General features: G+C 50.7%; 1 protein-coding gene and 1 long non-coding RNA gene across 4 annotated transcripts; one reads left to right on the forward strand and one right to left on the reverse strand.

The window, feature by feature from the left end:
- The first annotated feature begins 14096 nt into the window (after positions 1–14096).
- SMOX (spermine oxidase) lies at positions 14097–53627 on the forward strand. Of its 3 annotated transcripts, XM_050745227.1 has the most exons (8): positions 14097–14276; positions 40628–40861; positions 42944–43170; positions 47947–48120; positions 48233–48992; positions 49638–49798; positions 52652–52741; positions 53171–53627. In XM_050745227.1, the coding sequence occupies exons 2-8, from the start codon at positions 40654–40656 to the stop codon at positions 53306–53308; spliced, it is 1758 nt and encodes a 585-aa protein (XP_050601184.1). In that variant the 5' UTR covers positions 14097–14276; positions 40628–40653; the 3' UTR covers positions 53309–53627. The 3 variants fall into 3 exon arrangements, with proteins under 3 accessions (XP_050601184.1, XP_050601182.1, XP_050601181.1); XM_050745225.1 differs by lacking the exon at positions 52652–52741; XM_050745224.1 differs by lacking the exons at positions 14097–14276; positions 53171–53627 and adding an exon at positions 20983–21168 and having other exon boundaries at positions 52652–52900.
- Positions 36054–38265, reverse strand: LOC126929139 (uncharacterized). The gene is made up of 3 exons (XR_007717079.1): positions 38017–38265; positions 37252–37445; positions 36054–36507 (listed from the first exon to the last, which is right to left on the reverse strand). It is a non-coding gene; the product is annotated as an uncharacterized LOC126929139 (long non-coding RNA).
- Positions 53628–62496: the final 8869 nt, after the last annotated feature.

The raw sequence follows: 62496 nt of genomic DNA on the forward strand, positions 1-62496 counted from the left end.
CTAAAGGAGACTATAATTTGACGTGTAGTGTTTCATTTCTTGTATTTATTTGCTTTTTTGATTTTATTGATTTTTTTTTTTTTTTTTTTTTTTTTTTGAGACTGAGTCTTGCTCTGTCACCCAGGCTGGAGTGCAGTGGTGCAATCATAGCTTACTATAGCCTTGAAATCTTGGCCTCAAATGATCCTCCTGCCTCGGCCTCCCAAAGCTCTGAGATTACAGGTATGAACCACTGAGGCTGTCTACAAAAAAAGAATGACAAGACAAATGACATATAATGTTCACAATAATCATATCTGAGAAGCAGGAGCATGGTGTTTGTCTTTCTTGGTTATTTTTATTTTATTTTCTGTATTTAAAAGTTTTAAGGAACAAAACAGAAATGCCTGAAGAGACTGAGTGTGGTGGCTCATACCTGTAATCTTAGCACTTCGGGAGGCAGGAGGATCGCTTGAGCCCAGGAGTTCAAGACCAGTGTGGGCAACATAGCAAGACTCTGTCTCATTAAAAAAGGAAATAATAATAATAATACTGAAGAACAACAGCTCAGAAACCTTGGAGCAGCCTGCCAATCACCAATTCTATTTGCTGGGGAGTATTTTTAGGCATCTGGAGGATGATAGAACTTGAGGGAGGAAAAGTCAGGCAGGCAGACACAAAGGACAAATATTGTGTGATTCTGCCTATGTGAGGTGCCCACCATAGATTCCCAGAGACAGAAAGCAGAATAGTGGTCACCAGGGGCTGGAGGCGGGGCAGGGTGGTGTTATTGTTTAATGAGCACAGAATTTTAGCTTGGGTTACTGAAAAATGGATAGTGGTAATGGTCACACGAATTGTGAATATACTAAATGCCACTGAACTACACACTTAAAAATGGTTAAAATGAGCTGGGCGCAGTGTCTCATGCCTGTAATCCCAATGTTTTGAGAGGGAGCTTGAGGCCAACAGTTTGAGACCAGCCTGGGCAATATAGGGAGACCCCCATCTCTACAAAAATAAATAAATAAATGAGTAAACAAATAAATAAATAAAGCCAGGCATGGTGGCACACACCCGTAGTCCCAGCTATTCAAGAGGCTGAGACAGGAGGATGGCTATGATCGCACCAGTGCACTCCAGCCTGGGCAACAGAGCAAGACCCTGTCTCAGAAAATATTAAAATTATAAATGTTGTGCTTTGTATCTTTGACTACATGCACACACACACATGTTGGGCAGAAGAAATCAAGAATTTTATTTTGGCCATGTTAAGTTTGAGGTGCTCAGGAGGTAGTCTGATAAAAATCCAGGCTCTAGCAAGTAACCAGGGCTCTAGATGTAGATTCAGCAGACACCATGTTAAAGCCATGCGGCTAGCGAGAGTATGGGGGGAAGGGGAGGCAGTCAGGACCAAGATGGGCACTCCCACATGCAGAGGAGCGTTGTCCAGTGAGGCAGGAGGAAAACCGGGAGAGTGCAGGGTCTGAGACATCTAGAGTAGAAAGCCTTCCCAGAGGAAGGCAGTGGTCAGTGGACTGGATGTTTCTGAGAGATTGAGCAAGGTGGGGACCATCGAATTTGGCCACATGGGAGGTACTGGGAAAGGAAGCTGGTCTGCAGTGGGCTGGGAAGGAAGGAGCTGAGGATGGGAAGGGCCCACAACCCTTGAAGAAGGTTTGCTGTGAATATCATGGAGGAGGGGCGTGGGTGCTGGAGGCAGATAAGGAGGTTAGGGTAACCTTGTTTTGTTTAGATGAGAGCGGCTGGAAAATGTGTGTATGTGTATGGGAACAGTCCATGAGAGGGGGAGAGATGGAAGAAACAGGAGAGGAGGGAGAACTGAAGGAGGAGGGGCACAGTGGGGTGAATGGCTTTTGCTGGGAGCAGGATGCCTCCTGCGTCTCAGAAGGGACAGGAGGGTGGGACAGACAGCCCCTAGGACAGCGTTGAGTGATTTCCCCAGCAGCGCTCTCTCTCTGAGAGCTCTCTGGGGTGTGGGCAGAGAGCGTAGGTGGGTCTAACTCCATCAGTGATTCTCAAAGTGAGCTTGATGGGCCAGCAGCATCAGCATCAGCAGGAAACTAAGAAATGCAAATGCCCATGGGGCACCACCCCAAACCTACTGGATCTGAAACTCCGCGGGCGGGGCTCAGCCATCTGTTTTTCACAAGCTCTCCAGGTGATTCTGAAAGTTTGAGAAGTGCTGAACTAGGGCAAAGGAGCCCAGGGCATGCAGATGACCCGCAACGTCTGGGTGTGAATGGCTTCAGTTCTTCGAGGAGGCAGAAGTTCCTGGTGGTATGAGCTACAGGAGTGTCCTCTCTTTTTGCCAGGGACAGAACTATAAGTAAACCCTGGAAATTTTCAAGCATGGAATGCCATTCAGAGGAACTCTGAATCTTTCTAACGAAAGATTATTTCTCAAGGCAAACAACACAGTTCAATGTACCTATTCTTTTTCCGCGCCTGCATTTGAATATCAGGTTTCACCTATCTTGATCTTTGCTTCTGTCCTGATTTGAAAGGACCCTGGACTGTCTCTCCCTGGGTCACCCCTTTCAGGGTTATCCCAAAGACCTTCTTGGGGCTTGGTCCATCTTTCCACATGGCTCAATTCCAGCTTTCATTTCTGTTGGGAAATAGCAGTGAACTGGCTTGGCCATTCTCTGTGGGAGGCCTTTTTCTTCTCTGCTGAAATAAAGACAAAGATGACTCAGCCTCTCCCAACCTCCAGGATTTCCCAGTCCTTCCAGTGACTCAGAAGATGGTCTATTTAATGGGTAACTAACAGCTCCTCCCAGGAAGTTGGCGGCCCCAGCCTCCCCCTACCTGAGTCACCAGCCCTGGGATGCTCCCGTCAAGGCACAGTTACCTCCGAGACCAGGGGAGGCAAAGCAAGAAAGATCAGCAATAAGTGAATCAGGAAAGAGGACAGAAACTGAAAGGCTAGATTTGTTCCTCATTTGCTGGCGGCCTTGGGTGGACCAATGGAGGGCTTAGTGTCCCTACTTGAAAATGGAGAAATTGTGTATCCTACGATATCAGTAGCCGCCCCAAAGGAGAGAAGATAAGCCCAGCCCTCTGGAACTTTTCTGTGCAAAAGGAAGGGAACCCTGGGAGTGGGTTTATCCTTGAGGATTTCTAGGACAAGCTGTAGCAGGGGCAGGGCCTAGCAGGAGGGTGGAGGAAGGTAGGGTGAGGGGCAGGAGGTCAGATATAGGGTGGGCTGGCCAGAGGCAGGGCTGGAGCGATATGTGGGAGGCAGGGAAGCTTGGCGAGGAGCGGGACCTGGAGGGTGCAGGTCACCTGGTGGAAACAGCAGACCAAGACCTTGGTTTTGTGATGACCTCAATTTTGCCCTGCTTTCTTCTCCCTGACTCCGTCACTGCTTCTTTGCCTTTGCTCTTCTCCATTCCTCTCCTCCCCCTTCTCTTTTCTCTCCTCCTTCCCTCTCTCTTGCATCACTGACAGCATGGAGGCAGCCCTCCCATGGGCTGAGCGTTTTCCTTCCTGTTTAGATAGTGAGTGGCATTTGCTTTTGGAGCAGCCATCGGTCCATCCTGTTTACTTGTTGCTGACCCAGTGGGTTGTGGCCAGCGAGGCTGTCCACCAGGACCCCCACAGGGTGGGGTGGGGACCACAGATGCTGACACACACAGGAACACACACAGCCACGACCAGGTCAGGCTGCCCCACTGCAGCTGATGATTCGGATGCTGTGGGATCGGCAGATGGGCCGAGGTCATCTCCTGTGCTGTTGACACGGATGCCCCAGTCTGCCTGGCATGGCTCAGGGCTTAGAAAAGATCTGACTGAGGCTGAGTGCGTGACCTGCAGCTGCTCACAGGGTCGGGGGAGGAGTAAGAAGCAGAAAGGGAGATGCCGGAGGGGTGACAGTAGGCACCTTGTCCGGTGGTGCTGTGATTCCTCATGAAGGAGTTAGGGCCAGACAAGATGAAGGGCTTGCAGGATGGGTGCCCTTCACCACACCCCCTCCCTGTTCCGCCTCCCCTGACCGGGCCCTTCCTTAATTCATGTGATTTGAGATACACTCCTTTGTTTTTCTTGATTTCTCTAAATGCCGTGCAGTGGCTACTGTTCAGGGTGACACTGGAAACTGACAAAAGTTTCCAGGGGCCGGTGGTATGGGTTGGAGAAGGAAGCAGGCCTGTGAGAGGACAGATGGTGGAGGCGATGGCATTTAAGTAGAAAGTTGGAGGAACCTGAAGCAAAAAAATAAAAAATAAAACAGTGCTTGAAAGTCTGGGCATGGTGCTTCACACCTGTAACCCCAGCACTTTGGGAGACCAAGGTGGGAAGATAGCTTGAGGCCAGGAGTTCGAGACCAGCCTGAGCAACATTGCAAGACCCTGTCTCTATAAAAATACAAAAGTTGGTCGCAGTGTGTCATGCCTGTAATCCCAGCACTTGGGGAGGCCGAGGTGGTAGGATCACCTGAGGTCAGGAGTTCGAGACCAGCCTGATCAACATGGAGAAACCCTGTCTCTACTAAAAATACAAAAAAATTAGCTGGGCATGGTGGCTCATGCTTGTAATCCCAGCTACTCAGGAGGCTGAGGCAGAAGAATCGCTTGAACCAGGGAGGCGGAGGTTGTGGTGAGTCGAGATTGCGCCATTGCACTCTAGCCTGGGCAACAAGAGCGAAACTCTGTCTCAGAAAATAATAATAATAATAATAATAATAATTAATCTGAAGAAGCTGATTAAAAAAATAACAGGTCAGGTGTGGTGGCTCACACCTGTAATCCCAGCACTTTGGAAGGCCAAGGTGGGTGGATCACCTAAGATCAGGAGTTCAAGACCAGCCTAGCCAACATGGTGAAACCCTGTCTCTATCAAAAATATAAAAATTAGCCAGATGTGGTAGTGGGCGCTTGTAATCCCAGCTACTCGGGAGGCTGAGGCAGGAGAATCACTTGAACCCAAGAGGCAGAGGTTGCAGGAGAATTGCTTGAACCCAAGAGGTGGAGTACCATTGCACTCCAGCCTGGGAGACAAGAGTGAAACTCTGTCTCAAAAAATAAATAAATACATAAATAAAATTATAATAAAATAAAAAGGAAAAAAAAAAGATAGGTGCTCTGATTTTAAGATACTTGCCTATGACCTGACTCCTAAACTCTGAGATAAGGGCCTAAGCATACAAAGATTTTCAAAGAAAAAATCAAGGAATAAACAAAACTCACATAAGCCAACTCTAGAGGTGTGGCCTGGGCTGCTCTAAAGGGATTTGTGGAATTACTGAGGTCACCTGAAACTCTCCAGGAATCTGGCCTCCTGGGCTGATTACACACCAAGAATGATGGTGAAAATCCACATAGTCCTGGGCTCAGGGGACCCAGATCTGCCACTCACTGCTGTGTGGCTGGGCCAGTGCTTCTACTGAAAAATTATTCATTGTCTGCCTGAAGTTCAGACTTAACTGGGTAACCTATATTTTCACTTGCAAATCTGACAACCTCTCCGAACCCTCCAAAGGACAGATCCTAGTCCCAACTTGAGGCCATCAGCAGCAAACCTGGAATTACTTTGAAGCCTAGGATTTCATCTCAAAAACTGACATAAATTTCAAGCTCATCTCCATATTTCTATCCTTGTTTTGATATAAAACAGGTATTAAATCATCCTGGTTAAAAAGCAAGTGTTTCGGCCGGGCACTGTGGCTCATGCCTGTAATCCCAGCACTTTGGGAGGCCGAGGTGAGTGGATCACCTGAGGTCAGGAGTTCGAGACCAGCCTGGCCAACCTGGTGAAACCCCGTCTCTACTAAAAATACAAAAATTGGTTGGGCATGGTGGCTAGTGCCTGTAATACCAGCTACTCCGGAGGCTGAGGCAGGAGAATCGCTTGAACCCGGGAGGCAGAGGTTGCAGTAGTGAGCCGAGATTGCACCATTGCACTTTAGCCTGGGTGACAAGTTGGTCAGGTGCTCAAATTAAATTAAATTAAATTAAAAGGTCACTTTTTTTTTGAGATGGAGTTCGAGACCACCCTGGTCAATATAGTGAAACCCCATCTCTACTAAAAAATACAAAAAATTAGCCAGGCATGGTGGCACACGCCTGTAGTATCAGCTACTCAGGAGGCTGAGGCAAGAGAATTGCTTCAACCTGGGAGGCAGAGGTTGCAGTGAGCCGAGATCACGCCACTGCACTCCAGCCTGGGTGACAGTGAGACTCCGTCTCAAAAAAAAAAAAAAAAAAAAAAAAGAGAGAAAGAAATACAGAACCTCAGGCCCCATCCCAGACCTGCTGAATCTGAACCTGCATTTTAACAAGGTCCCCAGGTGATTTGTATGCAGTCTGCCTTAGTGACCTGTCAGGAATTTCATCTTGACGGGTGGTCTCAGCAGTAGGTGGCCTCCTTCAATGGGGACCTGAAGGCCACAGAGGCTTACCTTCCCATCAGAGCTTGCTGCAGTATCTCCCACCCATGGGTGTACAAAACTGGAGCTTTTATCCACAGGAATGGAACTTGGATACATCCTTTGCCTGGGTCTTTTAGTGTCTTTTCATCAATGCATCATTGTTCCATTGAGACAACCATACAGTAACCAAAAATGTTGGCTGAAGATCAGGGACTTCTGTCTTAGAGGAGAAACCTGAGGATAACAAGTCAGAATATGTGTAGAGGAGATGATAAGGCATACAGTTTGGCCTTGACTTTGGATGCAACATTCATTTACTGCATGACCATACAGGCCTGGTTTTAAGCCGTGCACTTTCTTGTTTTCTAATTCTTTTTTCAGTTATATGACACTGACACAAGTTATGCAAAGACTGGGCAAGTGAGGGATGTTCTTTATTTGTCCTCTGTATCAGCCAGTTATCACCATGACAGTGCTGTGAAACAACCATGAAACTGGCACACAACAATTCCTATTTCTTTCTCATGTGTGTAGGGTGTCTGGGATGACTCTACTGATCTCATGTATCTATAAGTTAGCTGGGTGTTACAAGCTGAGCTAAGCTGGGATCAGATAGGTGGCTCTGCCTCAAGTTACTCTTTGGGTGAGTTTGCCTCTGGGTGCTGGACTGAGCTCTGGTCTGCTCCTGTGTTCATTCTGTGGCCCTAGGCTGAAGGGCAGTGGCTGTCTAGGAAAATACTTTTTTTTTTTTTTTTTTTTTTTTTTTTTTTTTGAGGCGGAGTCTCGCTCTGTCGCCCAGGCTGGAGTGCAGTGGCGCGATCTCGGCTCACTGCAAGCTCCGCCTCCCGGGTTCCCGCCATTCTCCTGCCTCAGCCTCCCGAGTAGTTGGGACTACAGGCGCCGCCACCACGCCCGGCTAATTTTTTTGTATTTTTAGTGGAGACGGGGTTTCATTGTGTTAGCCAGGATGGTCTCGATCTCCTGACCTCGTGATCCGCCCGCCTCGGCCTCCCAAAGTGCTGGGATTACAGGCTTGAGCCACCGCGCCCGGCCAGGAAAAGACTTTTAATAGAGATGATAAAAGCACAAGGAAGTGGAAACATGCAGGAACTCTTACAGCTGAGGCTCAATAGGGACACGCTACCACTTCTTTCCCATTTCATTAGCCGGGGAAAGCCACATTGTCAAGCCCAATATCAGTAGGTAGGAAAATATAACCCTCTTTTCCGAGTCCATGGCAAGAATGTGGATGCAAAATACTATGTAGGGAAGTGAGGAACGTGGCCAATACATCAATCCACTATATCTTCCAACTGGAAACTACGTTTCTGTGGGTATACATGACCCATTCCTTTATAAAATTCCTCTTGGCAAAGACTGCTGGCTGTTCATCACTATCACTTTCCTACCCTTCCTGGATACACAGCTAGGATACATTTCCCAGCCTTCTTTGTACTTAGATGTGACTATGTGACTGGTTTTTGTCGTTGGCATGTGAGTGGAAGTAATGTCATTTTTCAAGCTAAGACTTTCTTCTGCTGCTGGTTTTATGCAGATTACTACAAGACCCTAATGGTTACTGGAGGCACAAGATGGAATGAGCCTAGATCCTTGAATCACTGTGTGGAGGAAGGCCATTATGAAACAGGAATATTCCTTTATTGTGTCAGTAAGATCTAAACTTCTATTATGTTTGAGGCACTATATTATTTGGTCTCTGTTACACTAGCCAGCATTACTGTAAGTAATATATTTGTTAAAGCCCTTTTTTGTTACTCTGCTTTCATCCTACATGGTAACCCAATGCCCTGTGATGGTGGGTGTGAAGTGCTCCACACATGTGAAATCTGACTGCAACCAACACTTTACTAATGTTCCAACTCAAAATGGAATCTAAGTCAGCTGCACTAGTGTGACAGAGACTGGTGCTAATAATTGCTAACATTTGGAGAGTACCTGATGGCTTGGACATCACTTTTCACACCCTTTATTCTTTTTAATCCTCACTACATCCCTGAGAGGTAGACTTTTATCATTACCCCCATTTTACAGATGACAAAATGGAGTTTTCCAAACTTGCTGAAGGCATCACAGCTGGTCATTAGATACCCACACCAGACCTTCTTCCCCTCATTGTTCTGTGAGGAAACAAAGAGGAGACTTCTCAGCTCCACTCCATTTTATACCAATCAGGCTCCAAAGGCCCCCTTGGTGAGGTAGAAAAACAGATTATACCCAAGGCTGCTGGTGCTGCTGGTGCTGCTGACTTGTAAGGAGAATTTGAAGCTCCCAGGCTTTAGTTGAACCTGCCTGCCCTAGGAATCTGCTCTTGAAGACAACAGCGAGGTATTCCTGGGGGCTTCAGCTTGGTGGTAGATTACTTGCAAAGATGGCTGCCAAGGAGTCCTGCAATTCCTGATGCACAGTGGTCATGGGATGAATTGTGTTCCCCCATATATACTGGGGTCGTAACCCTGAGTACCACAGGATATGACCTTAGTTGAAGATAAGGCATGATATATTGTTTGTGTGTGTGTGTGCATGTATATATATACACCATATATTGTATGTGTGTGTGTATATTACACATACAATATATTGCATATATATACACACACACACATACATGATATATATTGTGTATGTGTGTACACACACACATATGTTTTTGTCCGTGGTTCTTAGTTCATAACTCCTATAGTCCTTATTATTTCCTAAGTGAACAAAACATGTCTTTTGTTAAAATTATTTGTACTTCTGTCTTTGGTTCCTGAAGTAGCTTCAGAATGGCTTCAGAGCCATGAAGGTGAAAGCAGTCTTTTGTTATAATGTTGGGGGACTTTAGGCGTCAGAAGACAGAATTGCTCTCTCTGACCTTCTTCATTTCACCTGCTTCTTTTTCTCCCCAAGGCAGGCCGTAGAAATTAAAGATATATTCTAATTACCCCCCATCTTTCCGTCTTGGAGCTAGCCATAAAGAAATTCTCTGACTTATTTAATTGCAGGTCATAAAATCCTCATTTCAGAGGGGTCTTGCCCCATGCCCTGGAGGAAGGAATACTGCACAGAAAGGCTAAGAAGAATCTGAACAGACAGGCCTTGCTGGGTTTCCCCACTCAGTCTATTAGTATCAGATTATACCCTTTTTGTCTATCACATTTCTACACATTTGTCCTTATACCAATCATGTCTATCCAATGAAGTCTCCATAAAAGGCCCAAGAGGAGGGGTTTGGGGGAGTTTCTGGACAGCTCAACTCATAGGAAGGTGAACAAGAACTCATCCACGTGCCCAGAGGATGTTGTAGCCCAACTCCACAAGAATGGAAGCTCCTGTTCTTAGGATTCTTCCAGACCTCGCCCCATATAATCCCTTCATCTGGCTATTTATTTGTATTATTTAAATAAAGGTATGAAAATTAATTAATTACTTAACTAATGTATTTATTTTTTTCTTCCACTGCCAGAAATATTTGTATCCTTTAAAATATCTTTTTTTTTGATAGTCACTCTGTTGCCCAGGCTGGAGTGCAGTGGTACCATCTTGGCTGACTGCAGCCTCTGCCTCCCAGGTTCCAGCGATTCTCCTGATCAGCCTCCCGAGTAGCTGGGATTACAGGCATGCGCCACCATGCCTGGCCAATTTTTTATTAGTAGTAGAGACAGGGTTTCACCATGTTGGCCAGACTGGTCTTGAACTCCTGACGTCAGGTGATCCATCTGCCTAGGCCTCCCAAAATACTGGGATTACAGGTGTGAGCCACCACACCGGACCTAAAGTATCCTTTCTAATAAACTGGTAAACATGTTTCCCTGAGTTTTATGAGCCACTCTAGCAAATTAATCAAGCCCAAAGAACGGATCATGGGAACCCTAACTTGAAGCTGGTTGGTCAGAAGTTCCAGAGGCCTTGGCTTGAGACCCGCATCTGAAGCTGGGGCAGTCTTGTGGGACCCAGCCCTTAACCTGGGGGATCTGCCACTATCTCTAGATAGATTGTGTCGGAATTGAGTTGCATTAGAAGATGCCCAGCTGGCTGGGCACGGTGGCTCACGCCTGTAATCCCAGCACTTTGGGAGGCTGAGGCAGGCAGATTACCTCAGGTCAGGAGTTTGAGACCAGCCTGACCAACATAGAGAAACCCCGTCTCTACTAAAAATACAAAATGAGCCGGGTGTGGTGGCAGGCACCTGTAATCTCAGCTACTTGGGAGGCTGAGGCAGGAGAATCGCTTGAACCTGGGAGGCAGAGGTTGCGGTGAGCCAAGATTGCGCCATTGCACTCCAACCTGGGCAACAAGAGTGAAATTCTGTCTAAAACAAAAAAATCAAAAAAAAAAAAAAAAAAAAAAAAAGGGGAAAGAAAGAAAAAGAAATTGCCCAGCTGGTGTCTGCTGCAGAATTGCTTGCTTACTTATTGGGGAGCAATCTCCCATATTTGGTCACAGAAGTGTTCTGTATTGATTGTTGGGGTGTGAGAGCAGAGGATAAATGGTTTGTTTTTCAGTCCCTGGGGTTTTTACAGAGGTAATCAAGTTAAATGAGGTCATTAGGTTGGGCCCTAATCCAATGTGACTGGTGTCCTTATAAGAAGAGGAGATTTGAGCTGGGCACAGTGGCTCACGCCTGTAATCCCAGCACTTTTGGAGGCTGAGACACAAGGTCAGGAGTTTGAGACCAGCCTGGCCAATATGGTGAAACTCCATCTCTACTAAAAATACAAAAATTAGCCAGGCGTGGTGGCACAAGCCTGTAATCCCAGCTACTCAGGAGGCTGAGGCGGAAGAATCACTTGAACCTGGGAGGTGGATGTTGGAGTGAGCCAAGATCCTGCCACTGCACTCCAGCCTGGGCAACAGAGCGAGACTCCGTCTCAAAAAACAAAACAAAACAACCCAAAACAGAACAAAACAAAACAAAACAAAACAAAAAAAAGAGGAGATTTGAGAGAGAGCTCATGGGAAGGTGATGGCAGACATGGAGGTGAAGCCAATGAACACCAGAGTGCCAGAGAACGACCAGAAGATAGGAGAGAGGCTGGAACAGATTCTCCCTTCTAGAGGGAACCCACCTACACTTTGATCTTGGATTAATGCCCTCTAGAATGGCGAGAAACTAAATTTCAGTTGTTTAAGTCCCCTAGTCTGTGGCATTTTGTAATGGCAGCCCTAGCAAATGAGTACAACACTCCACTCTTTCCATCAAGAGGTGGAGTTGATTTATCCTTCCCTTGAATATGGGCTGGCCTTATGACTTTCTTCAGCCATAGAATGTGGTAGAAATCATGACTTGGCAGTTCTGAGTCTAGGTCTTAAGATGTTTGGTTGCTTCCATATTCACCCTCTGGGAAGCCAAACCACCACATGCTAAGGAAGTCTAGGCTATCCTGCTGGAGAGGTCCCATGGAGAAACAGGCCATTTTGATTGTTCCAGCTTCAGTCAAGCTTCTAGCTAATGTCCCCAGTCAACATCACATGCAGCAGAACTGTCCAACTGAGTCCAGCAAACCCCCCAAATAGTGAGAAATAAGAAATCATTCAGCTGGGCACAGTGGCTCACGCCTGGGAGGCCGAGGCGGGTGGATCACCTGAGGTCAGGAGTTCAAGACTAGCCTGACCAACATGGTGAAACTCCATCTCTACTAAAAATACAAAAAAATTAGCTGGGTTTAATCTCAGCTACTTGGGAGGCTGAGGCAGGAGGATCACTTGAACCCAGGAGGTGGAGGTTGCAGTGAGCCAAGATTGCGCCACTGCATGCAGCCTGGACAACAGAGTGAGATTCTGACTCAAAAAGAAAAAAAAAGTTGTTTTAAACCACTACATTTGGGGCAGCTTGTTATGTAGCAATGGGCAACTGAGATGTGCATCTTCAGTTCAGTGGGGCAAGTACTCCAGCATCTCTGCCACTGCTGCCCTTAAAGCCTCCAGTGCCATCCTTGCCACCCTCCTCCCGATGGATTCTGGGTGACTCCTGTCTCCTCACATTGCTTGCTTCTCTTCTTTTTTATTTTTATTTTTAAAGATACATTCTATTTGATGTTCCCAGCATTGCTCACTTCTATACACTAATTTTCAGGGGTGCATCTTGTTGGCAGGGCCTGGGTACTGCCAGCACTTCAGCTGCAAAGGAGACTGGGAAAGAGTGTTTCTGGCTTTGGCATGTGGGGAGGGGTTGGAAAGGTCCCCTAACATACAAAGATGCTCAAAAGGTACTGGCATCCCTGAAATGTAATGAAGGTCTTCAACTATGCCCAATACTTTTTGGGAACTTAATGTGTTCTTGGCACACAGCTCTGGGTCCGTTCACCTTCTAAAGGTAAACAGGGCCCTGAAATCACCTTTCCTCACTCTCCATCCACATGAATTAGGATGAATTAACTCTAGGGATGCATGTGTGACTCAGACCCAACTAATCTGAATATCAGAACCTCAGTGATTAGTTTGGAATGATATGTGAACCAGTCCAAGGCAACTAGGTGTCACCTTGGCTTTTTGCTGAAATAAATGAGGACTTGGGCTGAGAGGATGGAGCCTAGAGCAGCTGGAAGCCAACTTCCTACTGCAAAGAACAGAGATGAAAGACAGGGGAAGGAAGACCAAATCCTGATATATTTTGTGCTTCTTGGTACCTGAATCAGTCAGACCACCTTTTACGTGAGCATATAAATTACCTGTCTGCTTACACCAAGCCAATTTGCATAGTTTCCCATCATTTGTAATCCATCAAGTCCATATTAATATTTTTATTTAACAAACTATTTTTTATTTTTTGAGATGGTGTCTTGCTCTGTCACATAGGCTAGAGTGTAGTGGTGTGATCTTGGCTCACTGCAACTTCCGCCTCCCGGGTCCAAGTGATTTTCCTATTTCAGCCTCCCGGGTAGCCCCCGACTACGCCCGGCTAATTTCTGTATTTTTAGTAGAAACAGGGTTTCACCATATTGGTCAGGCTGGTCTTGAACTCCTGACCTCAGGAGATCCACCTGCCTCGGCCTCCCAAAATGCGGGGATTACAGGCATGAGCCACCGTGCCCGGCCTTATTTAATAAACTCTTTGAAGTAGGTACTATTTATTAACCCTATTTTACAAATGAAGAAACTGAAGCAAAGAGATTAAGTAGTTTACCTAAGGCTACCTAGGGGCAGAATTCAAATCCAGGAGATACAATTCTGAGAGCTAACAAATATTCCGCTCTCCTCGGTGACCCAGGAGGATTCACAGAGGAGGGTGTGACATGTAGACTGACATTTAACCCCAAGAGGGCATAGGGATTTGTGGGGTGGGGTGGGGAGAAGAGGCTTCCAGGGGACGGAACAGCTTGGGCAATGACAAGGCCTTTTCTGCTGAGAGGAAACCTCACCTGAAATTCACTTGCCCCAGTCCTGAAGCCTGTCCCCAAGCGGTTCCCTCTTGGAGGGGAGCATCAAACCCCATTTCTCCAGGGCCACCTCTACCCTCCTGGCTTCTGGACCTCTGCCGCCGCCCTATGCTACACGTCGCTGCCTGTCCTGCGGTGGGTGACCTGCGGGAGGGGGGACCCCTGATAGGGAGGGAGGAGGTGCGGGCCCAGATTTGGGCGCGGGACCTGGGTTTCCGAGGCAGGAATCCAGCAGTCTCCGGCTTCAGCGGCTTCCAGCTTCCCGGCTCCTGGCGGGGCGGGCCCGGGGAGGAGCTCGGCGCTTCCCCGCCTAGAGGCGGAACGGAGGGCCGGGCCGGAGCGGGGTGGGTAGGGGACGCGAGGCGGAGCGGGGCCCCACACAGGCCGCGGCGGCTGGCTCGGGCCCCTACGGTCCCGGCGGCGGCTGGAGGAGGAAGCCAGGCGGCTGGCGGAGGAGGAGAGAAGGAGGAGGCCGAGACCGGTGCGCCGCTCGCCGCAGACTTACTTCCCCGGCTCAGCAGGGAAAGGTACGGTGCGCCCGCTCTCCGGCCCCGGGCCCCGGCTCTCAGCCTCCCTCGGGCGCAGGCAGGGGCTGCGGCCGCAGCGAGAGGGTGAGGGGCCCGGAGCGGTCCCCGAGGGCTCGGCCGGCGCGGGGCTTGGGCGGCCAGCGCGGCGCTCGGGCGCTCGGGCGGGGGTGCGGGGCGTTCCGGGAGGCTCGCGGGGAGCGGGGGGCGCCGCGCCCCCCTGGCTCCCGCGGGGGAAAGCAGTGGTGTGGGCCGGGGTGGCGGTGATCCCGGCGCTAGGGCTGCGCGGCCCGGGCCGGGCGCCGGGGGTAGAGTGCCGGACGGACCCCCGGGCTGCGTGCGGGAGGGGAGCGTCCCGGGTGCCCGGCAGGCGCGCCCCGTGGGCGCAGACAAAGCCGGGCGCGGACGCCCCGCGACGACTCGGGCTGCCGGGAGGGTGGGCACCGGGGAGAGGACAGAAGGCTCCCGAGTGATGGCCCGAACGCCAGGAGAGGCTGTGCTGACCGCTCTGGGCTCCGGGCGTCCGGGTGGTCCCTTTGGGGCCCCGGGCAGGGTGAGGAGCTGCTTTCTCCTAAGGGCCAACTAGGGGCTTACGGGATGCCCCGGGCTTGGCGGGAGCCGGGCTCGCAAAGGGTTCGGGCGTGTTGGACGGCTCACTTTGGGGGAGGGGCTGAGGGAAGCCACTGCCCTGGGGTAGGGACGAGGGCTCCTTTAGAGCAGTTGAGGGGCCCGCGGCGCTTGAGCCAGGGGGCTTGGCCCGATGAGATACGCGCGGTTCCTGGCATGTATAGTGAGAGGTGCCCACAGGTTGTTTGCAGAACATTGCTGTTGGTGGCATATCACGTACCAATCTGTGGGGGCAAGTTGGCCATGATTGGAGCCAGCAGTAGGTGCCCTGGGGTTACCGGGAGCGGCGCGGGCCGGGGTGCCATGCATCCGAAAGTGTGTGAGGTGAATCTGCATTCGGCCACCCCTGCCCCCTTGCCTCTTGTTAGGCGGAGAAAGCATCCCAATTCCTGCCGCTGGCCCTGCCTCCGCTTGGGCTCCAAGGTCCTCTCCCTGTCCCCCTTTCTGCAGTTACCCCCGCTCTCTCCGGTGTTAGAAGTGGCTTCTTTCCCCCTGGATCGTCCATAGCTGTATGAGAAATATGCTTTGGCACCCTGTCTCTCCAATTTTGTAGCCCCCTTTTTGCCTTATTCCCTCATTCCCTCCAGCTTCAGACCTTTTTCCCTTCACAGCAAAACTTCCCTGGAGAGCCTTCTGCACTCGCTTCTTCGGAGCACAGCTCTTCCGTTCTTTAGCTGGCTTGCCCTGACTTCGGTCCCACCCCTTGACTGAAACAGCCTTAGCCAAGCTCTCCAGTGAGCTCCACGCCCCCACAAGCAAGTCTTCTTCCACCTCTCCTGGTCTCCTTGAACACTCTCCTTCAAGAACCAGTATCCTCCCTTGGCTTCTCCTGGTTTTCTTCCCTCCTTGGCTGCCGTTTTTCTTAGACTTCTTTTCAGACAACTCCTTCACTCAGCTCCAAATGTTGGAGGGCCCCAGGGCTCTGTCCATAGCCGCTTCTCTCCCCGGTCTATTTACAAACTCTTCCCCGTTTCATTCTTTCTTATGATTTAAAAAATCAAGCATCAATTTGCAAACATACAGATCTTAAATGTACATCATTCTGATAGTTTTAAATAGCAGATTTTATCTCCAGCCCCAGCCTCTCTACCTAACCCCCATCTGATGATTTTTGATGTCCTGGGTGACAAAAAACTTAATATGGATGAAAATAGAACCCTGATGGCACTCCCAGGCCTTCCCATCTCAGTGAATGACCCATCATCTACTCACTTTTTTTATTCTTATTTTTATTTTTTGAGACGGAGTTTCGCTGTTTTCGCCCAGGCTGGAGTGTGATGACATGATCTCGGCTCACTGCAACCTCCGCCTCCTGGGTTCAAGTGATTCTCCTGCCTCAGCCTCCCAAGTAGCTGGGATTACAGGCATGTGCCACCACGCCCGGCTAATTTTTATATTTTTAGTAGAGATGGGGTTTCACCATGTTGCCCAGGCTGGTCTCAAACTCCTGACCTCAGGTGATCCACCCGTCTTGGCCTCCCAAAGTGCTGGGATTACAGGCATGAGCCATTGCTCCTGGCCCATCTACTCACTTTTAAAGATGGGAAACCTAGCCGGGCGTGGTGGCTCACGTCTGTAATCCCAGCACTTTGGGAGGCCAAGGCAGGTGGATCACCTGAGGTCGGGAGGTCAAGACCAGCCTGACCAACGTGGAGAAACCCCGTCTCTACTAAAAATACAAAATTAGCTAGGCATGGTGGCACATGCCTGTAATCCCAGCTACTCAGGAGGCTGAGGCTGGGAATTGCTTGAACCCGGGAGGCGGAGGTTGCCGTGAGCCGAGATGGCGCCATCGCTCTCCAGCCTGGGCAACAAAAGTGAAGCTCCATCTCAGTCAAGAAAGAAAGGAAGGAAGGGAGGGAGGGAGGGAGGGAAGAAGGAAGGAAGGAAGGAAGGAAGGAAGGAAGGAAGGAAGGAAGGAAGGAAGGAAGGAAGGAAGGAAGGAAGGAAGGGAGGAAGGAAGATGGGAAACCAGGGGCACAACTCCACCAAGAGCAAGTCCTTTTGGTTCTTTTCACAAAATTGATCTCAGGCCTGCCCTCTGTGCTCTGACTCCACTGTTACGGCCCCAGGCTACCTGCCCCAAGCCAAGCCAAGCCACCTAACCCTCTCCCCAGGTCTGCACTTGCCCTCCTCTGATCTATTTTAGTAGAGCAGCAAGAATGATATAGAAACTGTTGATGGGACCATCTCATTTCTCTAAAATTCTTGATAGCTCCCTATCACACTTGATTAAAATCTCAAAGCTTTCCCTCAGCCTACAAGACCCTTCCCATTCTGGCCACAGCTGACCTCCCCAGCCTTATCTTGACCACTGTCTCCTCTGCATTCTCCCTGACAGACACATCTGAATCATTTCTGCCCTTTGGACACCCTAAGCTCTCTCCTGCCCCAGGGCCTTTGCTTGTGCTATCTTTCCTGCCACGAGTGTTTTTCCAGTGCCCTTTACTGGCCTGGCTTTTCTCCTTCTTATTTTTAAGGTCTTCACTTAATTATACCTTCCTCAAATGCCTTCCCAGTCTTGGGAAGTCCCCCATAATTCATCATAGCACCTGACTTACTTTCTATATTATATTTATCACAGTTCACAACCATTTGTTACAGTTGTTTGTATATTTGACTTATCTGGCTTCTTAAGGGCCGGAACCTTGACTGAAAGGACCAGTGCTGTATCTGGAGCCTCTAGCACAGTGCCTGGCATATAGCTGATGCCCAGGAAATCTGAAGCCAGGTGGGCAGATTGGGGCTGGGTTGGGCAGACAGGTGGGTATTGCAGTGAGCACAGGAGCCCCCTTTAAACTTCAAGTGACCCTGAGGATTTTTATTTTTTTTCCACAAAAGCAGTTGGGCAGATTGCTGCAAGAATCTAAGGGCGCCAATGGGATGTGAAAAAGGGAAGTGGAGAAGGTACGGGTGGCTCGAGAGCAGGCCTGTATGTCGAGGGCAGCCGGTGGGATGTGAGTCTGTGCGTGTCACTGTGGTTGGGGTAAATGATTTCCTTTGCTTTCTTTGGTAGAAATCCAGGCTGGGTCAGCAGAAGGATATGTGTGCATGTTGGGTGGGAGGGAGATTCTCTAGCTCGCAAGATGTGGGCAGCCTGGGCAGCCAGGAATTGATTTCAGCCCACTCTCTTGGGGGACTGCTGGGTGCCTAGCCCTGGGGTGGTCTCTCTCTAGACTCTTGCCTTTCTACCCACAGCTTTCCTGTTTGCACAGAGGAGCCAGTTGAGTGTTAAATTGTGTGGCTGGTACTCTCAGAATGGAAGGCTGAGAGCTAGGGGACCTCAGATCTGGGAGGGAGGGGAGCTGGGACCTGGACAGGGGACAGGGGTGGACCAAGGTAACACCACGACGTGGGTGCTAGAACTAGGGGCAGTGGTCCAGATCTGGGATCGGGCTGGCATGCCTAGGAAAGGCCTTGAGCTGGGATAGGTGGGGATGAGGAGGGCATCCTGGGTGGGAGGAATCAAGCAGAGGTCAAGAGGCAGGGCAGGGCCCTGGCATATTCACTGGATGCCCTGCATTGTTCTAAGGACTTTGCAAATGTTAACTCCTTTAATCCTCTTAAAGGCTCTATAAGGTAGGTCTTATTCCCATTTTACAGATGGGAAGACTGAGGCAAAGTCATACAACTAAATAATGACAGAATGAGGATTGAATCCAAACATTTTACGGATGGGAAGACTGAGTCATAGTCATACAACTAAATAATGACAAAGTGAGGATTGAATCTAAGCAACTTGACTCCAGAATCCATGTTCAAAATCAGTACACTCTGCTACTTCTCTCATGCCTCTCAGTTATGTGTCAGCCAAGGGCTTCCTAAGAAGAGGCTTTTCCTGCCTCCCAGAGTGCCTGGCCTTGGGGGCTGGGGAGGTGGGAAAGAAGTTACACCCTTTAAGGTAGAAGGGATCCTCGCTTGGAGTGGGTAACCGAATTTTTCTGCTTCATGCCCCGCTTTTTCTTCCAGGAGGGGCTCCAGACCCAGACCAATGGGTTGGGCATCACGTACACTGTGATTTTGGGGTGCTGGGAAGGTCTGCTGCTTCTGGTTCAGCTACTGCTTTCTGCCTGAGATGCCATCATTAGAATGTCACCCTTCTGGGTTTAGCATTGCCCTCGTCATCTGCCTGTAAAATGGGATTAGAGGGACTTTTTTTCTTTGCTCCCTGGAGGTCACATGCTTGAGTGCCTTCTCCTTGTAGACTCTGAAAGGAGGAAAGGCTTCCCCTGGGATGCCAGGCTGAGGAACTGGGCCAGGAAGGGGGGAGGAGGGTGTGACAGCTCTGCCCTGGGAGGCTTTCCTGTTTGGCATGAGGATGGCTCTGGGCAGGTGACCTGGCCTCCCAAGGACCTGACTGGCTGGCTGAGGAACGGTTTGCTGACCACACAGGGATGGGGTCTGTTTTCTCCGAATTCTGAGCCCCAGAGTTGAGGGGATCTGCTCATCTATCTGGACAGATCCTGCCAGCCTCCTAGGAAGACAGGGAGCAGGGTTCGTGGAAACTGAGGCACAGGGAAAACATTGCTGTCGGAAGCTCACCAGCCTTCATGGTTGTCAGGAAGGGCTCCCTTCTCTGGCAGGGGAGCATGGAGGAGGCCTGTCCACGATGCCCAAGTCCTTGTCTGCTGAGTTGCAGTGAAGGCTGTGGCTGAGCCTGAGGTGGACAGGCTAGAGCTGAGGTGGACTTCCTGACAAGTAGACACTGGGCCTTGTTAGCTGTGGTTAGCACCTGGCATCTCCTGTGCCCCAGCCTGGTGTTCAGAGCCTTTGGGAACACAGGACATGGTTCCTGCTCTCCAGGAAATAAACGTGAGCCATGCCAGGTGTGATACAATGAGGTCCTCCTCCCAGAGGAGGTGGTGCTTTGGGAGGGTTCTGAAATCTTGGGCGGCTTTGGCTGACAGAGGAGGGGATGGCATTCCTAAGGTGGAGGAGAAGTGGGTTGAAGCCAGGCCTGGAGTGGTTTGAAGCCAGGTTGGGAAAGGCCTTGGCTGCCAAGCTGCTGAGTCTGGCCTTGATTCAGTAGGCCCTGGGGAGCCTTTGAAGGTTATAGGGCATGGGGGCAATTACCTGATTAGAGCAGTGGTCTATAAAAGTGCTTTTCAGACTCGAGTGCACATAGATCACCTAGGCAGCTTGTTAAAATGCAGGTCTGTCCTGTCTGATTCAGCAGGTCTGGGGTGAGGCCTGTGACTCTGCATTTCTTTCTTTCTTTCTTTTTTTTTTTTTGAGACGGTGTCTTGCTCTGTTGTCCAAGCTGGAGTGCAATGACAGGATCTCGGCTCACTGCAACCTTCGCCTCCTGGGTTCAAACGATTCTCCTGCCTCAGCCTTCTGAGTAGCTGGGATTACAGGTGCCCACCACCATCTTTAGTAGAGACAGGGTTTCACCATGTTGGTCAGGCTGGGCTCGAACTCCTGGCTTCAAGTGATCCGCCTGCCTCAGTCTCCCAAAGTGCTGGGATTACAGGCGTGAGCCGCTGCGCCCCGCCTGAGACTGCATTTCTAACAAGCTTCTTGGCAGTGCAGTGCTGCTGCTCCATGGAGCGTGCTTTGTATAGCAAGGATTTAGACTGGAGTCTTGAGGGATGAGTGCAGTTCAGGTGGGTGGAACAGGTAAAGGGAACCACCTTGGCTCCTGCGGCTCCTGTGTTTCAGGATGTGTAGGGAGCTGCCGGTGTAGGGGGTGGGGGCGGTGTAGGTGGGCTGGGGGCAGGACAGAGGGGACTGTAGAAGATGTGAGATGCAGGGGCTCTGCTGGGAGCTGGAGCTGTGTGAGGGCCTCCAGGTGCTTGGGTCATAGGCCAGGAACATAGGTCTGATTTCCAGGGCCCCTAACTGTAAGGAGCTCCCAAGACTATGAGTGGGTACCTTGAGTGACTGTATCCCAGGGCAGGGTGACATGCAGACAGCACGGGGGGCACCTTATCTCTGCCCACAGCTGAGCTTGGCACTGACAGCAACCAATCTGGAGTGAGCAGCCTTCCTCCAGCCAGGCAGGGCAGAGAGATTGGGGAAACAGCTGATCCAGCCCTCTAGCTCCAGTTGTGACGTGTCCTCATAAAAGACCATACTCTCCACAGCTGCCGGGCCATCACCCCAGTATGTGCAGTGCCCGTCACCCTGACTCAAGTCCTTGTTGCCTGATGGTTACGTGAGCTGCTGTTGGGGGATCTTATCCCACTCTGGCCACCTCTGCGGTATACATGGGAGTAGCGGGGGCCTGGATGCTTCTCTCTGCTCTGCCCTGGCTGGGCCACTACAGGCAAGTGTCTGCTCCTCTCTGAGGTGTCAGTCTCCTCATCTGTAAACTGAGGGGTTCAGGTCCCTCCTTGGGGGGTTATCACAGGGTTTGTTGGGTGGGGCATTGCATCTTCCCAGAAAGTCAGCTTAACACATTTTAGTTTAATCTTAAATATTAAAGTTAACATTAAAACTTACATGGGGTCGAATTAGCAATTTGCTTGCAAGAAACCAGGTTGCTTTGTGGCTCTCCCAAGGCCCCTTGCACCTCAGACTCTAAATGGCCTGCGGTGGGTATCTGAGGACACTGGTCGGTTGAGTCCCCCCAGATGCTAGCAGGGGGGTAGCAGTCACCACACCTAAAGGAAGGTGCAGAGGGCAGACACAAAGGGCAAAGGTTCAGCTGCCCTGGGCAGTGCCATGAGGGGCTGGCAGGGTAGGAGTTGACTGGCTTTCAGTCTGAGCTCCCTAGATATCCCACATACGCCTCCTCAAAGGAGGGCAAGGCCAAGCCAATCACACCCCACTTTGATCCCTGCCCCTGGGCCAGGCTGTCCTGCGGGATGGGAGGGGATAACGTTTCTCAAAGACTGTTCTGGGCAGTCTCAAGGGTTCACGGGACAAATAAGGGTAGAAACTGGCAAATTCACTCCACTACCCTATGGGAGGTTCAGAATACGTTTAAGAGAATTAAAGGCCCTGACAAGTCCTGTAGAAAAGAAACTGTTGAGTGTTTCCCAGCCTGATCTGACCATGGAAATCTTTTTTTAAACGACTGCCAATAATGTCCCACCCACCAGGAAAACACCTGCTGGGAGGAGCTGATGTGGAAAGATGCTGCCCACTGGAAGGCTATGAACGTGGTAGCACAGGTGGACTTCCTGGTAGAAGTGGACTTGGTGGGATGGGCACATTTGGACAATCAGTAGAAGAAAAGAGCACTGCAGAGAGAGAGAGATGCCAGGCTCCCCTCTGAGGCCTCAGTTTCTTCATCTCTGTAAATCTTTGCCCTCCATGTCTGCCTCCCCACCTTCCTTTGGGTGTAGTGACTGCTACCTCCCTGCCAGTGCCTGTGGGGACCTCAACTGACCAGGGCCCTCAGATGTGCCTATTCCACCTCTACCAGGAAGCTCCCCGCCATCCTTCCTTTTCTCCCTGGTATTTCTGGGCTGAGAGCCAGCCCTGGGTTCTTTTGGCAATGGCTGTGCCTCACTGGGTAAGCGAGGAAGGATCTGGAAGGACCTGTCTGGTGCCTGGGATTCCCAGGTAGCTGGGCCTGGGTCTTCTGGATTCTTTTTCTTTTTTTTGAGATGGAGGCTCACTCCGTCGCCCAGGCTGGAGTGCAGTGGCGTAATCTCGGCTCACTGCAACCTCCACCTCCTGGGTGCAAGCAATTATCTTGCCTCAGCCTCCTGAGTAGCTGGGATTACAGGCGCTCACCACCATGCCCGGTTAATTTTTGTGCTTTTAGTAGAGACGGGGTTTCACCGTGTTGGCCAGGCTGGTCTGAAACTCCTGACCTCAGGCAGTCTTCTCGCCTTGACCTCCCAAAGTGCTAGGATTACAGATGTGAGCCAGCCCGGCCGTCTTCTGGATTCTGAGAGGGCCTTTTCCTTATACCTCCTGGGCATCTCCTTGCTCTGCAAGTTCTCCCCAGCCTTTCATCTCAGAGCTTAACACAGCAGGGTTGTGAACTGTGAACAAGAAGCTAAGCGTCTCTGTGCCTCTGTTCCCTCATTTGTACCACGAGGCTAATATTTCCTCCCTCCTAGGGTGGCTGGGTTGTTGTGACACTCTAATACCGGTTGGCTGCTCTTACTACTGTGATTGACATGGCTGGAGGAGGGACCCTGGGGAGGGTCCTGTCATCGTGGACATGAGGGAAGAAGGCAAGAACCAGCAGAAAGCAGCACAAGGCTTAGGGTGGGGTCCTGGTTAGACCAGAGCAGCCTGCAGAGGAGAAGAGTGAGGGTGCAAGTAGCTAGCAGGACTGGCTTCCTGGAGGAATGGCCAGTGGGGTGGGGAGATCTGGACAGAATGAGAAGTCACAGGTTTGGGTCTGAGAGTCAGAGGATCCTGGTGGGTGTGTGTAGGAGACAGGCGGCCTGCGGGCAGGGAGGAGGCGTCAGGGACTGCCTTGGTTCACTGGGCTGTGGCAGCCCACAGAAGGTTTTGAGCAGGACAGTGATGTGATCAGAGCAGTGCATTAGTGAGAAAGGAGGCAGGGTGTGAGTGATGGTGGGCTGTGGGCGGGGACGGTGCTGTGCCCCTTCATGGACTTGAAGCTTGGGGAGGGGCCAGGTTACAGTCGTGACCCTCATTCTCAGACTCTCAGGGCAGTCAGTGAGGCTACCCTGCCTTGCCTCTACCACACCTCCTTTCCTCTTCAGTGTGAGGCTCTTTGTTCAGCAGCTCAGGTTGGGGAGATGGGGTGTGGTTGTTTTTTTTTTTTTTTAGAGTCTCACTCTGTTGCCCAGGCTGGAGTGCAGTGGCGCCTCCCCGGTTCACGCCATTCTCCTGCCTCAGCCTCCCAAGTAGCTGGGACTACGGGCGCCCGCCACCATGCCCGGCTAATTTTTTGTATTTTTAGTAGAGATGGGGTTTCATCATATTAGCCAGGATGGTCTCGATCTGCTGACCTCGTGATCTGTCCGCTTCTGCCTCCCAAAGTGCTGGGATTACAGGCGTGAGCTACCGCGCCCTGCCGGGATGTGGTATTTTAAATAGTACCCAGGAGGAGCTACGGTGGTGCTTGAGGCAACGTTGGCCCTCCGACCTGACCCGGAGGCCCTGGTGGGGCATGCTCAGTGGATTTTCCTACCCAACCCCAGCTCCACTCTCTTGTCCTCCTTTGCCCCTTTGCCTTTCTTCCTCAAGCACGTAGGAGCCCACTGCTTTCTAAATCCGGGGCTGGGAGGTTGGAGGATGAGGAAAAGCATCTGGGTTCTGGTGGAGCATGGTGGCCTAGCTGGGGGCCATTGCAGTACCCCTTAGTCCAGATTCCCTTCTTCACCTGCTTCTTGAGGGATGGCATTAAGGAAGGTGTGACTTAAAGCCAGAAGAACGAGCACTTGGGAATGAGTTGCAATTTATTAGAAAACAGAACAAAGAATCTAGCCACCCCTGCCAACTCTGTGCCAGGCCCTGGCAGACACATGGGTCCTGTCTTCCCCATACAGCCTCATGGGGCCTGAGTGAGGCATGATGGGTCTCACTCAGGTTCTGGGACATCTGGCTTGATGCCCTTTCCTCAACCCCATGGCTCTCTCAGAGCCTGTCCTCATACCTTCAGCTGCTCCCCACCCATAACCAGACCTCCGGGACAGCCCAACTCAGCCACCGCACCTCTGATTGTGGCGGGTGGTGGTGATACTCCTTGCAGGCTGAGTTGGCTGGATTTTAGGATGACTCAAGCAGGAGACACCCAGGACCACCAAGGGGCATATATTCTTAGGAAATATTTTTAAATGATGCCTTTAAATGTTAAACACACAGGGACCTTTTTCTCTCTCTTATTTTGGAAAATAATAATAAAAAAAATCATACGCAATGCAAAACCTGGAGAGTTAATCTGAAAAGGTTCGGAGTTTAAAAAGTAACTCAAGGAAAGACAATGAACTTGACTTCTTCATTAGATTTTTTCTTTTTTCTTTTTTTTTTTTTGAGACAAAGTTTTACTCTTGTTGCCCAGGCTGGAGTGCAATGGCATGATCTTGGCTCACTGCAACCTCCACCTCCTGGGTTCAAGCCATTCTCCTGCCTTAGCCTCCCGAGTAGCTAGGATTACAGGTACCCGCCACCATACCTGGCTAATTTTTGTATTTTTAGTAGAGACGGGGTTTCACCATGTTGGCCAGGCTGGTCTCAAACTCCTGACTTCAAGTGATCCGCCCACTTCGGCCTTCCAAAGTGCTGAGATTACAGGCATGAGCCACTGCACCCAGCTGCTTCTTCATTAGATTTTAAAAAGAGCAAGGCCTGAGGCTTAATATATTACTAAGTAAAGTTCAGAGGCAGGCTCATGGCAGGCTGTGGAACCTCTCTGAATCTCAGTTGCCTCCTCTGTAGTATGGGGGTATTGATGTGAGGATTGAGATATTCCACACAAAACGCTTGGCACTGCACTCTGTATCTCAGACCTATTCAGCTAAAAATAGAGTGATAACAATGATGACAGGATTTTAAGAACAGACCTTTCTTGATGCTTCAAAAGCTAGTGAGTTATTCTGTCTTTGAACTCCACAAAAGGGCCTAAAGAATATGTTTATGTCCAAACTCAGCGTCTCAACTCCGTAGGGGTTTTATGGATTAAATCATGGGTGCATGGCCCATGTGTGCATTTTGAAATGAACCTCAGTGGCTTTTGAGACCTGGTTCCAGCTCTCACTTGGGTGGGGGACTGGGCTTCATGGTTGAATTCTATGGAAAGTGCTTTATTGGTTAGTCCTGTGGACTTGTTAGGAGAGCACAGTTAATGTGCCCTGAAGTCACCAGGAGGGGAAAGTCTTGGGCCAGTGATCGAGGACCGTCTAGAGGCAGTTATGAGTTACTTGCTTTTTGAATTTTCTTTTGTGCTGGCCAAAGCAATTAGAACTTGTCCCTGGCCCTGTTTATGGAGGAGGAGATCGAGGGTGAAGGACTGGGGCCTGGCTAGTTTAGTGCCTGGCAAGCCTAATCCAGCTGCATGGGGCAGGGAGACCAGGATGACCTGCAGGGACCCCACTAAGTGCCCAGGCCAGAAAGCAGGTAGCTGTGGCAGCCGCAGGCTTTGGCAGTGAAGCTGGAGTGAGCCGTCAGGCCTTGAGATGACTCCTGCCAGCCCCAAGTGCCTGGCACAATGTGTGCATATCAGTATGTGGGGAGGAGTAAGATGGGAGAATTGCCAAGCCAGGGCAGTCCTCAGGCCTGCAGCACCCCTGGGGAGGCTGAGTGGGGGGGCCTGAGGTCAGAGCAAGGGTTGAGCAGTGTTGCCCCACCCTGCCCCTCGCTCCGTCCAGGTGGCCTCTGTCATGCCTCTGAACCTCTTGGGGCCCGTTTCCTCATCTGTAAAATGGGCAGCAGGGAGTTTATGATTATTAAAAGATGCAATGAATGGAAAGTGCCCAGCAAAGGGCCTGGCACAAGAGGGGCAAAATAGAGGTTTGCTGTGAGGTTCATCTGGTGACTAGATTTTTCTTTGGATATTTTCCTTTTTTCGTTTTGGGATTATGTATGCCACCTTTGCTCTATGATAAATTATGTTGCGTGGACACCGTAAGAGAGGTATTTGTGCTGGAAAAGGGTTTACAGTGGAGGAAGACCCTTCCCCACCTTCTGGGAGGAAGGCTGCCCGGATCCAGCACAGCTCAGACAGCTCTGACACTGGGGCTGTCGTGTCTCTTTGTGGGCAGAAAGCACAGGTCCCAGGCTGGGCGGAGTGGGACCTTGTGGCTCAGGAGACAGGATGGGCTTGCTGGAGACCCCACCCCCTCCCCAGGGCTGGAGCTGAAGCACAGTTGGGCTTTGTGCAGAGTCACGAGGGGCCGCTGAGGGGGAACTGCGCCCGGGCTGAGCTCACAGGCCTCAGTTCTTGTGAGTGGTTTTGAAAGAGTCAGCGGAAAGTGCTGACTGGGCTGTTCTCCTTCACCCCAGAATTGTGATGCTGCGGCTCCTGGCAGGGATAGGGGAGAAGCCCCACCGGGAAGCCACCCCCTCAGCTGCCAGCTCACACCTCCTAGGCGTCAAGTGTCCAGGCTGCAGAATGGGCGGATCTCTGTGCCGGGTGGTGCTGGGGACACTGACTCACATCGGGGCCGTGCCTGCAGGTGATGCCTGATGCAGGGGGCTGTGTTTCGGGGTGTGCTTGGCCCTACAATAGCAGGCAGCTTGGAGAAACTCTCCCAACCCTGCTGATAGCCAGGAGGAGAGAACTGGGCTTAGTAATCAGACCCCTGGGCTGACCTCCCCACTGCAGTCCTGCACTGAGGTATTTGGCTTCTGTCATTTTTCTGACCCCACCAGCTTGTTGTGAAGGGCAAAGATGATGACCAGTTGACACAGTTAGAACTCGTCTGGGTTTGTCCCAGTGGTGTCATGCCTGCTCACCCAGGTCATGCTGATGTGGCCCTTGCCCTCACCCCACATCCTGCCATTCAGCAAGTCCCCAGGAGGTTGACACAGCACTGCACCTCTGCTGCAGCGTTGCCTTGGCAGGAGGCTTTCCCTGACGCCCCTGTGCAAACAGTTTCCGGTCTCTCCGCCCTGCTTTTCCCTGACCTGACAGATCCTTAAGGGGGGCATCTGGGTGTTGCAGTATCCCCAGTGCCTCAGACAGTGCCTGGCACAGGTAGCCCTCCAGAAAGCTTTTTGAATGAATGAAAAATCTGTCCCCTGCTACTCCCCTCCCTGCCTTAGGCCTCACTCACGAACAGTGTCTGTGCTTTTCTCCAGTCTCCTTAGCACTGGCCCCACCCTAGGCTGGAAACGTGCCCCCCACCTGCCCGGTGCCCATCCAGACTCCCATTCGCGGCGGCCACCAGGTTGCAGGGCCTGTGTGTCTCCAGCGCCTGTGCCTGCCCCGCCCCCTTCCTGGTGCCTTGGGTGGCAGGTCGTGTGCCTCCTGGCAGGTGTGCGTCCTGCCCTTCCCCAGGGCGCCTCAGGGAGCCAACCTGCATGGCTGACTTGCCCAGGAAGCGCAGGGCGGCACGGGTGGGGCTGGGGCAGGCCCTGAGCGGAGGCGGGAGGTGTGTTCTCCCCACCTGACGCTGGAAGGCTTCCCCACTCCCCACTTCCGACTCCCAACTCCCAGGGCGGGGTGAGGCGGCTGCCAAAGTTATGGAGGAAGCTCAGGAGAGTGCATAGCGTGGGACCAGGGGATTCCAAGCCGGTCCAGGTGAGTTCTGGGAGAGAGCGAAAAGGGACAGCTTTGGAATCACATGTTGAGAGATGATCCTGTTAGCAGTGCCTCTGAGCCTCTGCATGTGCAGTTTCCCTGCGTGGAGCTCACTTCTCTCTCCTGGGAATTTCCGCCTCCTCTTCCACCCTCCATTAGGTCTTCCTTCCCATCGTCTCTTGAATTCATCATGATCCTTATTTCTGTACCTTTGAGTTCACTGGCTGTGAGCCTCAGGGCAGGGCCCTGTCTCTTTAATCCACTGCTGCGGAATCTCCAGGGGCTGATGCAGGGCCAGGCAAGGGTGCATCTTGTGGGAGACAAAACATACAAATATAGGTCTCTCTAAGGGCTTCTGATGAGGAGCCTGGGACCCAGCAGAGAGCAGAACAGATGTGATGGTCATTCCCATTTTGTGGATGAGGAAACAGTCTTTCCAAGATCACTCAGAGCTAGACCCCATCCCTGCTTCCTGGCTCCCGTCCTCTAGGGGAGCAGTCCCAGCACAGAGGTTGGACCTGAAGAGGGTGTTGAGATGCAGAGAGAAAGACGGGGAAGATGCGACTATGTGTGGCGGTGTGTGAACAACGTTGGGCAAGGACATCTGTGTGGCCTGAGGTGCTTTGTATGCCTGGAGAGCAGGGGGCTTTGGGAGCTGGGCAGCAGCGGGGTGGAGGGAGACCCAAGCCTAAGCCCAGGGTGGAGAGCTTGGGCACTGCCTGGCCTTGTGGCTCTCTCTGCCTCCTCCTCTCCTGCACTGTCAGACCCCAGTGGCTCTGGGCTGGCCAGGAGGCTGCGATTGGAACCTGAGCCTTGGCTGTACATTAGCATCATGTAGGTCCTTAAAGAAAAAAAAAAGTCCATGGTTGGGCCCCACCCCAGAGAGTCTAATTTAGATGACCTGGTATAGGTAGGGGTTATTTGTAAAAATCTCCAGGTGAGTCTAATGTACTGGCTGGAAGACGTTCCTGTCTCTTGGGCCTTGTAAGCTGTAGGACCTGGAGCAGGCTACCTGCCCACTTCATCCTAGCTCTGCATTTCAGAACAGCGGGGTCTGAGGCCCTGAGTGGGATTGGTTGGGGGAGTGTTTACCTGATCCACTTTGGGGAGTCTCTGTGGGGAGAGAGACGCTGACTCTTAGTTATCTATTGTTGGCTAACCAGTGACCCCAAAACCGGTAGCTTAAAATGGCAGTAAACATTTATTACGCTCACAGTTTGTGTAGGTCGGGAATTTGGTAGCAGTTTAGTTGGGTGGTTCTGGCTCGGGCTCTCTCATGAGGTTGCAGTCACAGTGTCAGCCAGCGCTGCAGACATCTGAAGGGGCAGGAGGATTTGCTTCTGAGACAGTGCGCTCACATGCGTGGCAGGACGGTTTGGTTGTTTATGGGAGGGCTCAGTTCCGTGCCCTGTGGGCTGCCCCAGGGTTGCCTGAGTGTCCTTCCCACATGGTGACTGGCTTCTCCCAGAGTAAGCTGCCCCAGGGAGCAAGGTGGAAGCCACAGTGTCTTTTATGTCTAGTTTCAGAAGTAACATTCCATCATTTCTGCCATATCCTATTGGCTGCAATGGTCAGCTTGGGAGAGAACTACACCAAGGCATGAATCCCAGGAGGCGGGGATCACTGAGGGGCATCTTAGAGGCTGGTGGCCACACAGATTGTCCTGTTGTTGCACCTGCAGCCTCACAGCCCTAGCCTAGGAGCTCCAAGCACCCCTACCAAGTAGGATAGCGGGGCGACCCTTCTATCCTGTTCTTCCCATTGTTAGTCCATAACTGTATCTCTGTGGGGTATGGTGGCTCTCTCTGAGGCCTGGTGGCTCTGCTCTGGAATCATTCTGCAGGGGGATCTGTGATCTTTCTACTGGCTGGGCTTCCTTCATCCCCACCCCTGCCTCTTACCCGGCCCAATCTTCCCTGCAGTGACTACCACTAGTGTGCAGACTGGGGCCTGTAGGAAAACATAAGGACTGTTGCTGCTACACACCTGGCTCTGGGATAAGCCCTCTGCATGCATTGTCACACACCCCTGTGGGGCAGGCACACTTTATCCCCATTTTACTGATGAGGAAACTGAGGCTCAGATCACTCATCTAATAAGTGGTGGGGATTCAAATGACTGGTATTCAAAAGCCAGTATCACACCCCAGGACCTGTGTGAAAACTGTGGTACTATAAGGTGTTCCCAAAGGATAGGCCTGTTTATTAAGTTGGGTCATCAAATGAAACATAAGGAAATACGCTTTCATGATGTGTGTGTGTGTGTAAGAGAAGTGTCTCTTCCTGGGGTTCCCCAAGGGCTGTGGTGACTTGGGTACCTCAAAACAAGGCTGATACCTTGGTCTTGAGGCTAGTATTCCCTCTCTGGGTTTCAGCTGTGTTAGGAGACTTTTTTTCTAAGGAAGCGAGCAGCTGTGAGCACCATCACCTATTGACCCTCTCCTGCCAGTGGCCTCGTCTGCTGTTATCAAGGGCAGCCTTGCACCAGCGTATTCGCCAGGGCAGTGACCGGTTCTGTGGTCTTTTTTTTTATTTAGAGACAAGGTCGCCCATAGTGGAGTAGAGTGGCATGATCATAGCTCATTGCAGCCTTACACACCTGGGCTCGGGTGATCCTCCCACCTCAGCCTTTGGAGTAGCTGGGACTCCAGTTGTGCATCACCATGCCCTAGCTAAGTTTTTTTTTTTTTTTTGACATGGAGTCTCGCTCTGTCGCCCAGGCTGGAGTGCAGCGGGGTGATCTTGGCTCACTGTAACCTCCGCCTCCCAGGTTCAAGCGATTCTCCTGCCTCAGCCTCCTAAGTAGCTGGGATTAACAGGTGCATGTCACCCCTTCTGGCTAATTTTTGTATTTTTAGTAGAGACGGTGTTTCACCCTGTTGGCCAGGCTGGTCTCGAACTCCTGACCTCGTGATTCACCTGCCTCGGCCTCCCAAAGTGCTGGGATTACAGGCGTGAACCACTGTCCCCAGCCCTAGCTAACTTTTAAATTTTTATTTTTGTAGAGGCAGGGTCTTGCTGTGTTGCCCAGGCTGGTCTCAACTTCCTGACCTCAAGCAATCCTCCTGCCTCAGCTTCCTAAAGCACTGGAATTATAGGCATGAGCCGCCATGCTGGGCCTGGTCTTTCTTACACCTGTGTGGTTGATGACTTCCTGCAGGGGAATTCAGAGTTGGGGTGTTAGGTCTTGCTTACAGGGAGGGAATCCAGACCATGGGGTCTTATCTTGAGAGCCACTAAAGGAAGCTGCAGTAGACTTTGCTGGGGTTACAGGAGGCTGGTGAATAGGTTCGGGAGTCAGGGCTGGCCTCTCTCAGGGTAGGGGTGATTTTCCCTATTAGACAAATGGGGAAAATGAGGTTCAAGTGCTAACAGACTCTCCCAAGGCCACACTGGTTAGTGGCAGAGGCTGCTGCCTGGGCAATTCATCTTCTCTAGTAGCATCCTGGAGTGGCATATCCTCCCAGCAGATCTCTGGTTGCTGAGAGGGCATGGAGCTTGCCTACCTCTGGAAGATCTGGAATCTGATTGGAAGAATGTGGGTTCTGTCTGCTGAGTGATGACTATCTATCTGGCAAGCCAGGGACGTCTGCAGATAGACATACACAAAGATGGGAAGCAGGGTGTGGGGTGTGAGGAGACTGAAAGTGGAAACTGAGCTGGTGGGGCTGGCCCAGAGCTTGAAAGGTTCAGAGGTGTTCAGAGCAATTGTGCCCAGGGCCTGACCTAATCTATTGTCAGAGTGTGATCAAGTGGCTAATTTTTGCTGAAGGTGGGACCTATAGGGTGGGGATTGGGATAAAGCTGCAGGGATGTGGCCTGGGGAAGGAATTGCAGTACCAGCCTCTGTTCTGGCCCATCTGTACCTGTGTCTCTCTCTGACTGACACTGTCATCAGGGCCCTCAGTGAGCTTTCTGCCCATCAGAAAGACCCTGCCCTTTGTCTGGCTTCTGTTTTTTGAGACAAAGTCTTGCTCTGTCTCCCAAGCTGGAGTGCAGTGGTGTGATCATGGTTCACTGTAGCCTTGACTTTCTAGACTGAAGCAATCCTCCTGCCTTGGCCTCCCAAAGTGCTGGGATTGCAGGTGTGAGCCAATGTATCCACCCCCCAGCCTCTCTGGCTTCTTTCTGAGCTTTCTTCCCCTCCTCCACCCCCAATTAGGTTTCTAGTTGAGTAGTCTCCTGGGTCTGCCCCTACAGGGAGCTATAAAATCACCTTATGCCTGCCAGGCAAAAGGGTCCTGAAACAATGAACCTCGGTGGTGTGCAGGACACCAAGGGACACAGAGATGCCCCAAAGTGCTCACCTCTCCCGGGGGGCCCTCCTGCTTTTGCCTCCCAGTGCCTGTGGGGGCCGTGTCTTTGGCTCTGTCCCTCCATGCACTGAGCCAATGGCTGCCTCTCCTTGCAACACATGCCTGCCAAGGGCCCCTGGCTCCTTCTTCTCATCTGAAATTGGCTTACAAAGCCTTTTTAAAGTTGTGCTTTTAGGGACTTTATGATTTTAGGGAAGAAATGTGGGTAGCAATGACAATGTGCTTGGAGAGAAGTCTGGGTGCCAGGCAGGATGATGGAGCCCTTCCGTGGTTTTGGCCTGTGAGGGCCAGGGGACATTGCTGGGGGCGGGGGCTCTGCTGAAAGAGGCTCCCACAGCTTTTCCCTTTCGTGAGCTTGGAACTGGCTAATGGCCACCACCTCTGATGCCCCCTTCCCCTCAGCAGTGGGGAGGATGGTCAGACTGAGTCAGGATTGAGAGGCTCAGGCCGTCAGTATTGGGTTGGGGTTAGCCAGATACAGATGTGGGGTGCCTGCATGATGTCAGTGTCAAGGTCCAGCCTGATATTAGGGTTGGGGCCAAGGTGAAGGCTGGGTTCTAAGCTCAGATGAAGATCGGGGCTCTTCTATAAGTGAGACAGAGCTCTGGGCCCTAGGAAAGGTGACTTCTGTACTGGTCTCTTTGGGGATCTTTCTCCCTCTCCCACCCGGTCTGAGATGACCCTCACAGTGGCCACACCTTTTACCTGTGCTAATTTAATCGTCCTACAAAGTAGCTGTACCTATCCCCATTTTACAGATGGGAAAGCTTGAAGACCAAAGGAAGCCTTCAGATATCAGATAGGGCTGAGACAAGTGTGCAGTGGTGGGGTACAGAGGGTGCATCCTTGGAGTGAGTTCAGAGGTGTTGGCCAAATGGGGCCTGGAGAAGGGAAGACACTGGCCCAGGGGTCACCTGGCAAGGTAGAGATTGAGCTGGGGCCTGAACCCAGGTCTCCGGGCTCCTGGGCCAGTGTTCTCTCCCTCCCCTTGTGTTTCCTGGACTCATGGGCTGCCCCTGCTCTGTTCCCCACACCTGCCACCCCCTTCTCCCTCCGTGGCGGCCCAGCCTGGCCCAGCAGTCCTTTTACTTCCTGACTGGCCTGAGTGAGGAGGCTGGGGAGGGTCTGGCTGGGAGGAGTTGGGGCCCAGCCCCTCCCCGGTTGAGGGGTGGGAGGAGCCTCACCGCAGACACAGAGCCCCTTTGTCTGGGCCGTTGTGCAAAGCAGCTGGTCTGGGATTTCTGGGCGTTTTTACATTTGAAGAATAATTGCATTGTCTGGGGGGCCTCAAGAATCCAAATCCCTCCCCAGACTTCCAGGCAGTCCAAAGATGTGCCCCTGGAGCAGCTCCCCAGCTTCCCTCCCACTCCCTTTCCTCCTGTTAGAAACCTGAGAAAGAGCAGGGCGGGGGCGGGAGGCATGGGGAAACTGAGGTGGGGCTGCCCTTAGGGACTAGAAGTCTCCATTGGGAAGAGAGGTTTTAAGTCCCCAAGGCTGGTTGGGAAGGGGGCAAGTGAGCTGTCCCCTGCTGCCCAGGGCACCACAGTCCTGGACAGGTCTCATGAGCAGATGTGGGGTTGAAGGAGGGAGGAGGCTGCTGGTGGAAGGGCTGGGTATATTTTGGGGCACTTCAGCTGGTGGAGTCCTGGGTTCCAAGGAGAGCCAGGCAAAGTGAGCCAGGTGGGCTAACTTCCTGGGAGCCTCACTCTTCTTCTCTGGGAAATGGATTAGGAAATTCATCCTGGGGTGACCTTGAGAAAAAGGCAGGGCTCAGGCACACTTGGGAATAGCCTGTGTTCAGAGGGGGCCAGAGATGGGTAGGAGTTTTTTTTTTTTTCTCTCTCTCTCTCTCTTTTTTTTTTTTTTTTGAGAGGGAGTCTCACTCTGTCACCCAGGCTGGAGTGCAGTGGTGTGATCTTGACTCACTGCACTCTCTACCTTCCAGGTTCAAGTGATTCTCCTGCCTCAGCCTCCCGAGTAGCTGGGATTACAGGCACGCACCACCACACCCGGCTAATTTTTGTATTTTTAGTAGAGACAGGGTTTCACCATGTTGGACAGGCTGGTCTCAAACTCCTGACTTCAAGTGATCCACCTGCCTCGGCCTCCCAAAGTACTGGGATTATAGGCGTGAGCCACCATGCCTGGTTCTCTCTCTCTCTTTTTAGAAGTAAAGCTTTATTTTAGTTTATTTTAGAGACAGGGTCTTGCTCTGTTGCCCAGACTAGAGTGCCATGGCGCTATCATAGCTCATTGCAACCTCAAACTTCCAGGCTCAAGCCATCCTTCGTCCTTGGTCTCCTGTGTAGCTGGGACTACAGACGCATTTCACCACAACTAGCTAATTTTTAAATTTTTTTTTTGTTTATGTTTCCGATAGTCTGAATATGTTTGCGATTTTTAATTTTTAGTAGAAACTAGGTCTCACTATGTTGTCCAGGCTGGTCTCTTAACTCCTGGGCTCAAGTGATCCTCCCACTTTGGCCTCCCAAAGTGCCAGGATTACAGGCATGAGCCACCTGTAATGGCTCTGACCACACCTGGCCAGATTTTTATGTCTTGTGAGGGGTGTCTTGGAAGGGTGTGGGGTACGGGAGGCTGGCCTCTCCTGGCACTGTTTTGTTTCAGTAACCACTCTTGGAGAGAGGCGTGATGTACTGATTTTTGGGTGATGCTGAGGTGGGCTTCAATGTTAAAGAAAGGGCACCGCACACCCAGCTGGGTGATTGAGTCCACTGTGGTTCACTCACAGGGCTTGGCTGTGCTCACCTTGGGCAGAGGCTCACCAGTCTAGCCTGGGACCTCAGCCCTGCTTTGTGGCTGTGGGGCTCCAACCTCATTCTTGAGATAATAGACAACAGAATTTCCTGGGGTGAGATGCCTGTGCTTTGGGGTAGGCTCGGGGGCAGGTGACAGTGCAGAACCAGTATGAGGGACTCACATTTCAAGGGTGTCTGTTGCTTCAGGAAACAGTAATGGAGCAGGCCTTGCTGGTGGTTCGAGCAGCACTCAGCCCTGAAATCACACAAGGGTGTGCATATGTTAAGAGAACCCAGAACCAGCTTCTCTGACATGTATGAGGGAGGCTGTTTCCTGCAGGCCTTCAGGTGGGCTGGGCTGGGCTGGGGAGGCTCCCGGCTTTTGGTGAAGTTGGGGGTCTGTGTGTATGTTTCGGAGGGGGAGTTGTGAGTGAGAACTGAAGCTAGAAAGGCCAGCTGGGTCAAGAGGGCAAGGCTGACATGCAGAGATCTTCCCCAGGCCTGCTACATAGTAGGTACTCAGTGAATTGCTAAATTATATTCCCTGGTCAACGAGATGCCCAGCTGTGCTTATCCTTGGAGAGTGGGGCTGGGAGATTGAGACCTGCATAGGTGAGGCTCAGATAGAGGAGGGGGGTGGGAGGTGCTCCTGGGGCAGCTAGGGTGGAGGTGACAATGATTCAGGCTGTGGGGTTGCCATGGCTTGACCCGACAAATGATGAGGGTCTCCCACTAAGGGTGACTCCAGATTTGAGCCTAGGGACTGCTTGGTGGTCCTGTGATTTGACCTCAGTGAGGAAAATGCCAGGAGTTGGGTGGTGCCCCCAGTTTAGTTCTGGCCACTTCCAAGGGGGGCTTGGCAGGGTCAAACGTTGGAGACCAGGACTAACACGTGTCTCTAGTATTTGGCCATTAGGAGGTACTTGCTGGAATGTAAATTTCTTTACTTTTTTTTTTCTGAGACAGGGTCTCACTCTGTTGCCCAGGCTGGAGCACAGTGATGCGATCTCAGCTCACTGCAACTAGAGTGTAAATTTCTGAGGGTGTCAAAATGAAATTGGGGAGGATGTTCCAGGGATGGGATGAAGAAGTGGCAGTTCACACAAAGTTTGGTGGCTCATGCCCACTCTGGTCACCTGACCTCTGAGTCTTTATTCATCCGTCTTTGGCAACCCTGCCACAGGACGGGGCTTTTCTTCCCTCTTTTCCTCTCTCCATATCCTGCTACTTTCCTGTGTCCAATGTGGCTTCTTGGGACACTTCAGTCAGGGTGGTGGCGGCTCTGGACAGCTGGGGGAGGTGGAGTCCTGCAGGCTGGAGAATTGGCTGCACGGCATCTTGGATGAAATTGCCAGGGGACCAGGGGGTGCACTCGTGCCCTGGCTGGCCTGATTTCTTGATGCTCCCAGGCATTGCCTGCATGGGGACATGAAGAATTAACTCAAGGCGTGGGTGCAGGCACTGGGCAAGAGGCTTACACCCCCCCCTTTGCCATGGAAGCAGGAGCAAGAAGGCAAGTGTCTGTTGCCCGCCCTCCTCCTCTTCCCTGCCTGGCTGAGCCAGCACTTTTTTCTTCTCTCCTTTATCTGCTCAAAAAGTACAGGGTGTTCTGTTTCTCCTGTGCATACAGATCAAGAAGTGGATGTTATTTCTTTCTTTCTTTCCCCAAGGCGAGAGAAGGACAGGGCAGGCACCGAGGACCATTTAAGCGATTGTCTTTCCTCAATAAGGCAGTTTCTCATACATTAAAACAAAACAAAACAAACCCCAAAAGGGAAAGGAAACGATGACACAAACCAACAGAAAACAAGTTGCCCCTTACTGCCCCCACTCCCCACCAGGCGTTTAGCACACAGTAGGCGTCCTGGCTATGTTCTCTCTCTCCCTTTCGGTTGGACCCCAGGGTATGCTGGCTCCATGGGATGATTAAGTGATGTTAAGGACGCTGCTGTCCAGGGTGTGCTGGCTCCATGGGATGATATTAGGGCCACAGGACAGACTCATTTCTCTGCCCTCTGTGGGCTGTGTAGGGGGCTCCTCTGGCTTCCTGGAGGCACTGGGGGTTGACAGGCTTATCTAGGACAGGGCCTGAGGAGGGACAGGACTGTGGGATTAGCTCTGAGGGTCAGGATACAGGGGACTCACATGGCCCCTGCTTACTTGCGTGGCATTCCATGTGCGATGTCTGTTTGAGTTCAAAGTCTCTGAGACCAGGTGCAGGGAGCTGGGGGTTCTTTCTGTGCTGATCTTGGAGGCTGCCTGCATTCACATTGTCCATTCCACAGCTTGTTCCAAAGACAGTCTGCTCACGGTGTAGCTTCCGCATTTGACAAATTATTTTTATGCACGAGGCCCTTGAAAATGTTGACAGTCTTGTGACATCCATGGAGGGTCTTATTTGACGGCCACAACAGAGCGGTGAGGACAAGCGGCCCATGCAAGGCTCTGGGAGCTGGGAAGGCAGGTAGCTGGCTAGGACGGCCCTGCTGGCACCGAGCGCTGTTCGCCTATCCTGGCTTCCCAAGGCTGGAGCTTATCTGGTCCCCTGGTTTTCAGAGGTGGTGCTCCAGGGAGCCTGGGGTGAGGGGGACCCGCAGTTTAATACCTGCTACACCCTGACCTCCATAGCAGCTTTTTAAGGGGTTCCACCAGTAAGGCGTGAGAGCCACTGCAGCCATGCCTTTCCGTAGTGGATAGGAGACTGTGGGGGGGGGTTGCCTGGGGCAGTGCCGCCAGGCGGGTTGCGGCGCCACGTCAGTCCAGGGTGCGCAGGGTGGCGGCGTCCCCCTCGCAGCTGGCGCGGCCCCTCCGGAGCACGCCGCGTGTTTACCGACCTGACGCAGCGTCCCGGCCCGGCTGGCAGACATCCGGCAGCATCACCGCTGACCCTCCCCGCCCGCCCCATGCAGGCGGCCACATCCTTACCTCTAAATTTAGTCTGCAGGAAGGAGAACCTGGGGTAGGGTGGGGGAGGACTGGAGCCAGCCCTGATGCCTGTCCTCCTGGGAGGGAGGCAGGACATAGCATCTCTGGGGTGAGGGAGGAGAGGGACGGGAGTCAAGAGGACAGAGGCGGCGAGGAGGAAAGCGCCGGAGCGGCCCTGCTCCCGGCGTGGCCTCATCGCCAGCGAAAGTGCGACACCCGCTGTCTGGGAAGGGGAGCGGGAGCCCTTGCCTCGGAACTGGAGGCTGCCCGGATGGGGCTCCGGGTCTCGGGCGCCACCTACCGGCCTTTTTGGGAACCGATTCTGCACGGAGTTGGCGGGCCTGGGTCTCAGGGGAGCTTGGAGGACTTTTAGGGGCTGGAGGGTGGGCGGGGAGGGGGGTGGAGGGAGGATTCCAGTCCAGGCCCAGGTATTGCAAGGGTAGGTGGAATGGGCGGGGGGCGGCGGGGGGGAGGCACAAAGAGCAGCTTCTCAGCCTGAGCGTATTTCGAAAAAAGCCTCCTTTGCTCACCCATGTCACTTAAGTCATGTTAAGGACGCTGCGGTTCAAAGCAGGATGGAAACCTCAGTGGTCAGACCCTGAAATGCATAGAGAAGAAAGTCAGTGTGGCAGCCTTTGACGGATTGATTGGAAGGCAGGAATGACTATCTTGTTAGTGAGGTGTATGTAGATATATACAGTGAATTACACATATCTCAAATGTGTAACTCAGCGAATCTTCATATGTGCACTGGGTACCCACTCTTCAGATTAAGATACTTATTCCCTCTACGTAAGAAAGTCCCCTCCTGCCCCCTTCAGTCATCTCCCTGCCTCCTAACCTCTCTTCTGACCTCTGGCTTCACAGATTGGGTTTGCCTCTTCCTGAGCTTCGTGGGAATGAGGTCATAGTCTGTGCCTTTTTGTGTCTGGCTTCTTTTGCTCAGTGTGTGGTTGAGGTGCATCTGTGTGGTTGGGAGTATCAGTAGTTGGGTTCTGTTTATTGCTGAAGAGTAGTGCGTGGTATGGATATGCTACTTACAGCACCGGATATGTATCTGTCCTCCTGCTGATAGACTTGTGGGGTGTTTTTATTTTCAGGCTGTTATGAATGTAGCTGCTGTGCACACTCTTTAACATGCGTCTTTGGTGGAATCTGCCCCCTTTCTGTTGGGTGTATGCTTTAGAGTGGGATTGCTATGTCATGGGAACAGTTATGCACAGCTTTATTAGGTACGGGTGACAGTGCCCCTTGTTTGCTGTCCGGCAGCCACCTTCCACCCACATTTGTTCCCTGTTAGATCCTGGATACTATTAGATTCTGCAACTGCTGCCACTTAAACCTCAGCAAAGACAGCTGGAATCGAAATTGCTTGAATCAGGGAAGGAACAGGGACAGCATCTGAGTTGAGTTGTTCCTCAGGGTGGCCCCCAGATACCTCCAAACCCTCCGGGTCATTCTAGGAAGAGAAACACAGCCTCTCCTAGCCCTGGGGCCAGATTTGGGGACCCCCTTGGTTTCCCAGCCATCAGCTCCCCTAATCTGGCGTCTCTGAGCAAACTGGTTTAGTGTAACTGTCAATTTCATGTCTGGCCTCTGGTGCCATGGGTCCTCTTGGTCCACTGTTTCCTGGGCTCCTTGCTGCTTTGTGGTGGCTGAGGGACTGGGTGGCTGGGAAAACAACCTACCCGGAATAGCAGGCTTGTTGGATGCAGGCCTCGTGGCACTTTCTTGGGGGAGGGCGGGACTATGTCCTGCCCACCAAATTGCCACTTCATTGAGGCTGTGAAAGACCAACAGAAAGCCAGAGACAAGAGAAGGGGCAAGGGAAAGAGAGAGTGCCAGGGAAAAGCCAGGCAAAGGAGGGAGAACAGAGGGTCCAGGGTTGTGTGTACATGTATCCTGGGGTCTGTGTGAGTATCCTGAGGTTTGTGTGAATATCTTGGGGTCCATGCAAGTATCTTCGGGTCCAGGCAAGTATCCTGGGGTCCAGTCAAGTATCCTGGGGTCCAGGCAAGTATCCTGGGGTCTGTGTATCCTGGGGCATCTGTGTGAGTATCTTTGGGTCCAGACAAGTATCCTGGGGTCTGTGTGAGCATCCTGGCATTGGCACCAGGTGGACCACAGCAGCTATGCCATGCTGAGCTGGTCCGGAATCAGCAGACCCAGGCCCCAGTCTCTCCTGACTGTAGCCTTCTTGGTCATCTCCTCACTGGCCGCCCTCTCATCTCTACTTTGGGGCCTGTGGTCAGGGAAGAAGCAGTGCCTAACAAGTTTGGGGGTGGGATTGAGAATTTCAGGGGCTTAAGATGGGCTCCTAGGTCTCCTGCCTGCTGGTGGGGACCCAAAATGCATCCCTCCCTTACATTCTCCTTCCTTCCCTTTCTTCCTTTTTTCCTCCCTTCCTGCCACCTTCTCTTATTTATTCTTCCCTCCCTCCCTGCCCCTTTGGAGGTGGCTCTTCTTGTCCAGGTCCTCAGAGAGGGAGGGAGAGGACTCCAGGTTCCCCCACCCGCAACAGAGGGCAGAGTGTGATGGGAGCCCTGAGTGTCCCTTGGGGCAGGTGGGAAGTGAAGGCAGAGCCAGTGAGCTGTGCTACCTCCTCCTGCAGGTTCCTAGAAGGTGAGTGCGGACGGTATGCAAAGTTGTGAATCTAGTGGCGACAGTGCGGATGACCCTCTCAGTCGTGGCCTACGGAGAAGGGGACAGCCTCGTGTGGTGGTGATCGGCGCCGGCTTGGCTGGCCTGGCTGCAGCCAAAGCACTTCTCGAGCAGGGCTTCACGGATGTCACTGTGCTTGAGGCTTCCAGCCACATCGGAGGCCGTGTGCAGAGTGTGAAACTTGGTAAGTGCCACCCAGTCTAGCCAAGCCACCTCCCCAGGTCACCTTTAGTCTCCTAATTCCCGGCTCTGCCTGAAGTCTCATTATTTTAGCTTCTGGGATAAATGTTCCATCGTGCATCCTGCCTGGGCGTTTTCCAGAAGCTTCCTTTGCTCCTCGTGGCAGCCCTCTGAAGTGGGCATGGTAGGGCCCTGACTTTCACTTGTGGAGAATGCTGGCTATATTCTGACGTAGCGTTCACAGTGTTTAGGAGGGAGTGGACATCCACGCTCTCTTGGTACTGAGTGGGCCAGTTTCTATTTCACTTGCAGAAGTGAAATTGTTCTGCAAGGCCCTAGTAGTCGTTAACTTTTGATTGTGAGTTAGTCTATCGTGACTGAGAGCTAGCCCTGCAGCAGTAGGATCCTGGGTTAGCAGAGGTGAAAGGGGATTTTGGGTCTCCATGTGTGTGATGGGCAGGTCTTGGGATTATCTGGGAAGTGGATCTGTCCAGGTTGCAGAGCAGTGAGGACCCTGGAGAAAGCAGCCAGGTAAGAGACTTGCCTTAGGGGTGGGCAGACTTTGCCAGGGGTCTCAGAGAGTGGGGAAATTGCCCGAAATCCCCCGGTCAGGGCTTCCCAACCAGGGGGGGTGTGGTAAGATCTGACCAACGAGGGGTTGGGTGGGTAGGAACCATGAAAATGACCCAGTGAGACCACACATGGCCTGGAATGTGTGGCTACACTGGTCCTCTAGAGGATTTTTTTTTTTTTTTTTTTTTTTTTTTTTGAGACAGTCTTGCTGTGTCACCCAGGCTGGAGTGCCGTGGCATGATCTTGGTTCACTGCAACCTTCGCCTCCGGGGTTCAGGAGATTCTCCAGCCTCAGCCTCCTGAGTAGCTGGGATTACAGGTGTGTGCCACCGTACCTGGCTAATTTTTGTATTTTTAGTACAGATGGGCGTTTCACCATGTTGGCCAGGCTGGTCTTGAACTCCTGACCTCAGGTGATCCGCCTGCCTCGGCCTCTTGTAGGAACTTTGATCACATTAAGTGTCTTCCCCTACAGCATTTCCTGCAAGGCATAACCAAAGTTGTCCCTTTTCCCCTGGCACACACAACAGTGTCTGGCAGGGAAACAGACTCCGCCTTCTCATGGGAGGAATGGCAAAGTCACGTTGCAAAAGCGGTGTGTGTACAAAGATAGGAGGAATCATTGTGACTATCTTGGCAAAAAATGTACCACATATATCTTGAAGCAGGCCTGCAAAAACAAAACAAAACACACCCCCCAACATTTCTATTTTCCTTTCATCGTTTCAGCTTCCCTGGGAGCTAGGTAGGGATGGAGATGAATGGGAGAAGGAGACAGTTTCTGCAGCATCAGAAGAAGAAACTGCGGCCCAGGCACAGAGGCAACTTGCCTCAGAGTATATGGTACCTTGGCTGGGAATGGGGTAGTGGACCTCGTTCCCAGGTCATCCCAACTTGGATCCAGGAGATGTCCCCTGCCCCAGTCCGGCTCTCAGGGTTTTTTGTACTGCGCCAAAGGATGTAGAGGGCTTCACTTTCCCTGGAAGTGTGCTTTAGATTGCTTTATGGGTGAATCTTGCCAACTGGGATGTTTGGCCTTCTCTCCTGCCCCATGTTGAATTTGGAGGGGACCATTTTCTGTCTGGGAAGTGCTTTAGATCTTGGAGCCACTGGGGATGTTGAAGAATTGAAAAAAGCCCAGGTGGGGACCCTCAGGTGCCCACAGTGCTGCTCCCAGGTGAGGAGGCACCAGTGAGGAAGTGGGGTCTGGTATCTGGTATTACCTGAGAAAAAGGTGGGACTGAAAAAGAAGAGCCTTCTAACTGGTCCAGTAAGGCGACTCTGGGACAAATCACAGAGTCATCCAAGGTGGCAGTTATGTTAGCTATAAGGTGTTTTTCGGTGGGAACTTTTCACTGAGGACCTTTGTTGTTTGCCAGCAGTGGGAGTTCAATCTCTTTCCTGCCCTGTTGTAGGGCTGGAAAGACCCTCTTGGAGGAAGGAGGGGGAAGCCGTGCTGGCCTTCTCTGGAGAAGTCCCTAAGCCTCTAAGGGCCTGTTGTTGTCACCCTCAGGACACGCCACCTTTGAGCTGGGAGCCACCTGGATCCATGGCTCCCATGGGAACCCTATCTATCATCTAGCAGAAGCCAGCGGCCTCCTGGAAGAGACAACCGATGGGGAACGCAGCGTGGGCCGCATCAGCCTCTATTCCAAGAATGGCGTGGCCTGCTACCTTACCAACCACGGCCGCAGGATCCCCAAGGACGTGGTTGAGGAATTCAGTGATTTATACAACGAGGTGAGGTGTGAGCAGAGTAGCTGGGCATGAGGGCATGGGGAGACCTGGGAGGTCTGTGATTCTGGTCATGTCTCTGCACACTCCCTGGGCCCTGCATTTGGAAAACCAGGATAATGTGAGGGTAAATGAAGATATTGAGTGGGAAAGTACTAGCCAAGAGATTATTGATATGTGTGATTAAATATTCCTTTACAAAGTCCTTAAACATTTTTTGTTAGATTTATTACTAGGTATGTGGGGGTCGTGTTGATGGTTGTTGCTGTTGTTGTTTTTGGATACTCTTATAAGTAGTAGTTTTTTTTCTTTTTGGGACGGAGTTTCGCTCTGTCGCCCAGGCTGGAGTGCAGTGGTGTGATCTCAGCTTACTGCAACCTCTGCCTTCTGGGTTCAAGCAATTCTCCTGCCTCTGCCTCCCGAGTAAGTAGCTGGGATTACAGGCGTGCGCCGCCACGCCTGGCTAATTTTTGTATTTTTAGTAGAGACAGGGTTTCACTGTGTTGGCCAGACTGGTTTTGAACTCCTGACCTCGTGATCTGCCTGCCTTGGCCTCCCAAAGTGCTGGGATTACAGGTGTGAGCCACCACACCTGGCCATAAATAGTAATTTTTAAAAACTTTATTTTCTAATTGTTTCTGATATATAGAAATATAATTGATTTTTATATATTGATTTGTTACATTGCTAAATTATTTTTAATTCTAATAATATATCTATTATGTTAATTATATTAATTTATATTCTAATAATATTTTGGAATTTATGTATAGAACGCTACACAAAAAATGAGAATTTTGTCTTTTTTTCCTTTCTGGTCCTTAGACCAGTATTTATCCAATAGAACTTTCCACAGTGACGGTGATGTTTTAGACCTGCCCTATGCAGTGTGGCAGTCACTAGCCACATTTGGCTCTTGAGCACTTGAAATGATGCAAGTAAAACCGAGGAACTGAATATTTAATTTTGTTGTTGTTGTTGTTTATTTTTGAGATGGAGTCTCGCTCTCTCGCCCAGGCTGGAGTGCAGTGGCACAATCTCAGCTCACTGCAACCTCTACCTCTCTAGTTCAAGCGATTCTCCTGCCTCAGCCTCCTGAGTAGCTGGGATTACAGGCATGCAACACCACGCCCAGCTAATCTTTGTATTTTTAGTAGAGACAGAGTTTCACCATGTTGTTCAGGTTGGTCTCGAACTCCTGACTTCATGATCTGCCCCCTTGGCCTCCCAAAGTGCTGGGATTACAGATGTGAGCCACTGTACCCGGCCTAATTTCTTAATTTTAAATTGCTACAGGTGTCTAGTAGCTGCTGTGTTGGATAGCACAGCTGTAGACAGTTTTATTTTTTTCTTGCTTTACTGCACGGGTTAGTATCTCAGTAAAGTGTTGGATAGAAGTGGGAATGGCACACATCGTTGTTTTATTCAGATTTAAAAAAAATTATTAATATTGTTAGTATTCTTTAGCTGTGTGAACTGCACTGAACAAGCAAAGTAATGTGTAGGCCCTGTCATCTGATAGCTTGTCATTTATGGTGTAATGATCCTTCACTCCAGGTCAGTAATTTGGCCAGCAAACACCTATTGTGCATTTTCTTTTCTTTCTTTCTTTCCTTCTTTGTTTCTTTTCCTTCTTTCTTTCTTTTCTTTCTTTTTTTTGAGATGGCGTTTTGCTCTCGTTGTCCAGACTGGAGTGCAATGGCACGATCTCGGCTCACCACAACCTCCGCCTCTCAGGTTCAAGTGGTTCTCCTGCCTCAGCCTCTGAGTAGCTGGGATTACAGGCATGCACCACCATGCCCAGCTAATTTTGTATGTTTAGTAGAAACGGGGTTTCTCCGTGTTGGTCAGGCTGGTCTCAAACTCCTGACCTCAGGTGATCGGCCTCCCAAAGTGCTGGGATTTACAAGCGGGAGCCACTGCGCCCAGCCTATTGTGCATTTTCTAATCTCTTGGGCATGAGAAAGGAGACATGACCCTTGCTTTGGGGTGGTCCCTGCTCTATGGAGGACAGGCACACTCGGTGTCTTGTGTGTGTGCACCAACAAGGTACGTTGTGTGCAGTCCATTGTATTGTGCATTCTCACTCATGTGACAAGAGACTGAATTGTTAATGGGTCAGATAAGAACTAGTATTCTTCAAAGTAGACCTCTCTGGTCTGCTGGAAATCAGCCCCAGCCTGATTCCCAGGTTATTGTGAGTGATTCAAACATGGATGCCTTTTGAAAATGACTTTCAGGGCCCATGGTTTGTTTTTTCAAATGTGTTTAAAAGTAGATCATCATCAAATTCTGCAGGTGGGTTTGATTTTTGAAAGTCAAGAGTGTGCATTGTGAATATGGGGTGGATATGGTGGATTATCATCTAGGTGGTGATGTTTTGAGTCAAAAGGATAAGGCATGATGATGATGTCAAGATTTCTTTGTGTGGCTTTTAACCAATCCTAGAGGCCATTCTGAGGAGGTGTGCTCTAAGCACGTGAAGCTTTGCCTCAATGTGGCTTCATAATAAATATGCAGCCCCCCAAAGATGATGACTCTGAAGAGCCACTCATTTGAATGTATTTTATTTATTAGCAAATAAATGAGTTTGTGCAATAGTATCATCTAGAGCTTAGTTTCTGGAGTAAGACTGCCTTGATCAAATACCAGTTCTACCATTTATTAGCTGTGGAATCTTGAGCAGGTTATTGAACCTCTCTGAGCCTTACTTTCCTCTTCTGTAAAATGGGCATGGTGGTACCTACCTCATAGTATTATGAGGATTGAATGAGATCCAATGATAAATGCTTAATGAGAATTGGGGTGAGTATTATTAGCTGACACAGACGTGTCCCATTTTCCTTGGGTCACATTGGGAAGGTGTCAGATAATCCAGGAGAGGAGACTGTGCCATATGGCACACCCATGTGCAGTGAAGGCTGTCGTAGTTGGTGGCTGATACAAAGAGTCATGTCGATGGACTAAATTTGTTACTCCTCAGCTGGGCATTTTGGCCTCTAGTTAACATAAGCTAAGGACTGGCTACCATGTTGCTTATTGCCCAAGGGAAAAACCCAGGAAGGAGGAGGCAAATTGAAACCCTGACCCTTGGCAGTGGTCCTGGGTGAAGAATTTGCTGAGGACTCCAGCTAAGGCTAACCACTCAGCATCTCCTGATTGCAGGGAGGCAAGACAAAACAATTTCCCTCACTTTCTTCTTTATAATTTAGTCTCCAGAGATAAGTTTAATTCATGTCTGTGTCTCAGGTGGAGGCCTTCCCCTTGAGTGAGATGGTGGTGGTAGAGGGTGGTGGACATCACTGCGCTTTGCCATCTTCCTTCACCCTGTGGCCCCAGGGCTGGGGGACAGGGCAGACACCATTCCCAGACATGTGTGCTGACCACACTCACTTTAGGAAGGGAAACAAACCATTCATCAGCTCAGCCACAGAGGCCTGGCCAAGGAGCCTCCATTAGCTGGTGTCCTGGGAATGACAGCTGTGGGCATGTGATCCTGCTGCCTTTTTGCTCAGCCCTCCAGCGATGCCAGGGCCTTGGATCAAGTCCAGAGTTCTTGGAATGACTCTCAGTCCTTTATGCCCTGGACCCTGCCTGCCTTTCTAAAGTCGGCTCTCAGATCCTTTCTCCTTCCTGCCCCCTCCAGCAAAACCACACTCCTTCAGGATTCCTGACTGCTTCTCCATCTTTGAGGTTGCTGTTCCCTCTGCCTGAAATGCTTTTCTTCCCCCTCCTGCTCCACCCTGGCTGTCTCCCAGCTGCCCATGGTTGTCTGTGTTGACCTCACAGCCCCGGGTTCTTTCCTATCACGGCAGCCCAATGGTGGACTGTCTCCCCAGCTGGAGTGAGGATAGGGGCAGGGACTGTTTCGCCCACATCACAAGCTGTGTCCTGTGCAGAGTTCAGTAAATGTTGAGTAAATGTTGCTTCTGGGGATCCCAGGACTGCCCCTGGAGTGCCTTACTTCCTTCAGAGAGTTCTGCCTGGTGCTTAGTGGGGGCTGTAGATGAGGCAGGTACCGGGGTGGGCGGGCAGTCAGACCCCTTTCCAAGCGACTGATCATCGTTACCTGTTGATGAGGTGTGGGCTGGAGTTCTTGCTGAAATGTGCCTGTGAAATGCATCTTCCTTCCTTGGCACACTGGGGCCTCCTGAGACCCTGGCTTTTGTGTTCCTGTCTTCCCCACTGCATCAGCTTCTTTTCTCATGGTTGAGGCCTGAAGCAAAGGGGGTACTTTGTACGGACCTGCACAGGCCCAGGGAGGTGTCTCCAGACTTCAGGGGCCCTTCTGCTGGCCAGGCCACAGCTCCAGACTGCCCTCTTGGGAGCGGGCAAAGCAGACACACTTGGGCAGGGGTGGCAGGGAAAGTACATGTATGGCTCTTGGAACAGGTAAATGTGTGCAAATGCCCATCCTCCAGTGGGAGGTAGAGCCCATGGAGGCCCATGCAGAGTCCATGAGGGGTGGCTTCTTTCCCACAGACTGTATGGGCACCAAATGTTTCACATCGTCCTAAGCGAGGGCCCGGCAAGAAAGCCTCCAGGGCCCATCTCACCTCCCCAACAGGCCATAGGCGAGGAGGTGGCTGCCCAGGGCCTTGGCTGTTGGTGCAGTCCTGATGCAGCATTGAGTGCAACATCAGATCCCTAAGGGACAGAGACCAGGGGCTCAGTGCATCCAGGGGACACCTGGGAACTGGTGGGTTTGAGTTGGGAGCCTTCTGTTTGAGATGGAGGTGTGATGAGGTGTTTTCAGTCTCTCTCATGGGGTCTCTCTGGCAGGTCTATAACTTGACCCAGGAGTTCTTCCGGCACGATAAACCAGTCAATGCTGAAAGTCAAAATAGCGTGGGGGTGTTCACCCGAGAGGAGGTGCGTAACCGCATCAGGAATGACCCTGATGACCCAGAGGCCACCAAGCGCCTGAAGCTCGCCATGATCCAGCAGTACCTGAAGGTATCTTGAGGAAGACGGATTCTGGGGGCGTCTGGGTCTGAGGAGGGCTGCACTGCTCCTACCCCTGCCCAACCCTGGCGGTCACCTGGCTTCTCCTTGGGTCTTCCCGCAGGTGGAGAGCTGTGAGAGCAGCTCACACAGCATGGACGAGGTGTCCCTGAGCGCCTTCGGGGAGTGGACCGAGATCCCGGGCGCTCACCACATCATCCCCTCAGGCTTCATGCGGGTTGTGGAGCTGCTGGCGGAGGGCATCCCTGCCCACGTCATCCAGCTAGGGAAACCTGTCCGCTGCATTCACTGGGACCAGGCCTCAGCCCGCCCCAGAGGCCCTGAGATTGAGCCCCGGGGTGAGGGCGACCATAATCACGACACTGGGGAGGGTAGCCAGGGGGGAGAGGAGCCCCAGGGGCGCAGGTGGGATGAGGATGAGCAGTGGCCGGTGGTGGTGGAGTGCGAGGACTGTGAGCTGATCCCAGCGGACCACGTGATTGTGACCGTGTCGCTGGGTGTGCTGAAGAGGCAGTACACCAGTTTCTTCCGGCCAGGCCTGCCCACAGAGAAGGTGGCTGCCATCCACCGCCTGGGCATTGGCACCACCGACAAGATCTTTCTGGAATTCGAGGAGCCCTTCTGGGGCCCCGAGTGCAACAGCCTACAGTTTGTGTGGGAGGACGAGGCGGAGAGCCGCACCCTCACCTACCCATCCGAGCTCTGGTACCGCAAGATCTGCGGCTTTGATGTCCTCTACCCGCCTGAGCGCTATGGCCATGTGCTGAGCGGCTGGATCTGCGGGGAGGAGGCCCTCGTCATGGAGAAGTGTGATGACGAGGCAGTGGCCGAGATCTGCACAGAGATGCTGCGTCAGTTCACAGGTGTGCCATGTGCCCCACGACCTGCTTCCCCCAAGCCACTTCTTCCTCACCTGCCCTCCTCTGGTGGACCCGTGGCAGCTCTCTCCTCCCCAGACTGTGAAGCTCGGATGCTGTGCCCCACGGGAGTGCCACTGCAGGGTGCCACATTCAGCCAAAGGCTCTTCAATTGCTGACAGTTTAGAACTTGAAACACTCAGAATTATGGGCGCTGTGTCTCTTCCCTCTTTCTGAGGGCTAATGGTAAAACTCTCAAACATCACTGCCCATTGTGCTCTGTTGCTAAGAGTTGGATTTGTATTTTACTCTCTGAGCCTTTCAGCTGAACATTTTTCACCCACTATTCCAGGAGGGCCTCACAAGAACCCCCGACATTAGGCAGGGAAACATGATTATCTGTCCCTTCTTTTCAGATAGATAGGAAAAGTAAGGTGGAGTGTTTTGCTGGGGGTCACAGGAGGTGCCGAGTGGGTACACAGCTCGAGCCCCAGCCTCCCTCCTTCCTCCTCTATCCTCCGTGCCTACCCCTGTCAGCCTGGTCCTCCTGGAGCCCTGGAGGTGGGGTGGGGGATTGTCCATTTGGGGTCATCTTCTGTATGCAGCCATTTCTTATTCTCCCTCCCCTTGGCTTTTCTGACTCCCCATCAGGGAACCCCAACATTCCAAAACCTCGGCGAATCCTGCGCTCGGCCTGGGGCAGCAACCCCTACTTCCGCGGCTCCTATTCATACACGCAGGTGGGCTCCAGTGGGGCGGATGTGGAGAAGCTGGCCAAGCCCCTGCCGTACACGGAGAGCTCGAAGACAGCGGTAAGCGGGGGCGTTTGGGGTGAGGAGGGGAGTTGTGGGTGTATTTCGTATGTGTGTCTGGTCCAGGGTGAGGAGGGCTACGGTAGTGTTCACTAAGGGGTGCTCAGGTGAGGCAGGGATGGAGGGTGGAGTAGCTTCTGTAATGAGAGAGAACACAAGGAGAAAAGTGTGCACTTAATATCTGGAAGAAAAAATGGAATCAAATTGAAACTTAAAGTGTTTTCTTGATATTATGAAAACTGAGCTATTCTGTGCTGTGCTGGCCAATATGGTAGCTATCAGCCACTTTCAATTTAGATTAATTAATTAAAATTTAATTAAATTAATTAAAATTTAATTAAATTTAAGATTAATTAATTAAAATTTAATTAAAATTTAAGTTATTTTTTTTTCTTTTTTTGAGACAGGGTCTTGCTCTGTCTACACTTCAGACTGGGGTGTAGTGGTGCAATCACAGCTCACTGCAGCCTTGACCTCCCAGGCTCAAGTGATCCTCCCACCTCAGCCTCCCAAGTAGCTGGGACCACAGGCATGCTGGCAAGCCGCCACATCCAGCTAATTTTTGTATTTTTTTGGGTAGAGACAGGGTTTCATCATCCTGCTAGGCTGGTCTTGAACTCCTGGGCTCAAGCTAGCCTCCCGCCTCAACCTCCTGAAGTGCTAGGATTATAGGAATGAGCCACCACACTTGGCCAATATAGTAAAGTTTTTGTTCCTTGGTTGCACTAGTCGCATAGCCACATGTGGCTAGAGGCTCCATAGTAAATTATATAGTGATAGAACATTTCCAGCATCATGGCATGTCCTATTGGACAGCACTGATTCAATGGAAATGTTTTCCCAATATATTTTAGAAAATAAAGTTTAGATTACTGATGTTCTCCACAATTATGCCAGCTGTACAGTAAAAAAAAAAAAAAAAAAAAAAAAAAAAAAAATTTAATATATATTTTTGCTCCCATAAAGTGGATTTTGAGTTTCCCGCATCAAGTAGACACACACAGTAAATGTTAAAACTCAACAGAGTTATATTTAAAACAATTATTTGGTATAATTGGTGAAGAAGAGTTCAGTCAACCAGCATCTACTGTGCCTGCCCAACTGTGCTCAGAGGGAAAGAGAAAAGGACTGGTGTTTAAAGAAAGAGAGATCCTCAGAAAGGCCCTTTCTGCTGCCACAGCCATCCTGCTAAAAAGCAAATCTCTTTTCACTTGCATCAGTTAGGACTAGTGCATGTAACAAAAAGCAAAGCAAAGCAAACACACCTGTGACTTAAACAAGGAAAACCAAAAGGAAATCTGGAGGCAGGCAGCAGGATCCCGTATCATTAGCACCTGGCTCTCATCTTCAAGACCATCTTGTGGTCCAAGAGGGCTGCAGAAGCTCCAGTTCTCACATCTGCATCTGAGGCTGGAAGGAGGAGGAAAGGCAGATGGCAAGAAGGGAACCCTTGGAGCTGAGTCAGCTGTGTCTCTAAGCAACAGTGGACTTTAATGCTTATTGGCCAGAACATAGTCACATGACTGCACCTAGCTGCTAGAGAGGCTGGGTAGTATCATTTTTATTCTGGGTGGCAATGGACCCAGTTAAAAATCAGGACTTTGTTATTGAGGAGAAAGAGGAGAATGGGTGGATGTGGGAGTAGGCAGCTTGTACCCTGACACAGTATACAGCACCCCTTTCAGTGTAACAGCCTCTGTGGGCTCCTTGGTGGTGGGATACGGCCTCACTACTCAGGGTAGCTAGATCAGTACCAGCCTCACCTGGGAGCTGGTTAGAAATGCAGACTCTCAGCCTGGCCAACATGGCAAAACCCTGTCTCTACTAAAAATACAAAATTAGCCACGCATGGTGGTGCACACCTGTAGTTCTAGCTACTCAGGAGGCTGAGGCATGAGAATTGCTTGAACCCGGGAGGCGGAGGTTGCAGTGAGCGGAGATCATGCCATTGCACTCCAGCCTGGGTGTCAGAGCGAGACCCTGTCTCAAAACAAAAAAACAAAAAACAACAACCCCTGCCACCTCAAACACACACACACAAATAAATAAATAAAAAGCAATGCAGACTCTCAGCCCACCCCAGACCTGCTGGATTAAAAACTCTGCATTCTGGCCAGGGATGCAGGCTCCTGCCTATAATCCCAGCACTATGGGAGGCTGAAGTGGGAGGATGGCTTGAGCTCAGGAGTTCAAGACCAGCCTGGGCAGAAAAGTAAAACCTCCATCTCTACAAAAAATTTAAAAAAAAAAAAATTAGCCAGATGTGGTGGTGTGTGCTTGTAGTCCCAGCTACTTAGGAAGCTTAGGTGGGAGGATTACTTGAGCCCAGGAGGCCAAGGCTGCAGTGAGCTGTGATACTGCACTCCAACCGGAGCAATAGAGTGAGACACTGTCTCAAAAATAATAAACAAAAACTGCATTTTATCAGGATCCACAGCTGGTGCCTTGCACACTGAATTTGAGAGGAACCAGGATAAAGTCTAAATGCAAACTTGGACCTTGCAAGAACTTGTACCTTGCCTAGACCTCACCTAGACAGCCTGCTTTCTCAGGGCTGAGCCCTGGCTGGGCCAAAATTCTCACTGTCCCCGCCAAAATTCTCACTGTCCCCTGAGCAAGGCCTGCTTTCGTACATTTTTGCCCCCACCTTTCCCTCTGTCCGAAATGTCCTTTGCCTGTCCGTTCACTCAGCATCTTCTGAGAACCAGTTCAAAGGTCCTGTCCTCTGGGAAGCTTTGTGGGATCCCCTGACACTGGGCCTCTTTTCTGGGCTTTTGGCGCCACGTGCAAACCCCATTCCATCACGTATGACGCTGTTTAGTAACTGGGTTTCATGTCTGGCTTCCTCACCAGCATGGAAGCTCCACAAAGCAGCAGCCTGGTCACCTTTTCTCTTCCAAGTGCCCAGAACAGCCCCTGGATGCTAACAGGGGCGCCGTAAAGGTTTGTCAAATTACCACCGACTTTATTGAGTGCTTTGTTCTTCCAGGTTCTAAGTGCTTTAGATACATGATTTCCCTTAATCCTTACAACCACCCTCCGAAGTAGGTGGTGTAAACCCATTTGGCAGATGAGAAAAGCAAGGCTTAGGGAAGTTAAACCACCTGCCTCAAGTTCACAAGTAAGAGGCACAAAGAGCATTTGAGACTGCAGAGCCAGGACTCCTAATGGCCGCAAGACAGGCAGAGCCGAGGGAAGAAGCAGGGGAAAGTGGCCAGATAGGATGGGCAGCTCTTCATCCTGTGGAAGCAGCAGCACCTGTGTCTCAGAGCCTCTCTAATTTGTCATTGGGATGGGGGGTTCTGGTGGAGAGGGGTGGCCTCGTGGCCTCTGCTGCTCCTCCACCCTGACCTCCCTATCGCCGCCCCCCAGCCCATGCAGGTGCTGTTTTCCGGTGAGGCCACCCACCGCAAGTACTATTCCACTACCCACGGTGCTCTGCTCTCTGGCCAGCGCGAGGCTGCCCGCCTCATCGAGATGTACCGAGACCTCTTCCAGCAGGGGACCTGAGGGCTGTCCTCGCTGCCGAGAAGAGCCACTAACTTGTGACCTCCAGCCCGCCCCTTGCTGCCATGTGCTCCTGCCTTCCTGATCCTCTGTAGAAAGGATTTTTATCTTCTTTAGAGCTAGCTGCCCTGACTGCCTTCAGACCCGGCCCTGTAGCTTTTCTTTTTCTCCAGGCCGGGCCATGAGCAGGTGGGCTGTTGGGTTACCTCTGTGCTGGATCCTGTGCCCCCCTTGCCTACCCTCTGTCCCGCCTTGTTATTGTAAGTGCCTTCAATACTTTGCATTTTGGGATAATAAAAGAGGCTCCCTCCCCTGCCCCTCAGCTTCTCTCTGGTTTTCTCAGCCTCTGTGTATGTGTGTGTGTGTTTATTTCTGTCACACCCCCTTTGAGTGAGAAGAAGGTGGGGGAGCCCTGGCCTGGCTGTGTCTCCAGAGGGAAGGTGCTGCTTTTACTGGAAGGGGTGTCCCCTCCCCACATCTGTTGGGGTGTTTACCTTCCTGCCAGTAAGGCCCCTCAGGAATACAGGCCTCTCACTGTCCACCTGCTCCTTCAGGTCTGGCCTGAGTCTGCCTGCTGGCCCTTTTTTTGCTGGACTTCTCTGAGTTTAATTGAGTGACACGCTGCCTGGAGTAAAGGAGTTCTGTGGGAGGGACCCCAGCAGTGGTGGCTCCATGCCAAGCCTAGGTATGTTCATTGTTGTCTTTTTTTTTTTTTTTTTTTTTTAAGACAGAGTCTTGCTCTGTCGCCCAGGCTGGGGTGCAATGGCGCAATCTCGGCTCACTGCAACCTCCGCCTCCTGGGTTCAAGCAATTCTCTGCCTCAGCCTCCTGAGTAGCTGGGATTACAGGTGTCTGCCACCATGCCTGGATAATTTTTGTATTTTTCGTAGAGGTGGAGTTTTGTCATGTTGGCCAGGCTGGTCTCGAACTCCTGACCTCAGGTGATACACCCACCTTGGCCTCCCAAAGTGCTGGGATTATAGGCGTGAGCTATCGCGCCTGGTCTGTTCATTGTTAATTAGTGTCACCTGGCCACTGGGCTGTGGGTCTGGCCCCTGGGGTGGCCTCTTTTTGAACATCTGGGCAGGTGATCATTCTGGGCTTTATTTTTTTGGCAGGAGGAATATCCTAAGGCCTGCCATTTATTGGAGGATAGATTTTTCTTCTCTTCAGCTGGGTTCAGTGCTTCCAACACTTTGGGAGGCCAAGGTGGGAGGATCGCTTGAGCCCAGGAGTCTGAGGCTGCAGTAAGCCATGATTGTACCACTGCACTCCAGCTTGGGTGACAGAGTGAGACCCTGTCTCAGAAAAATAAAAGAAGGTGTTATTTGTAATCCTTTACATGTAAGCTGTCAAGCTTCTCAGTATTAAGGAATAATTCACACACCAAATATAAAGTGATCAATACTTTCCTTTACATACTAGGCATCTAGAAAAGCGTCCTAGGCTGGACATGGTGGCTCAGGCTTGTAATCCCAGCACTTTGGGAGGCTGAGGCAGGAGGATCGCTTGAGCGTGGGAGCTTGAAACCAGCCTGGGCAACACAGTGATACCCCATCTCTACAGGTGTCTCTAAAAAAAAGAAAAACTTCTTTTTCTTCTCTTTTTGCTGAGTAAAAAGACACACCTACCCCCTTACGTATACTCACCCACATATATAGGTACACATATCTACATATACTCACCACTACACCTTACACATAACCCACATGGCATATACAGGTACACACACCTATATACACTCACTCTACACCCTACACATATACCCATCTACATACACACACAGAACCTTAAAGAACAGTCATTTTGTTACTCCACATTTCTAGTGATGAAATTTGAATCCAGATCCACATGGATCTGTCCATGTGGTTTAAGCCCAAAAGCTATATAAGAATACACTAAAATGTCCCCATTCACACTATCCCCAGTCATCTTAAAGAAGAGTTAGTCATTTTGTTATCCTAGATTTCTAGTGATGAAATTTGAATTCTATAGAGTTGAAGGGGTGGGGTGATGGGGAGAAGTTATGAAGAGCCAGGTAGGCCCCCCTGGTCTAATTCCATGTGAGCTTAGGTCAGGTCCCCTCCATGGACATTTAGGGCCCTGCCCTTGATAGGACATGACATCACCTTCCTCCTCTCAGGTGATTGATTGATTGATTGAGATAGCATCTCACTCTGTTGCTCAGGCTGGAGTACAATGGTGCGATCATGGCTCACTGCAGCCTCAGACTCCTGGGCTTAAATGATCCTCCTTCCTCAGGAGTAGCTGGGACTACAGGCATGTGCCACCATGCATGGCTAATTTTAATTTTGATTTTTTCATAGAGACAGTGTCTTGTTATATTGCCCAGGCTGGTAGGTTGTGATGGAGATGTCTAACACACAGACACACCTACACACATGCTTACCTACATCCACTTACACACACATACCTACGTGCACAAACCTTGCAGACATTTTGCTTTGCCAGGGTTGATCCACCAGAAATCTTCATGGAGCTTATATCAAGGGATTCATACCCACCTGCTGGCATAGCTGAAAAATATCTAAGTATATATATGAATTTTTCTTTTTTTTGAGACGGAGTTTCACTAAGTTGCCTAGGCTGGAGTGCAGTGGCACGATCCCGGCTCATTGCAACATCCACCTCCCAGGCTCAAGCGATTCTCCTGCCTCAGTTTCTTGAGTAGCTGGGATTATAGGCACGCACCATATACCTGGCTAATTTTTCTATTTTAAATAGACTTGGGGTTTTGCTGTATTGGCCAGGCTCGTCTCGAACTCCTGACCTCAGGTGATCCACCTGCCTCAGACTCCCAAAGTGTTGGGATTACAGGCATGAGCCACTGCGCCCGGCCTATATATGAAAAATTCTCTGAATAAAGGATCTGTTCATGTAGTTTAAGCCCAAAAGCTGTCCATGTGGATACAATACACTGAAATGTTCCCTCCCACAGTGTCCTCAGTCATTGTTGCCTCTCCCACAGCCCTATGGGTATCCATTCCTAGATGTAAGTCAATATAAAAACACTCTTCTCCCTCCTTTGTATACAAAAGCGCCTAAGTATTCATCCTGTCCTGCATTTTGCTTGTTTTAGTTAACAATATGTCTTGTAGGCTGGGTGTGGTGGCTCACGCCTGTAGTCCCAGCACTTTGGGAGGCCAAGGTGGGTGGATCACCTGAGGTCAGGAGTTTGAGACAAGCCTGATCAACATGGTGAAACCCCATCTCTACTAAAAGTATAAAAAAGTAGCCGGGTGGGTGGTGAGTGCCTGTAATCCCAGCTACTCAGGAGGCTGAGGCAGGAGAATTTTTTGAACCCAGGAGGTGGAGGTCGCAGTGAGCCGAGATCGCACCATTGCACTCCTCCAGCCTGGGCAACAAGAGCAAAACTCCATCTCAAAAACAAACATACAAACAAACAAACAAAAAACAAAAAAACCCACAATATGTCTTGGACATCTTTCTATAACAGTACATAAACAGACAATGTAAATTTGGACCTTACTTTGGTCAAAGCATGTCTGTCTCCTCCCAGGGTCACTTTATGGGAAGCCACCTTCTATTACCTGTTACCTTCCATGACTCACAGTCTGCTGTCTGCTTCTGACTCCTCAGTTGTTGGATTTCCCCACCCACTGCAGTGGGATGGAGACAAGCAGCCCCATCACATAAGTATTGGGGAAGAAAGTGATAAATAGGTTCTCGGTGTACAGGCAGAGGAATTTTAAAGGACCCCGTGGGGGTGAAAGGTCTGGAAATGTTTACTTGACTGCACTTTGGGGAACTTCACGGGTAGGTAAGAGGGAGGGAGAGAATATTCACTTAGTGCCAATTGCCTGGCACTATGCCATGTGGATGTGATACTGATTTGACAGTGATGCCAACTCAGGTTTGGGAGGGTGATTTATTCCTGTGGGCAATGAAACCTCAGAGAAGTTAAGTAACTTGCCCAAGGTTGCTCAGAGGTGCCGAGACATGAGCTGAAGTCTGTCTGACCGCGCGGTGTAGCCTTGTTCTATTGTATGATGAAAAGAAGAGGCTGGTGCCACCAAAAAAGCTTAAGACCATTGCTGGAGAGAATGGGTGTGGTACGACCACACGGGGGACTGTGGCAGAGTCAGCTAAAACTGGCCACGTGCTGGTCAGCATTCCCACCCCTGGGTATACACCCAGGAGAAAGGTATGCAGACGCTCACAAACATATATGCCAATGTGTCCACAGCAACATAGTTCCTAATAGCTAAAAAACTGGAAACTACCCAGATGTCCATCAACAGTAGAATGGATAAATTGCAGTGCACTCATACAATGAAATACTATATAGCAATAAATAAAAGGAAACTTTTGCAACAACATAATCTCAAAAATGTTATGTTGGCAGGATAGGATGGCTCATGTACTCCCAGCACTTTGAGAGGCCAAGGCAGGTGGATTGCTTGAGCCCAGGAGTTCATCAGCTGGGCAACATGGCGAAACCCCGTCTCCACAAAAAAACAGAAATTAGCTGGGCATGGTGGTGCATGCCTATAGTCTCAGCTACTGGGGAGGCTGAGGTGGGAGGATTGCTTGAGTCTAGAAGGTTGAGGCTGCAGTGAGCTGTGATCATGCCACTGCACTCCAGCCTGAGCAACATAACAAGATTCCATCTCCAACAACAACAACAACAACAACCCCCAAAACATTATGTTGAGTTAAAGAAGCCAGACAAAAGGCTTTGTACTGTATGATTTCTTTTACGTGATGTTCAAGAACTTGCAAAACTAATCTACTGTGTTGGAGATGAGGGACTAGGGGTGGTGGCTGGGCAGAAGTGGGATGGGGGCACTTCTTGGAGTTATGGAAGTGTTCTACATCTTGATGTGGGTGGTGGTTGCATGGGCATGCACATTGGTAAAAATGCATCAAGTGATACATGGAAGAAAGTTTCAAGAGTCTGAGAATGCCCTCCCTTCATTCTCCCATTCCAAAACATGGTTGTGTTGGCCCAGCTAATTTCCTCCTTACAGCAGAGATGACACATCTGAGAGCAGATAAAGGGAGGAGGGCCCTCTTAGGTCCCACTGGCTGCCTGGTGATAAGGAGTGACTTTAAATTCATATAGGATGTCACTGTTTACCAGTTCCATTGCCTGTATCCCGTTATCTTCTCTGCATCTGCAACCACGAAAGGGGGGTTGGGATTGTTCCACAGCAGAGGAAATGGAGGTTCTCAGAAGGACCTTGGGGCGGCCATGCAAGGCCACTCAGCTTGGAGAGGACATGACCTCATGGGGAAGGGAGCAACCCTGGGAGGAAGCCGATGGGGAGCCTTTGGACACACAGGCAGGGACAGGTGCTAGAGGGGGCATCTCCTCCAGTGTGCTGCCTCCACATCATTAATTGCATAATGTGGGTGCCATTTACGATTGACAGTTCCAAAAACCAAACCCACTCCAGACAGAGGAGCAAGGAAGAGCAAGAGCCATTCAGAAGTGAGGAGATATGACATACAAGGAACACAGGATATGTTTCATGCTGTGATGAAGTTTCAAAATAGACTTGGCATAGGTTGAAACCCAACGGGCTCTATCAGGAATGGCAAATATGGCATGCTTAGGCCAACACCCATGCCAATGGTTCCTAAAAATTCCCATTGCCTGATAGAAGTTCACAGGAGAGGAAAGTTCTCTCCGGCACCAGGTTCTATGGAGAATTGGTTGCATGGTTTCTCATGCTGTGGGCATCAGGGACTTCAGGGTCAAGGTGTTTAGTTGTGGCTTTGTGCAAACCTCAGAACTGTTTCCTCCAAGGGCCTGGGGTATTTGGCAGACACTGTCTCTTGCTGCCTTTGCTGCTGTGTGACAGGTGAGTAATATGTCATGTCCTATTTCTTGGGAGCTGCCTGGAGTGTATGCCCCTCCTGCAAAAAATGTAGGAGTGAAGCACCTCTAGTTTGAGTCACCTGCACTTACTAGGTCCTGTTGGGGTGAGCTCAAGGGTAACCCCAAGGTGCAGAGTGAGTTAGGTTGCTGGGTCAGTTCTTGAGAATTGCCTGTCTAATTAGTGGTCTGCCAAACTTAATGGTAGAGTTACGAAGGCTGTACTCTTTATAATGACTGGCTGGGCTGTTTGTTGAGACTCCTTATTTGTGTAGGACAATCAAGCCATCCACACGCAGGAAGAGTTGTTGCTCTACCAAGGTGGCATTCAGGACATCTAATCTTGTGTTATGTATTTAGTATTAAAAAAAGGGGGTCGTTCACTGCCCTGTTTCATACTGTTCAGCTTGAGACTGATAGGTACAAAAGTCTTCTCACTTCCCATGATTCTGGCAGTGGTTGTTTAACACTGATTTTGCCAGAATGTTCAAAGCCTAGATCTCTCTCAGGGAATGCAGAGTGTCAGGGCATATTTTAGTTCGGCAAACTCAGTGTTTGTGCAATTTTGATCTGTTGGATTGGGTATTCCTTCTCCATTTCACTGCAGTCCCAGCCACTCCCTTTTGTCTTAGATTGCCACCATCCCACTCCCATACATGGGGCACGTGGGCTTACACAGTTGTCTTTCAGCCCCGATTCAAGGTCATGTGGCCACTTTATTATGCCTTGAAGCTCTTTCTTTTCATTTGTGAGCTACTTGGGTGTGCTTTCCGCTACTTGAGTCATTGGTTCCTCCTCTTTTGCTTAAATTAGTTTGGGTTAGGCTTCTGTCACTTGTGATCAGTTCAGACTAATTAAAATTGGTTCCAGGACTGGAGTTTTACATTTGGTCTATCATTTCACTGGGTCTCCTTCTAATACCCTCAACTCTCTTACCCCTTATTTTGTTAAAGCCAGTTGACATAATTCCAATCAGGGATCAGTCTACAGCTATGGCTGGGCCACCAACAGGTGCTGCTGGAGAAAAACAGAGCCACACCTGCTGGGCAAAGCAAAGCAACTAACAGTACTGCCTGCAGAATCTTTCCAGGGACTTAACAGATTTAAAGCAGAAGTTCTGCTTCTTCCCAAATCTAATCTACCTTTGGTCTTCCACATTTGAGTGAGTGGTACCACCATTTGGCCCGGAGCAAACACCTGAGTCATCATCAACTCCTCTTTTTCGTTTCACATTCCACATCTGATCATCAGATTTGCCATCAGCAAATCCTGTTGGCTCTCCCTGCAAAACACATCCTGAATGTGATGACTTCGAGCCTCCTTCACTGCTCCTCACATCTTTGCTGTGTATGACTGCAACAGCCTCCCAAGTGGGGTCCCTTTTTCCACGTCTGCCCCTTTTAGCCTGTCCTTTGCACAGCAGCAGCGTGATCCTTTCAAAATATGAATCCAGCCACGTCACTTCCCTAGTTCTTAGTAACAACAATCATGCTAAAGATCAAAGGTGATTTCCAACATCCTATGTGATCTGTCTCCCTGGGTCGCACCTCCTCTCCACCCTCTCCTTCCCTTTACCCTGGCTGTCCTCTTTAACTGAAATGCTCTCTGTCCCCCAGATATTCGCAGGGCTCTTTGCTGCTGCCTTCTGATCTCTACTCAGATGTCACTTCTTTGGGAAGACTTCCTGAGCAAAAGACCTCCTTGAGCACCTTGTTTCCACAGCCTCCCGCACTCTCTGCTCTCTCATCCTGCCTGTTTCTTCATAGTCCTTCTCTTTCCCCGATGTTTTTGGTTTTGATGTTTATGTGTTTACTTGTCTATTTTCCCTCAACCCCTGAACATAAGTTCTATGTTCACTTCTGCATGTCCAGTGAGTCCAAAATAGTGCCTAGCATAATAGGTTATCAATACATATTTGCAGAAGGAATAAGCAAGAGATTGAAGAAGTCAAGATAAATGGTAGAAATCTGGAGGACAGCCCTCTCCACCATCATTTGTCAATAGGCAACTTCGTCTCTTGCTTCACAGACAAAATAGAAGCCACCTGGAGGCAACTTCCTCCCCCATCGACAAGCTCACCAGCCTTCGTGCCTATCCTTCGGAGCTTCCCTGCAGACAGTGGCAGCTGAAGCTTCTGCCTCTCTGAGGCTGACCCTCTACCTGTGCTTCCCATACCTCAAGTGCAGGGACGTTGCCTTGTCCTTTCCGTCCCCTATCTCTCTACTTCATCCTTTCCACCCACATTTCAGTATGCTGACGTCTTTCCCATCAGCCATCTTCCTCTGGAACCACCTTCCTGGGCCTCTCCTTCAGTCAAGCTGCACAGCAGCATTTTGTATACTTACTCTGGCTGCGTCCTTACTATCCTGCACTAAGCAGTTGTTGGTGAGGCTCTTCAGACTGCAGATGGAGACATAGGAAGGGCTAGACTGACTCCCCTTCTCACTGTGGCTGGGCGGGGTGGGGGGTACCCCAGCTTCCAGGATCTCTGGAAGAAAGGACAACCTCCAAGGCTGAGCCACATCCTCTGGCGCCATCTGCTGCCCAGATGGGGACACAGCCCTCTTGCTGCACGGAGAACATGTGTGTCCTGGATTCTTCGTGAGCTTTTCTGAATTTAAACAAACAACATAAAATCATGGGAGTGCCTTTAATTAATGTTGAATAAGTGAATAAAATAAGATTATAATATTCTACAGTATCATTTATTTTCATTCTTAACATTATAAAGAAGGCTTGTTGGCCGGGCGCGGTGGCTCGCCTGTAATCCCAGCACTTTGGGAGGCCGAGGCGGGTGCATCACAAGGTCAGGATATCGAGACCATCCTGGCTAACACGGTGAAACCCCGTCTCTACTAAAAGTACAAAAAATTAGCCAGGCGTGGTGGCTCGTGCCTGTAGTCCCAGCTACTCGAGAGGCTGAGGCAGGAGAATGGTGTGAACCCAGGATGGGGAGCTTACAGTGAGCCGAGATCATGCCAATGCACTCCAGCCTGGCTAACAGTGCATGACTCCATCTAAAAAAAAAAAAAAAAAAAAAAAGAGGGCTTAGTGGCCCCCAAGATGAGATATTTACTTTTGTTCAATTGTTCACTCATTTTTTGTTCATCTATCGGACTTTTAATGATTTCCGTTTGTATGCCAGGCTATATGCTAAAAAAAGAGCTTCATTATGCTTTAAGAAATAAGTTTAGTAAATAAATAAGAAATGTGTCCTTAGTTTGTTCCCTAAGGGAAGCTGGACTTACAGGTTGTATTTGTAATAGTTGTGTGTGTGGATTAAGTAATGTGGGTGTGAGGAATGTCATAGGTGTGGATATATCTTATG

The sequence above is a fragment of the Macaca thibetana genome, chromosome 10 (genome assembly GCF_024542745.1).
Source record: "Macaca thibetana thibetana isolate TM-01 chromosome 10, ASM2454274v1, whole genome shotgun sequence".
Classification (NCBI taxonomy): Eukaryota; Metazoa; Chordata; class Mammalia; order Primates; family Cercopithecidae; genus Macaca; species Macaca thibetana.

Coding starts and splice junctions, on each gene's coding strand:
- SMOX (XM_050745227.1), top strand. CDS start 40,654: ATGCAAAGTTGTGAATCTAGTGGCGACAGTGCGGATGACCCTCTCAGT. Junction 40,862..42,943: donor TGTGCAGAGTGTGAAACTTG/GTAAGTGCCACC, acceptor TGTCACCCTCAG/GACACGCCACCTTTGAGCTG. Junction 48,993..49,637: donor GATGCTGCGTCAGTTCACAG/GTGTGCCATGTG, acceptor ACTCCCCATCAG/GGAACCCCAACATTCCAAAA.